This window comes from Thalassophryne amazonica, chromosome 3, assembly GCF_902500255.1.
Source record: "Thalassophryne amazonica chromosome 3, fThaAma1.1, whole genome shotgun sequence".
NCBI lineage: Eukaryota > Metazoa > Chordata > Actinopteri > Batrachoidiformes > Batrachoididae > Thalassophryne > Thalassophryne amazonica.
Window position 1 is genome coordinate 6,924,663 of NC_047105.1, and position 72,089 is coordinate 6,996,751.

At 41.9% G+C, this 72,089-nt stretch overlaps 2 protein-coding genes and 1 pseudogene across 2 annotated transcripts; all 3 read left to right on the top strand.

Moving 5' to 3' along the window:
- The window catches only part of LOC117505833, a 1,453-nt pseudogene extending 1,342 nt beyond the window's left edge, over nucleotides 1–111 (top strand).
- Nucleotides 112–24,051: 23,940 nt separating this feature from the next.
- On the top strand, nucleotides 24,052–27,078 carry LOC117505846 (nuclear factor 7, ovary-like). The gene is given in 4 exon segments (XM_034165378.1): nucleotides 24,052–24,142; nucleotides 24,235–24,437; nucleotides 24,439–25,516; nucleotides 26,937–27,078. Coding segments are annotated over 3 exon segments (1,404 nt in total). The 5' UTR covers nucleotides 24,052–24,142; nucleotides 24,235–24,237; the 3' UTR covers nucleotides 27,063–27,078.
- A 22,361-nt stretch (nucleotides 27,079–49,439) lies between these two features.
- Nucleotides 49,440–51,535, top strand: LOC117505856 (potassium voltage-gated channel subfamily A member 10-like). Its single transcript, XM_034165387.1, has one exon. It carries the CDS (start codon nucleotides 49,588–49,590, stop codon nucleotides 51,283–51,285), a length of 1,698 nt encoding a protein of 565 aa, XP_034021278.1. The 5' UTR covers nucleotides 49,440–49,587; the 3' UTR covers nucleotides 51,286–51,535.
- The last annotated feature ends 20,554 nt before the right edge of the window (nucleotides 51,536–72,089 follow it).

A 72,089-nucleotide genomic window follows, 5' to 3' on the forward strand; every position in this document is an offset into this window, starting at 1 on the left:
TCATCTCAGGTTCCTCCTCTGTCTCTCTCAGTGACAAAGCTCAGAGGATCAGAGTTGATCTGGATTGGAACAGAGGAAAACTGTGGTTCTCTGATCCAGATTCTAACACACACATTCACACACACTTTCACTGACACACTGTTTCCATCTCTTGGCACATCAAGTTCTGACCGGTGAAGATTTTACCCGTAAAAATCTCTGTGGTTTGTATTTAGTTCTGAAACTTAATAATATGTAATATTTCAGGAAAGAGTTTTCCTCTGTTAAAATGAGATGAGTGCTTAAAGAAAAAAAAATAGGAATATCAAGAAAAGTGTGAAATTAAATTCTGGCTTCATCTAATTCTGACATTAACAGACTGATTTTTATAATATTTTTTTTATTAATGTTTAATTTGTTAGTCCTGGTCGTTTCTCTCAGAAAAGTCTGATTTAATGTTTTGCCCCAACATGACAGTTTCTTTTGGGGATCAATAAAATAATCTATTTATTTATTGATGTCTTTACCTCACTGTTTCCGGTCTCAAGTCCATTTAATACCAGGGCTGTGAAATGAAAATTGTGAAATCCGAGGAAAATTTGCAGGGGGGGGGGCAGGGTCCAGGAGCTGGGGTCTGGGGCCCTTTTTCAAACCGTCTTTCTCTCCATCTTCTCTCTGTGCGACGTTTGCTCCGTGACACAGACATGCTGCACAATTCTTCTTTTAAAAAACTTGAAAGCTCTAAAAGTCGGGGATGCTACATTTAGCTTAAGCATTGCACAGGAGCTACACAGCGTTGCCGCAACAACCAACCAGTCCTGCTTTACGACAACTGTCGTAACAGCTACGCTTTGAGTGGCATTTTTCCTCCGCGAAACTCCGCGGATCCGAGGAAACTGATTTGTACGTATCTGTAACACAGATCAGTGTCCGCAGACTTATAAAACTTACACTTTGTTGTAAAAAAGAGAACACTTTGCGATAAGCATTTTAAAACTCAGTGATGTTCACGATTAAAGAGTACATCACTAACACCCCACCCCCCTCCCCATGATGAAATCCGCGGAATCCCGCGGAGTTTTCACAGCCCTGTAATACACTGTTTTATTGACCCCTAATTGTCCCTTAATTGTAGTCAGTGGGTGTAGAAGACGGATGGATAGATGGAGGTTTTATAGACCTTTTGGTGAGAAACCTTGTGTCACATAAATCACTATAAACTATCTGGATCTTGTTCCTCAGACTGGACACTTGTGTTGATCAGTTGACAATAATGATATTGTCCATCACTTGTTTGTTTGTTCATCTTGATTATCTTTTGCACTAAGTCCAGATGTTGAACACGGTGTCCTGTAAAAATCCACTGTTTACTTCTGAATCCACGTCTATTTGATGTTTCTGATGTTCAAAATGCTTCAAACATCCAGGATGTTGTCCATCATGTTTGTTTGTTTATCAAGAACTGTGAGTTTCTTTGTTTAAGAGGATCAGAGTTGATCTGGATTGGAATGGAGGAAAACTGTGGTTCACTGGTCCAGATTCTAACACACACATTCACACATTCACACACACTTTCACTCACACACTGTTTCCTTACATTTACACATTAAGTTCTGAACCTGTGAAGATTTTACCCGTAAAAATCTCTGTGAGAACAGAACAGGAAAGTTTGACATGAAGAAATGATGATTTTGAACGTTTACACCAGTTGTGTCCAAAGTATTCCAAAAAGGGCCGAGAAGGTGCAGGTTTTCTTTGCAGCTGCTGATTGCAGCAGGTGATTTCACTGATTAACATCACTTTGAACAGAAGGGATGAGTCCGTCACTGCTCCTAGTGGCTGGATGTTGTGTCTAACTGTAATTGGAAAGTGTCAATGCAGAGGACAAATTTAATTGTATGTATGTACAATGACAATAAAGGCTCTTCTTCTTCACTTGAAGATGTGTGTGTGTGTGTCTCGTGAACTAACTGCAGCAGGTGATTTCACTGATAGTGCAGCAGATAACTGAAACAATCATACAAATGGTGATACAAGCACCAAAGTTGGCACAAATACTCCTTAGACATTACTCTTTTGAAAAAACTAACTGGCCACTTGTATTTTCAATATGCGGCCACGTAGGGGTCACAGGGGTCAAAATTAAAAATGCTCAAATCATTTTGAAAACTACACCACATTATTTGTCTGATCGTAAAGATTCCGAAAAGGTATAGTTTGGACTATCTATGACTGAATGCAGGAGTTATGGGGTAAAAACAGCAAAAATGGTGACAAAGGTCAGTTTCAGTTTGTACAGGGGTCAAAAGTTAAAGTTCCTTCAATTTTGGTAAAAAGTGATGCAAATTATTGGTTGAGCTAATAGGATTAATAAATGGAATAGTTTTGATTGTGTTGCATGTTTGGTCTCCAAAGTAAAGGTCAAACAAGGTCAATGTCCATTGGATTCTATGACATGTGACATATGTTACCCCGTAGCATAACAAAGCATGACACATGGCCCAAACTATTCCTTTTAAAACCCTGTTGACTAATAATTTGCATCATTTTTTTTTACCAAAATTGGAGCAACTTTAACTTTTGACCCCCGTACAAACTGAAACTGACCTTTGTCACCATTTTTGCTGTTTTACCCCATAACCCCTGATCATTCATAGTCAAGTCAAGTCATAGATAGTCCAAACTATACCTTTTTGGAATCTTTACAATCAGACAAATAATGTGGTGTAGTTTTCAAAATGATATGAGCATTTATAATTTTGACCTCTGTGTAATTCTTCAATTGACCCCTACCTGACCGCCTATTGAAAATTCAAGTGGCCAGATTGATTGATTGATTGGTCTGCTGGAGGTTTCTTCCTGTTAAAAGGGAGTTTTTCCTTCCCACTGTCACCAAGTGCTTGCTCACAGGGGGTCGTTTTGACCGTTGGGGTTTTTCTGTAATTACTGTATAGCTTTTGCCTTACAATATAAAGCGCCTTGGGGCGACTGTTTGTTGTGATGGCGCTATATAAAAAAATTGATTTGATTTGTTATAAATCCAGATGTTTTGGAAGACCCACATTTCTCCTTGGACGCTCCAGATGTTGTGTACTAGAGGATTGTCCACAATGGTCCATTTCCACCAAAACCCGAGAAACCTCGTTCTGAGGACAATTTTTATCTGTTCACCTGCAGTGTCCTAAACTCATTTTCTAAATCATTCAGTTCATTGTCAAAATCAAAATCAAAATGATGATCATCATTCACAATGCCTGGATTTACATTCTTTTTCTTTTCTTCCAGTAATTGATTCACGTCTTTTGATAGAATTTCCATTTACCGACACCAAATACTTAACAGTACCCAAACCTGTGGAACGTCACCATTACCCATTTCTCTCTGTAGTTTCGTACAAGCACTGCTTGTTCTGAGTCTACCCTTCAACTTTAACTGTTCCGAACCTGTCAATCCTGGATAAATTGAGAGAAATTTGATTTTAGCCAAGATAACTGATGCGGACTTTTCTTTTCTGCCGGTGTTTTCCAGTTGTCACGTGTGGTACATTTCGATCACCAAACAAGAAACTTGCAACACAGTGCTGCAAAGACAAACCACCAAGTGCTCGACTTTGGCTAAGGACTGTTAAAAGTTTTGCACCAGCCTCTCTGCCAAACCATTTGAGGATGGATGGTAGGTCGGAGTTTTGATGTGTTTAACAGCATTCAACTTCAGAAATGTCTCAAATTCACTTATCAGTTACCACCTCTTTAGGTAACCCATAGATAGATAATCTGTCCTGCATACAATAATGTCCAGCCCCCATGGGCTTATAAGACACTCCCCCAAAAAAGTTACATGTGGGTACAGCTGTCTCTACCAGAGCTGCTTTCTCCAAAAATGTACCCAAAGCAAACACCTCTTATTCAAACAGCCAACTTATCATATTAAATAAGCGAAGTGCAAACTGCATATGCGCGAGCATGGGTAAAATGGGGCAAAATCCCAACTACCAAACTCACACCGCTCCCATTGAATTTCGTATACAGTAGCATTGGAATATAAAACTTAAGGCTACAGGGATTGTTTCAAAGGCTTTAAGCCTTAACCGACACATACAATGACAGGTGCGCATGGTGCTGTTTTCAAATGCTCGAACGGAATTTATAGGCTTGAAAGTTGGCTGAAAACACATGATTGCAAAGCTCCAGCGAGTCCACACAAAGACGGAAAGAAGAAGAAATGTGGTCGTAAACCTTCGTTCATTCGACAATTTCTCCACAGAAAAGAAAGATCCAGACGGATGCAAAAGACAGACTAAATTGTAAGATTCTTGCACACATTTATTTTGTCAATATCCGAAACTGTGCTGATTATAATGTGGCTGAAGACGCCGTTTTCGTGCATTGGCTTATGACTGTAATGTCACGCCATGAATGACGTGGCCATAATATTATAATATTGACATGAACTATAAACAAACTGCATGCATGCACATATCACTGTATGTCTGTCAACTTATCAAACAAACATGACACCAAAGAGGTTATAGTGAGACTCACCTTCCTTATTATGAAGCCGGTGGAGTAGCGATTTCTCATCCCTGCTTAGCAAATATTCTGCAATATCCACAGTTTCAGTCTCTGGACTTCGGCTAACCATCCATCAGTTGCCTTCAATCAATCAATTTAATCAATTTATTTATATAGCGCCAAATCACAACAAACAGTTGCCCCAAGGCGCTTTATATTGTAAGGCAAGGCCATACAATAATTACGTAAAAAACCCCAACGGTCAAAACGACCCCCTGTGAGCAAGCACTTGGCGACAGTGGGAAGGAAAAACTCCCTTTTAACAAAAAACCTCCAGCAGAACCAGGCTCAGGGAGGGCAGTCTTCTGCTGGGACTGGTTGGGGCTGAGGGAGAGAACCAGGAAAAAGACATGCTGTGGAGAGCAGAGATCGATCACTAATGATTAAATGCAGAGTGGTGCATACAGAGCAAAAGAGAAAGAAACACTCAGTGCATCATGGGAACCCCCCAGCAGTCTAAGTCTATAGCAGCATAACTAAGGGATGGTTCAGGGTCACCTGATCCAGCCCTAATATAAGCTTTAGCAAAAAGGAAGTTTTAAGCCTAATCTTAAAAGTAGAGAGGTGTCTGTCTCCCTGATCTGAATTGGGATGGTTCACAGGAGAGGAGCCTGAACTGAAGGCTCTGCCTCCCATTCTACTCTTACAAACCCTAGGAACTACAAGTAAGCCTGCAGTCTAGAGCGAAGCGCTCTATTGGGTGATATGGTACTATGAGGTCCCTAAGATAAGATGGGACCTGATTATTCAAAACCTTATAAGTAAGAAAAGAATTTTAAATTCTATTCTAGAATTAACAGAAGCCATGAAGAGAGGCCAATATGGGTGAGATATGCTCTCTCCTTCTAGTCCCCTTAGTACTCTAGGTGCAGCATTTTGAATCAACTGAAGGCTTTTCAGGGAACTTTTAGGACAACCTGATAATAATGAATTACAATAGTCCAGCCTAGAGGAAATAAATGCATGAATTAGTTTTTCAGCATCACTCTGAGACAAGACCTTTCTGATTTTAGAGATATTCGTAAATACAAAAAAGTCCTACATACACTCAACAAAAATATAAATGCAACACTTTTGGTTTTGTTCCCATTTTGTATGAGATAACTCAAGATCTAAAACTTTTTCCACATACACAATATCACCATTTCCCTCAATATTGTTCACAAACCAGTCTAAATCTGTGATAGTGAGCACTTCTCCTTTGCTGAGATAATCCATCCCACCTCACAGGTGTGCCATATCAAGATGCTGATTAGACACCATGATTAGTGCACAGGTGTGCCTTAGACTGCCCACAATAAAGGCCACTCTGAAAGGTGCAGTTTTATCACACGCACAATGCCACAGATGTCGCAAGATTGAGGGAGCGTGCAATTGGCATGCTGACAGCAGGAATGTCAACCAGAGCTGTTGCTCGTGTATTGAATGTTCATTTCTCTACCATAAGCGTCTCCAAAGGCGTTTCAGAGAATTTGGCAGTGCATCCAACCAGCCTCACAACCGCAGACCACATGTAACCACAACACCAGCCAGGACCTCCACATCCAGCATGTTCACCTCCAAGATCGTCTGAGACCAGCCACTTGGACAGCTGCTGGAACAATCGGTTTGCATAACCAAGAATTTCTGCACAAACTGTCAGAAACCGTCTCAGGGAAGCTCATCTGCATGCTCGTCCTCATCGGGGTCTCGACCTGACTCCAGTTTGTCGTCGTAACCGACTTGAGTGGGAAAATGCTCACATTCGCTGGCATTTGGCACGTTGGAGAGATGTTCTCTTCACGGATGATGCGAAGGAGATGTGTTGCACTGCATGAGGCAAATGGTGGTCACACCAGATACTGACTGGTATCCCCCCCAATAAACAAAACTGCACCTTTCAGAGTGGCCTTTAATTGTGGGCAGTCTAAGGCACACCTGTGCACTAATCATGGTGTCTAATCAGCATCTTGATATGGCACACCTGTGAGGTGGGATGGATTATCTCAGCAAGGAGAAGTGCTCACTATCACAGATTTAGACTGGTTTGTGAACAATATTTGAGGGAAATGGTGATATTGTGTATGTGGAAAAGGTTTTAGATCTTTGAGTTCATCTCATACAAAATGGGAGCAAAACCAAAAGTGTTGCGTTTATATTTTTGTTGAGTATATTTGTTTAATATGCGCATTGAATGACATTCCTGATCAAAAATGACTCCAAGATTTCTCACAGTATTACTAGAGGTCAGGGTAATGCCATCCAGAGTAAGGATCTGGTTAGACACCTGTTTCTAAGATTTGTGGGCCAAGTACAATAACTTCAGTTTTATCTGAGTTACAAGCAGGAAATAGAGTCATCCATGTCTTTATGTCTGTAATACAATCCTGCAGTTTAGCTAATTGTGTGTGTCTTCTGGCTTCATGGATAGAATAAAGCGGGGTATCATCGCGTAACAATGAAAATTTAAGCAATGCCGTCTATAATGCCTAAGGGAATGTATAAAGTGAATAAAATTGGTCCTAGCACAGAACCTTGTGGAACTCATAATTAACCTTAGTCTGTGAAGAAGATTCCCCATTTACATGAACAAATTGTAATCTATTAGATAAATGATTCAAACCACCGCAGCGCAGGCCTTTAATACCTATGGCATGCTCTAATCTCTGTAATAAAATTTATGGTCAACAGTATCAAAAGCAGCACTGAGGTCTAACAGAACAAGCACAGAGATGAGTCCACTGTCTGAGGCCATAAGATCATTTGTAACCTTCACTAATGCTATTTCTGTACTATGATGAATTCTAAACCTGACTGAAACTCTTCAATAGACCATTCCTCTGCAGATGATCAGTTAGCTGTTTTACAACTACGCTTTCAAGAATTTTTGAGAGAAAAGGAAGGTTGGAGATTGGCCTAATTAGCTAAGATAGCTGGGTTAAGTGATGGCTTTTTAAGTAATGGTTTAATTACTGCCACCTTAAAAGCCTGTGGTACATAGCCAACTAATAAGATAGATTAATCATATTTAAGATCGAAGCATTAATTAATGGTAGGGCTTCCTTGAGCAGCCTGGAAGGAATGGGGTCTAATAGACATGTTGATGGTTTGGAGGAAGTAACTGTCTGGCAGCAGAGGCAGAGACATATATTTACTGAGAAACTAGTCAACTAGACCCTTCAAGGGTCAGAATTTGTCTCCAACTATCAACAAGTACTGGTCATTTTCACTGGTCACATCACTGGCCTCTACTGGTGGTTGGCTCTCCACTGCGGTATTGTATCACTTCCTGTTCCGGACAGTGGTGTTTTGCTGTATCTGTTAGCTGTCTAATCTGCGTAGTTAGATTGATCTAGTTACTAGATAACGATTTGTTCACAGTGTATCTTCACGTGCCTTAACTAAAGCACTTCCCTCTGCTGGAATCACCTCTAAATATTTACACATTATCACTTTGCTGTGTTTTTAGGATCCGCTAGCTTAGCGCAGCTACTAGATCTTAGCCGATTTAGTCATGGCGGCTTCTCCTGTCTCTCCCTGCACTTTTCTGCTCTGGGTGTGAAATGTTTAGTTATTCCTCGGCCTCCTTTAAGCAGTAATGGTACTTGTAATAAGTGTAGCTTATTCGTAGCTTTGGAGGCCAGGCTGGGCGAATTGGAGACTCGGCTCCGCACCTTGGAAAATCCTACAGCTAGCCAGGCCCCTGTAGTCGGTGCGGACCAAGGTAGCTTAGCCTGCCGTTAGCTTGTCCCCCATGGCAGGATCCCGAGCAGCCGGGAAAGCAGGCCGACTGGGTGACTGTGAGGAGGAAGCGTAGTCCTAAACAGAAGCCCCCTGTATACCCCAACAACCCGTTCACATCTCTAAACAGTTTTTCCCCACTCGGCGACACCACCCTGCCGAGGATACAAACTCTGGTTATTGGCGACTCTGTTTTGAGAAATGTGAAGTTAGCGACACCAGCAACCATAGTCAATTGTCTTCTGGGGCCAGAGCAGGCGACATTGAAGGAAATTTGAAACTGCTGGCTAAGGCTAAGCGTAAATTTCGGTAAGATTGTAATTCTCAGTCGGCAGTAATGACACCCGGTTACGCCAATCGGAGGTCACTAAAATTAACATGAATCGGTGTGTAACTTTGCAAAAACAATGTCGGACTCTGTAGTTTCTCTGGGCCCCTCCCCAATCGGACCGGGAGTGACATGTTTAGCCGCATGTTCATCCTTGAATTGCTGGCTGTCTGAGTGGTGTCCAAAAAATGAGGTGGGCTTCATAGATAATTGGCAAAGCTTCTGGGGAAAACCTGGTCTTGTTAGGAGAGACGGCATCCATCCCACTTTGGATGGAGCAGCTCTCATTTCTAGAATCTGGCCAATTTTATTAAATCCCTCCAAACCGTGACTATCCAGGGTTGGGACCAGGAAGCAGAGTTGTAGTCTTACACACCTCCTGCAGCTTCTCTCCCCCTGCCATCCCCTCATTACCCCATCCCCGTAGAGACGGTGCCTGCTCCCAGACCACCAATAACCAGCAAAAATCTATTTAAGCATAAAAATTCAAAAAGAAAAAATATATAGCACCTTCAACTGCACCACAGACTAAAACAGTTAAATGTGGTCTATTAAACATTAGGTCTCTCTCTTCTAAGTCCCTGTTAGTAAATGATATAATAATTGATCAACATATTGATTTATTCTGCCTTACAGAAACCTGGTTACAGCAGGATGAATATGTTAGTTTAAATGAGTCAACACCCCGAGTCACACTAACTGTCAGAATGCTCGTAGCACGGGCCGAGGCGGAGGATTAGCAGCAATCTTCCACTCCAGCTTATTAATTAATCAAAAACCCAGACAGAGCTTTAATTCATTTGAAAGCTTGACTCTTAGTCTTGTCCATCCAAATTGGAAGTCTCAAAAACAGTTTTATTTGTTGTTATCTATCGTCCCACCTGGTCGTTACTGTGAGTTTCTCTGTGAATTTTCAGACCTTTTGTCTGACTTAGTGCTTATGCTCAGATAAGATAATTATAGTGGGCGATTTTAACATCCACATAGATGCTGAGAATGACAGCCTCAACACTGCATTTGTATTTAATCTATTATTAGACTCAAATGGCTTCGCTCAAAATGTAAATGAGTCCACCCACCACTTTAATCATACTTTAGATCTTGTTTTGACTTATGGTATGGAAATTGAAGACTTAACAGTATTCCCTGAAAACTCCCTTCTGTCTGATCATTTCTTAATAACATTTACATTTACTTTAATGGACTACACCCAGCAGTGGGGAATAAGTTTCATTACAGTAGAAGTCTTTCAGGAAAGTGCTGTAACTAGGTTTAAGGATATGATTCCTTCTTGTTATGTTCTCCAATGCAATATACAACACAGTGCAGAGTAGCTATCTAAACTCTGTGAGTGGAGATAGATTATCTCGTCAATAGTTTTTACATCCTCATTGAGCACAACTTTGGATGCTGTAGCTCCTCTGAAAAAGAGAGCCTTAAATCAGAAGTGCCTGACTCCGTGGTTAAACTCACAAACTCGCAGCTTAAAGCAGATAACCCGTAAGTTGGAGAGGAAATGGCATCTCACTAATTTAGAAGATCTTCACTTAGCCTGGAAAAAGAGTCTGTTGCTCTATAAAAAAAAGCCCTCTGTAAAGCTAGGACATCTTACTACTCATCACTAATTGAAGAAAATAAGAACAACCCCAGGTTTCTTTTCAGCACTGTAGCCAGGCTGACAAAGAGTCAGAGCTCTACTGAGCCGAGTATTCCTTTAACTTAACTAGTAATGACTTCATGACTTTGTTAATAAATTTAAACTATTAGAGAAAAAAATTACTCATAACCATCCCAAAGACATATCGTTATCTTTGGCTGCTTTCAGTATGCTGGTATTTGGTTAGACTCTTTCTCTCCGATTGTTCTGTCTGAGTTATTTTCATTAGTTACTTCCTACCAAACCATCAACATGTCTATTAGATATGTCAGTAGATTAGGAAGCCCTACTATTAATTAATGCTTCGATCTTAAATATGATCAATCTGTCTTTATTAGTTGGCTATGTACCACATGCTTTTAAGGTGCAGTAATTAAACCATTACTTAAAAAGCCATCACTTGAACCAGCTATCTTAGCTAATATAGGCCAGTCTCCAGCCTTCCTTTTCTCTCAAAAATTCTTGAAAGGGTAGTTGTAAAACAGCTAATTGATCATCTGCAGAGGAATGGTCTATTTGAACAGTTTCAGTCAGGTTTTAGAATTCATCATAGTACAGAAACAGCATTAGCGAAGGTTACAAATGATCTTCTTATTGCCTCAGACAGTGGACTCATCGCTGTGCTTGTTCTGTTAGACCTCAGTGCTGCTTTTGATACTGTTGACCACTAAAATTTTATTACAGCGATTAGAGCATGCCATAGTTATTAAAGGCACTGTGCTGCGGTGGTTGAATCATATTTATCTAATAGATTACAATTTGTTCATGTAAATGGGGAGTCTTCTTCACAGACTAAGGTTAATTATGGAGTTCCACAAGGTTCTGTGCTAGGACCAATTTTATTCACTTTATACATGCTTCCCTTAGGCAGTATTATTAGAAAGCATTGCTTAAATTTTCATTGTTACACAGATGATACCCAGCTTTATCTATCCATGAAGCCAGAGGACACACACCAATTAGTTAAACTGCAGGAATGTCTTACAGACATAAAGACATGGATGACCTCTAATTTCCTGCTTTTAAATTCAGATAAAACTGAAGTTATTGTACTTGGCCCAACAAATCTTAGAAACATGGTGTCTAACCAGATCCTTACTCTGGATGGCATTACCCTGACCTCTAGTAATACTGTGAGAAATCTTGGAGTCATTTTTGATCAGGATATGTCCTTCAATATGCATATTAAGCAAATATGTAGGACTGCTTTTTTACATTTGCACAATATCTCTAAAATTAGAAAGGTCTTGTCTCAGAGTGATGCTGAAAAACTAATTCATGCATTTATTTCTTCTAGGCTGGACTATTGTAATTCATTATTATCAGGTTGTCCTAAAAGTTCCCTGAAAAGCCTCCAGTTAATTCAAAATGCTGCAGCTAGAGTACTGACAGGGACTAGAAGGAGAGAGCATATCTCACCCATATTGGCCTCTCTTCATTGGCTTCCTGTTTATTCTAGAATAGAATTTAAAATTCTTCTTCTTACCTATAAGGTTTTGAATAATCAGGTCCCATCTTATCTTAGGGACCTCTTAGTACCATATCACCCCAATAGAGAGCTTCGCTCTCAGACTGCAGGCTTACTTGTAGTTCCTAGGGTTTGTAAGAGTAGAATGGGAGGCAGAGCCTTCCGCTTTCAGGCTCCTCTCCTGTGGAACCAGCTCCCAATTCAGATCAGGGAGACAGACACCCTCTCTACTTTTAAGATTAGGCTTAAAACTTTCCTTTTTGCTAAAGCTTATAGTTAGGGCGGGATCAGGTGACCCTGAACCATCCCTTAGTTATGCTGCTATAGACTTAGACTGCTGGGGGTTCCCATGATGCACTGAGTGTTTCTTTCTCTTTTTGCTCTGTATGCACCACTCTGCATTTAATCATTAGTGATTGATCTCTGCTGTCCTTCCACAGCATGTCTTTTTCCTGATTCTCTCCCCTCAGCCCCAACCAGTCCCAGCAGAAGACTGCCCCTCCCTGAGCCTGGTTCTGCTGGAGGTTTCTTCCTGTTAAAAGGGAGTTTTTCCTTCCCACTGTTGCCACGTGCTTGCTCATAGGGGGTTGTTTGACCGTTGGGGTTTTTCTGTGATTATTGTATGGCTTTTGCCTTGCAATACAAAGCACCCTTGGGGCAACTGTTGTTGTGATTTGGCGCTATATAAATAAATTGATTTGATTTGATTTGAACGCTATTGACACCATTTTTTCTACAAGAAGTTCAGGACCGGGGGGATCCTAACTGCCCAGATGGAACGTATCCTGCGGGCTATGTCCTCGACTCCTGGAGTTCCTGGCGTGTGGCATGCTTGCCACCTTTCTCTGTGGAGGATGTTGAGGACCTATTCATTTTTGGTCTTATGGTAGCAGGGCTGGTACTTTTTGGCTTATCTGCTGCCCTGATCTACCAGAAAATTGGCAAGATGGCGGCATCAAGCACCACAGGCCCTCGCTTGTCCGTCATGATTAACGAGGTCGGCAAGGCAGTGCATTCTCAGACTGCGTTGACTCTTGAACTCAGACGCAATTGGATGACACCTTGGATCTGATGTGTGCCTTGCAGTTGAAGCTCAAGGTTTTGGAGGCCGGTGAATATTCTTAATTCAATATTAGGAATATTCTTAATTCATAATTGGGATTTGGCTGAGTGAGTGCAATTGTAAAAAGTGTTTTTCACTGCTCGGCTGCAACACTACAGGCCCACTGTTTTTCCTCCAGAGGAATTTATCCAGGCTCTGGTGAGATTATTTGGCTCCATTCTTATCTCAACCCACAAGGACAATAAACTGACAGACTTACACATGGACCGAAGCATGCTCCAGTCTTATCACTCTTCCTGCCCCTCCCTCCCTACGGCAGGCCTCGTCCTCTCAAGCTGGCCTGGCGGCCGTGACTTGACAGTTGCAGTGGCTACCAACACACTCACATTGCCTCGATTGGGAAACGGACAGTTTCAAGTTTAGTGCACATAAACAATCGTCAAATGTATATATGTTGTCCTAATTCTGATGTGTGCCATTATTACGGTAAACAAGTAATAATTGTAGATCAATTGCTGTTGTATGTGGAATGTGAGTGCGGAAATCTCGTTGTTGTAATGACAATGATAATAAAAGCTATCATCTATCTATCTATCTCTCTATCTATCTATCCATCCATCCATCCATCCAGCGGTTGTAATGATACAAATCACAGCACTCCTTGCTGCTTTCATAGCTTGTGGATTGGTAGTCGAAAAATTTAGCCTACCCATAATATACCGTGTGGACCGAGATGTGCACTTCGCTTATTCAGACAACCAAAACAAATCAGGATTCCTGGCTTGTATTTTTTCAAACAAAACATTTCTTAAACTAGTATACAGTGGACAATGGAAAACAAAGTAACTCATCCTCCACATTTCCTAAATCACATAAAATACACAAGCGCTGATCCTCTGGTATCCCTTCATACCTACCCATCTCAACTGCCAGGGACAACATGCCAGCTCTCAATTGGGTACAAAGGGAACTTTGACCTTTCTTCAGATTAGATTAAATTAGATTAGATTTAAACTGAACATAATTTAAAATAATTATAAATAATAAATAAAATAATTAAAAAATAATTAAAAAAACACTTTATTTTCCTATTTCACATTTAACTGAACATACAGTAGTGTTCAGAATAATAGTAGTGCTATGTGACTAAAAAGATTAATCCAGGCTTTGAGTATATTTCTTATTGTTACATGGGAAACAAGGTACCAGTAGATTCAGTAGATTCTCACAAATCCAACAAGACGAAGCATTCATGATATGCACACTCTTAAGGCTATGAAATTGGGCTATTAGTAAAAAAAAAAGTAGAAAAGGGGGTGTTCACAATAATAGTAGCATCTGCTGTTGATGCTACAAACTCAAAACTATTATGTTCAAACTGCTTTTTTAACAATCCTGTGAATCACTAAACTAGTATTTAGTTGTATAACCGAAGTTTTTCATGATTTCTTCACATCTGCAAGGCATTAATTTTGTTGGTTTGGAACCAAGATTTTGCTTCTTTACTAGTGTGCTTGGGGTCATTGTCTTGTTGAAACACCCATTTCAAGGGCATGTCCTCTTCAGCATAAGGCAACATGACCTCTTCAAGTATTTTGACATATCCAAACTGATCCATGATACCTGGTATGCGATATATAGGCCCAACACCATAGTAGGAGAAACATGCCCATATCATGATGCTTGCACCACCGTGCTTCACTGTCTTCACTGTGAACTGTGGCTTGAATTCAGAGTTTGGGGGTCGTGTCACAAACTGTCTGCGGCCCTTGGACCCAAAAAGAACAATTTTACTCTCATCAGTCTACAAAATATTCCTCCATTTCTCTTTAGGCCAGCTGATGTGTTCTTTGGCAAATTGTAACCTCTTCTGCACGTCTTTTATTTAACAGAGGGACTTTGCGGGGGATTCTTGCAAATAAATTAGCTTCACACAGGCGTCTTCTAACTGTCACAGCACTTACAGGTAACTCCAGACTGTCTTTGATCATCCTGGAGCTGATCAATGGGTGAGCCTTTGCCATTCTGGTTATTCTTCTATCCATTTTGATGGTTGTTTTCAGTTTTCTTCCACGCGTCTCTGTTTTTTTTTTTTTGTCCATTTTAAAGCATTGGAGATCATTGTAGATGAACAGCCTATAATTTTTTGCACCTGCATATACACTCAACAAAAATATAAACACAACACTTTTGGTTTTGCTCCCATTTTGTATGAGATGAACTCAAAGATCTAAAACTTTTTCCTCATATACAATATCACCATTTCCCTCAAATATTGTTCACAAACCAGTCTAAATCTGTGATAGTGAGCACTTCTCCTTTGCTGAGATAATCCATCCCACCTCACAGGTGTGCCATATCAAGATGCTGATTAGACACCATGATTAGTGCACAGGTGTGCCTTAGACTGTCCACAATAAAAGGCCACTCTGAAAGGTGTAGTTTTGTTTTATTGGGGGGGATACCAGTCAGTATCTGGTGTGACCACCATTTGCCTCATGCAGTGCAACACATCTCCTTCGTATAGAGTTGATCAGGTTGTCAATTGTGGCCTGTGGAATGTTGGTCCACTCCTCTTCAATGGCTGTGCGAAGTTGCTGGATATTGGCAGGAACTGGTACACGCTGTCGTATACGCCGGTCCAGAGCATCCCAAACATGCTCAATGGGTGACATGTCCGGTGAGTATGCCGGCCATGCAAGAACTGGGACATTTTCAGCTTCCATGAATTGTGTACAGATCCTTGCAACATGGGGCCGTGCACTATCCTGCTGCAACATGAGGTGATGTTCTTGGATGTATGACACAACAATGGGCCTCAGAATCTCGTCACGGTATCTCTGTGCATTCAAAATGCCATCAATAAAATGCACCTGTGTTCTTCGTCCATAACAGATGCCTGCCCATACCATAACCCCACCGCCACCATGGGCCACTCGATCCACAACATTGACATCAGAAAACCGCTCACCCACACGACGCCACACACGCTCTCTGCCATCTGCCCTGGACAGTGCAACAGCTCTGGTTGACATTCCTGCTGTCAGCATGCCAACTGCACGCTCCCTCAAATCTTGCGACATCTGTGGCATTGTGCTGTGTGATAAAACTGCACCTTTCAGAGTGGCCTTTTATTGTGGGCAGTCTAAGGCACACCTGTGCACTAATCATGGTGTCTAATCAGCATCTTGATATGGCACACCTGTGAGGTGGGATGGATTATCTCAGCAAAGGAGAAGTGCTCACTATCACAGATTTAGACTGGTTTGTGAACAATATTTGAGGGAAATGGTGATATTGTGTATGTGGAAAAAGTTTTAGATCTTCGAGTTCATCTCATACAAAATGGGAGCAAAACCAAAAGTGTTGCGTTTATATTTTTGTTGAGTGTAAGTTTTCCCCTCTCCAATCAACTTTTTAATCAAACTACGCTGTTCTTCTGAACAATGTCTTGAACGTCCCATTTTCCTCAGGCTTTCAACGAGAAAAGCATGTTCAACAGGTGCTGGCTTCATCCTTAAATAGGGGACACCGGATTCACACCTGTTTGTTCCACAAAACTGACAAACTCACTGACTGAATGCCACACTACTATTACTGTGAACACCCACTTTTGTACTTTTTTTTTTTACTAATACAGTGGTTCCACGGTTGACCTTTCGTGGCCTTGCAGTTTCGTGGATTTTTTTAGTGCAATTTTGCATGTTTGTTTTTTTTTTTTTACAGCGCATTGTGTTCTGCGTCGTTATCAGGTGGGCCGGTCGTGGCACCAGTCGGCATCACCGCGATTGCACTCACTGCCTCCGATGCGCTTCCTGAGTCTGTGGGCTTGGTAAACGCAGCAGCGGGCCACTCACACCGCCCTCCTGTCTGCTGTGCGGAGCTGCGCCAAATCTGGCAACAGGTCCAGAGACTACGCTCGCTGTTTTGATGTGGATGTTGACCACAGCCGCAGAGCTCTGTGGCCACCGAGGGAGGACTTGGATTCTTTGCGGGTCCCGCATCCGTACCTCTGGAGGCAGTGAGCGAAGGGAGAGTTCTGTGTGTGTCTGTTTATAATCTTCTCACCCAGAAGAAAAAAGGGAGTGTTTACACAGGAGAAAAAAGTGAGAAAATGTTAATGCCTGTTTGAGAAAAGCGTGTGTAGTGAGGGATTTTACAGCCTTAAAACATCTATAATTGCAAAAAATAGCGCTGACTACTTCGCGGATTTCGCTTATCGCGGGTTACTTTTAGAATGTAACTCCCGCGATAAACGAGGGACCACTGTAGCCCAATTTCATAGCCTTAAGAGTGTGCATATCATGAATGCTTGGTCTTGTTGGATTTGTGAGAATCTACTGAATCTACTGGTACCTTGTTTCCCATGTAACAAAAATATACTCAAAACCTGGATTCATCTTTTTAGTCACATAGCACTACTATAATTCTGAACACTACTGTATATAACATACCAACAACAACAAAAAATACAAATATAAAAATATCTTAAGGGGAAAATTTCAATGTAGTTCATAAAAGAACTCCAGGTCACAGAAAAGTCCTTGCTTCTTTTACTTGTCTTGTATTTGAGCTTTTCCAGAGACAGAAAGGAAAGCACCTCCTTCAACCACTGTAGAAACGATGGGGGTTTCTTTGCCTTCCAGTTAAAAAGAATCAGCAAATGCCAAAGCATTCACCTGTACGTTTGTGACCTCACAATTCGGCGGGGGGGCTATGCGAAAAATGGCTGTGTGGAAATCAGGAGCTCTGGTGTTTTTACACACATGAAAGAATACATAAAAATACTGCCCCAGTAACTGTTTAGAGATGAGCTGTTACCGCACTGTTGAGGGCTGTTACCGCACCTTAGGCAGGCAGAGTTTGTGGTGAGAAAAAAAATCTGGCAAGTTTATCCTTTGAGTAGTGGAGACGATGGAGCACCTTAAATTGAATTAATCCGTGGCATACACACAATGATGAGGTGTGTACTCGAGACAGGCCGTCCCTCCACGCCTCCTCTGAGAGCACCACCCCCAAATCAATCTCCCATGCAGTTTTAGTTTTCTCCCAGGATATCTGATTTAAACCCTGTATGAAATCAAATCAAATCAATCAATTTTATTTATATAGCGCCAAATCACAACAAACAGTTGCCCCAAGGCGCTTTATATTGTAAGGCAAAGCCATACAATAATTACAGAAAAACCCCAACGGTCAAAACGACCCCCTGTGAGCAAGCACTTGGCGACAGTGGGAAGGAAAAACTCCCTTTTAACAGGAAGAAACCTCCAGCAGAACCAGGCTCAGGGAGGGGCAGATATCAATCACTAATGATTAAATGCAGAGTGGTGCATACAGAGCAAAAAGAGAAAGAAACACTCAGTGCATCATGGGAACCCCGCAGCAGTCTAAGTCTATACCAGCATAACTAAGGGATGGTTCAGGGTCACCTGATCCAGCCCTAACTATAAGCTTCAGCAAAAAGGAAAGTTTTAAGCCTAATCTTAAAAGTAGAGAGGGTGTCTGTCTCCCTGATCCGAATTGGGAGCTGGTTCCACAGGAGAGGAGCCTGAAAGCTGAAGGCTCTGCTTCCCATTCTACTCTTAAAAACCCTAGGAACTACAAGTAAGCCTGCAGTCTGAGAGCGAAGCGCTCTATTGGGGTGATATGGTACTATGAGGTCCCTAAGATAAGATGGGACCTGATTATTCAAAACCTTATAGGTAAGAAGAAGAATTTTAAATTATAGTCTAGAATTAACAGGAAGACAATGAAGAGAGGCCAAAATGGGTGAAATATGCTCTCTCCTTCTAGTCCCCGTCAGTACTCTAGCTGCAGCATTTTGAATTAACGGAAGGCTTTTCAGGGAACTTTTAGGACAACCTGATAATAATGAATTACAATAGTCCAGCCTAGAGGAAATAAATGCATGAATTAGTTTTTCAGCATCACTCTGAGACAAGACCTTTCTAATATTAGAGATATTGCGCAAATGCAAAAAAGCAGTCCTACATATTTGTTTAATACGTGCATTGAATGACATATCCTGATCAAAAATGACTCCAAGATTTCTCACAGTATTACTAGAGGTCAGGGTAATGCCATCCACAGTAAGGATCTGGTTAGACACCATGTTTCTAAGATTTGTGGGGCCAAGTACAATAACTTCAGTTTTATCTGAGTTTAAAAGCAGGAAATTAGAGGTCATCCATGTCTTTATGTCTGTAAGACAATCCTGCAGTTTAGCTAATTTGTGTGTGTCCTCTGGCTTCATGGATAGATAAAGCTGGGTATCATCTGTGTAACAATGAAAATTTAAGCAATGCTGTCTAATAATACTGCCTAAGGGAAGCATGTATAAAGTGAATAAAATTGGTCCTAGCACAGAACCTTGTGGAACTCCATAATTAACCTTAGTCTGTGAAGAAGATTCCCCATTTACATGAACAAATTGTAATCTATTAGATAAATATGATTCAAACCACCGCAGCGCAGCGCCTTTAATACCTATGGCATGCTCTAATCTCTGTAATAAAATTTTATGGTCAACAGTATCAAAAGCAGCACTGAGGTCTAACAGAACAAGCACAGAGATGAGTCCACTGTCTGAGGCCATAAGAAGATCATTTGTAACCTTCACTAATGCTGTTTCTGTACTATGATGAATTCTAAACCCTGACTGAAACTCTTCAAATAGACCATTCCTCTGCAGATGATCGGTTAGCTGTTTTACAACTACCCTTTCAAGAATTTTTGAGAGAAAAGGAAGGTTGGAGATTGGCCTATAATTAGCTAAGATAGCTGGGTCAAGTGATGGCTTTTTAAGTAATGGTTTAATTACTGCCACCTTAAAAGCCTGTGGTACATAGACAACTAATAAAGATAGATTGATCATATTTAAGATCGAAGCATTAATTAATGGTAGGGCTTCCTTGAGCAGCCTGGTAGGAATGGGGTCTAATAGACATGTTGATGGTTTGGAGGAAGTAACTAATGAAAATAACTCAGACAGAACTATCGGAGAGAAAGAGTCTAACCAAATACCGGCATCACTGAAAGCAGCCAAAGAGAACGATATGTCTTTGGGATGGTTATGAGTAATTTTTTCTCTAATAGTTAAAATTTTATTAGCAAAGAAAGTCATGAAGTCATTACTAGTTAAAGTTAAAGGAATACTCGGCTCAATAGAGCTCTGACTCTTTGTCAGCCTGGCTACAGTGCTGAAAAGAAACCTGGGGTTGTTCTTATTTTCTTCAATTAGTGATGAGTAGTAAGATGTCCTAGCTTTACGGAGGGCTTTTTATAGAGCAACAGACTTTTTCCAGGCTAAGTGAAGATCTTCTAAATTAGTGAGACGCCATTTCCTCTCCAACTTACGGGTTATCTGCTTTAAGCTGCGAGTTTGTGAGTTATACCATGGAGTCAGGCACTTCTGATTTAAGGCTCTCTTTTTCAGAGGAGCTACAGCATCCAAAGTTGTCCTCAATGAGGATATAAAACTACTGATGAGATAATCTATCTCACTCACAGAGTTTAGGTAGCTACTCTGCCCTGTGTTGGTATATGGCATTGGAGAACATAAAGAAGGAATCATATCCTTAAACCTAGTTACAGCGCTTTCTGAAAGACTTCTACTGTAATGAAACTTATTCCCCACTGCTGGGTAGTCCATCAGAGTAAATGTAAATGTTATTAAGAAATGATCAGACAGATGGAAGTTTTCAGGGAATAGTCTTCAATTTCCATACCATAAGTCAGAACAAGATCTAAGATATGATTAAAGTGGTGGGTGGACTCATTTACATTTTGAGCAAAGCCAATCGAGTCTAACAATAGATTAAATGCAGTGTTGAGGCTGTCATTCTCAGCATCTGTGTGGATGTTAAAATCGCCCACTATAATGATCTTATCTGAGCTAAGCACTAAGTCAGACAAAAGGTCCGAAAATTCACAGAGAAACTCACAGTAACGATCAGGTGGACGATAGATAACAACAAATAAAACTGTTTTTTGGGACTTCCAATTTGGATGGACAAGACTAAGAGTCAAGCTTTCAAATGAATTAAAGCTCTGTCTGGGTTTTTGATTAATTAATAAGCTGGAGTGGAAGATTGCTGCTAATCCTCCGCCTCGGCCCGTGCTACGAGCATTCTGGCAGTTAGTGTGACTCGGGGGTGTTGACTCATTTAAACTAACATATTCATCCTGCTGTAACCAGGTTTCTGTAAGGCAGAATAAATCAATATGTTGATCAATTATTATATCATTTACTAACAGGGACTTAGAAGAGAGAGATCTAATGTTTAATAGAACACATTTAACTGTTTTAGTCTGTGGTGCAGTTGAAGGTGCTATATTACTTTTTCTTTTTGAATTTTCATGCTTAAATATATTTTTCAAAGTATCAAAGTGTATATTGCTGAAATCCATTTCTTCTCAAAGGGCTCGAGCTCTAAGATGCTGTCTAATTGGCTTTTAGGTGGCAGGTATGAAACGAGGGGAACACTTTCTTCGTGAAACTACGTACTTGGAGATATCTAAAGAAATGATTGTTGCATAAATTGTGGTCTTTCCTGAGTGTCTCAAATGAGGAGAATGTGTCATTTGTAAACAAGTCACTGAAAAATGTCAATCCCTTTCCATGCCAATGTTGAAATGCATTATTCAACACAGACAGGGGAAGAAGGGATTAATTGATACTGTAAAAAACCAATTGGCCTGTTTTAATCCAAAATGTCTCCTGAACTGGAGCCAAATTTTTAGTGACTCTTTAACCACTGGATTTCTTATTTATACAGTATGTTATTACTATATGGCAGCGGGGTAAAGTCCTAATATTACCCTTCCTGTAGAGCTCTATCTATGTTTGCAGACAAGATGGCAGCGCCTTCCCCAGTACGGTGAAGGCTGTCTGGCATCAGTAAGCCACCAGTTGCCAACAGCCAATTGCACCAGCCACCTATTTAATGACGTCAGCCTGTTAAATGCCTCATCATTAGCCCGGGAGGGGAGGGGGCCAGAGACGATTAACTGATGCTGACACATCTTTCTAGCAAAGTCACAAGTCCTCTCTATGTTCATTTTTGTGACCTCGGAGTGCTTTCTTCTGACATCATTGGCGCCGACGTGAATAACAATGTGGCTATGCCTAGTGTCATGTTCCTTTGTCTGTCTACCCTTCTCTAACATCAGCACCCTGAGATGGGATGCAATGTTGGGAGCTTTGGCCCACACAAATACATTTAACGTCAGCCGGCATCTGTAACCTGACTTTGTGAGTGATAGAATCCCCTATCAGTAAAACCTGGCGTTTCGGCCTGGAGATAGGAGTGGAAGTCACCCGTGGGCTCAAACAACTAACAACAGGCATATCTAAGGGAGTAAACCAGTTCACAGTTCGAAGTGGTGACTGTGATCGGGGTATCGCAAGTGGGCACCAAGCCCTACATGACTTCCTCTGACTAACCATGGTCCAAAAGCCGTCATCCACAGGTGGCGATTCTAGGCTAATGCTGATGGGCATGCTAGCCTCATCTGAAGTGCCTGTAACATCTAACTCCACTGAGCTAACAAGCTTCACAGCAGTTACACAGAAAAACTAACAGAAGTAGTAGTAACAGTAATAAAAGAAATGATTAAAAAATGCGTAGCCAAGCTAGCGCAAGCTAACCGCTGGCGAAACACTAACCACTCCTAAGATTCACAACTGGAAAAATTTAGTTAAATAAGATTTACAATAGATGAACTTAAAAACTAAAAGCAATGCTAAAAAGAAATAGATGAAATGAATAGAACCTCGCTGTGATTACAAGGGCGTCAATTCAGCACACAGTCCATTGGAAGCAAGTTGCCAGATTTCTACCCTTTTAAATTCATTATATTAGTAAACAGAGTGGCTCGCTGCCTCAACTTTACCAAAAGTCTGGATCTTTTAGTGAAGCTTAGGGCTCGTGGCCAACAATCACATTAGTATTTCTTCTGTTTTTCACCGCAGGTAGCCCGTACAGCATTGTATGTACTTTCTGCATATTCCTGCTACATTCTGCCGGCATTGTGGGGTTTTGTGTTGTTTTTGTCACATTTGACCAGCACTCTGGGAAGTCGACCTGGTTTCTGGTGCTGCTGCACTCTGAATGTGCGCGAATCATTCAAGCCAGCTTCAAACACATTCTGGCTATTCGAAAGTCATTCATACACGGCTGTCCAAATGCTGTTCAAATTACCATAATAGTCTGTCTCGTACGAATGCAGCTCGAATTCTGTTTGTTTGCTAATTTGTGTGATTTGTACAGCATTCATGCTGTAGTGTGACAGGGCCCTAAAGCATGTCCACACAAAAGGAGGCTGGGCTTCATGTGGCCCACGGGGCACCAGTCAGTGACCCTGCTTCAGGTGCAGCTCAGTGATAGATTTAAAGCTGCTGCTGTCTGACCCAAATGACATAAATCATCACAATGTTTGTGCATTTGGATTTAGCAGCACAGATGTCTGATGTGAAGGTGATATGAGGATTTTTAACTTTAAATAACAGTGTGGCTGAAGTTTGAACAGAACCACCGGATCAGTGGAACAGAGAGAGTTTAATGAACGTCTGCAGATGACAGCAGTGTCGGGGTTTGATATTTTGTCTGGTTTTCTGTTTTGTTTTTTGGTCTGTTTTGTTATTTTCTTTTTTGCTGTTTCGTTGTTTTTCTGTGTGTTCATTTTCTTGCTGGGATTTTCTGCTTGAGTCTGTCTGTTGCTGTCTCGCTTGTCTGTCTCTTGGTTCTTGGCGATGGGTGTTTCCCACTGTCTGGCCACGTCCTGGTTCTGGTGCTTTCTATGCACACCTGTTTCTGATTTGCTGATTGTCACCTGGGGTTATATAAGCTCACTGGGTGTGTTTGACCCTCACCAGATTGATGTCTTCTTGTACCTTCTATCCAGCTCTTGATCTTGTGTTCCATAGTCCTGCCTGCCTCGTTCTGTTCTCAACCTCCTGCCCAGTTTTTCCGACCTCCCCACAGCCTGATGATTGTCGTAGTGCTGCTGTTTTTTTGGACTTCCTTCTCGTGTACTGACCACTGCTATCCTCATCACAAAAGTCTTTCTACAACTACAGCTGTTTGTGTGAGCCTCACATTTGTGTCCAAATGTCTTTGAGAAACCTGTCTGTCAAGCAGCAGGAGTTTGTGTGACATATCAGCTGACTTTAGTGAGAAACAGAAACAGGTTCTCTTTGGGTTCCTCTGATTGGCTGAAAACAGGAAGCACATGGAGTGTTCAGTGCAAGACTTCATTGGAGACAGACGGACACTAAGACTCACCTTCAAACTAAATTAAAACCTGGAACCTGGAGAGGAACGACATCAGAGACTCCAAACACTGAAAATAAGTTTGACCAAAGCTCAAAATAAAAGTCAATTAAAAGAACTTTCTGGATGAAGGAGATGAAATTGACTGACTGCTGTCTGTTGTTAAAGACAGAAGATGTCTTCAAGGTCAGAGGAGGATCTCTGCTGTCCCGTCTGCTGTCAGGTCTTCAAAGATCCTGTTCTTCTGTCGTGTGGTCACAGCTTCTGTAAAGACTGTGGGAGAAGATGGTGGAGGGACAAACAAAGAAATGAGTGTCCATTCTGTAAGAGAAGATCATCAAGAGAAGATCCTCCTTGTAACTTTACTTTAAAGAACCTGTGAGTCCTTCAAGGAGCAGGACAGAAGGTCTACATCAGGATCTGAGTCTGTCTGCAGTTTGCACTCTGAGAGACTCAAACTCTTCTGTTTGGACCATCAGCAGCCAGTTTGTCTCATCTGTCAAGACTCACAAATCCACAAAGGTCACAAATTCAGTCCCATCAATGAAGCTGCTCAGGATCTGAAAGAGGAGCTTCAGGAATCTCTGAAACCTTTACAGGAGAAACTGAAGCTCACTGAGGAAGTTAAAGGAAAGTTTGTCCAAACAGCAGAACACATTAAGGTCCAGGCCCGACTCACAGAGAGGCAGATTAAGGAGCAGTTTGAGAAGCTTCATCAGTTCCTGAAAGAGGAAGAGGAGGTCAGGATGGCTGCTCTGAAGGAGGAAGAGGAGCAGAAGAGTCAGAAGATGAAGGAGAAGATTGAGGCTCTGAGCAGAGAGACGGCAGCTCTTTCAGACACCATCAGAACCACAGAAGAAGAGCTGAGAGCTGAAGACGCCTCATTCCTGCTCAACTACAAGACTGCAGTGGAAAGAGTCCAGCAGCGCCCCCTGCTGGATCATCCAAAGCTGCACTCAGGAGCTCTGATAGATGTGGCCAAACATCTGGGCAACCTGACCTTCAACATCTGGAACAAGATGAAGGAGATGGTCTCCTACACTCCTGTGGTTCTGGATCCAAACTCTGCTCATCAAGAACTGATCCTGTCTGAAGATCTGACCAGTGTGAGATGTGAACCAAGACAGAAGCTTCCAGAAAACCCAGAGAGGTTTGACTGCTATGCATCTGTCCTCAGTTCTGAGGGCTTTAATGCTGGAACTCACAGCTGGACTGTGGAGCTCAGAGACCAGACAGACTGGACAGTGGGAGTGATGACTGAGTCTGACCAGAGGAAGGGAGAAGAACTGTCAGAATGTTGGGGAGTTTGGTTGTTTAAAGGTGAATATGCAGCATTCTCCTCATCATCAGGTTCCTCCTCTGTTCTCTCAGTGACAAAGCTCAAGAGGATCAGAGTTGATCTGGATTGGAACAGAGGAAAACTGTGGTTCTCTGATCCAGATTCTAACACACACATTCACACACACTTTCACTGACACACTGTTTCCTCTCTTTGGCACATCAAGTTCTGAACCGGTGAAGATTTTACCCGTAAAAATCTCTGTGGTTTGTATTTAGTTCTGAAACTTAATAATATGTAATATTTCATGAAGAGTTTTCTCTGTTAAAATGAGATGAGTGCTTAAAGAAAAAAAATAGGAATATCAAGAAAAGTGTGAAATTAAATTCTGGCTTCATCTAATTCTGACATTAACAGACTGATTTTTATAATATTTTTTTTATTAATGTTTAATTTGTTAGTCCTGGTCGTTTCTCTCAGAAAAGTCTGATTTAATGTTTTGCCCCAACATGACAGTTTCTTTTTGGGGATCAATAAAATAATCTATTTATTTATTGATGTCTTTACTCACTGTTTCCGGTCTCAAGTCCATTTTAATACCAGGGCTGTGAAATGAAAATTGTGAAATCCGAGGAAAATTTGCAGGGGGGGGGGGCAGGGTCCAGGAGCTGGGGTCTGGGGCCCTTTTTCAAACCGTCTTTCTCTCCATCTTCTCTCTGTGCGACGTTGCTCCGTGACACAGACATGCTGCACAATTCTTCTTTTAAAAACTTGAAAGCTCTAAAAGTCGGGGATGCTACATTTAGCTTAAGCATTGCACAGGAGCTACACAGCGTTGCCGCAACAACCAACCAGTCCTGCTTTACGACAACTGTCGTAACAGCTACGCTTTGAGTGGCATTTTTCCTCCGCGAAACTCCGCGGATCCGAGGAAACTGATTTGTACGTATCTGTAACACACAGATCAGTGTCCGCAGACTTATAAAACTTACACTTTGTTGTAAAAAAGAGAACACTTTGCGATAAGCATTTTAAAAACTCAGTGATGTTCACGATTAAAGAGTACATCACTAACACCCCACCCCCCTCCCCATGATGAAATCCGCGGAATCCCGCGGAGTTTTCACAGCCCTGTAATACACTGTTTTATTGACCCCTAATTGTCCCTTAATTGTAGTCAGTGGGTGTAGAAGACGGATGGATAGATGGAGGTTTTATAGACCTTTTGGTGAGAAACCTTGTGTCACATAAATCACTATAAACTATCTGGATCTTGTTCCTCAGACTGGACACTTGTGTTGATCAGTTGACAATAATGATATTGTCCATCACTTGTTTGTTTGTTCATCTTGATTATCTTTTGCACTAAGTCCAGATGTTGAACACGGTGTCCTGTAAAAATCCACTGTTTACTTCTGAATCCACGTCTATTTGATGTTTTCTGATGTTCAAAATGCTTCAAACATCCAGGATGTTGTCCATCATGTTTGTTTGTTTATCAAGAACTGTGAGTTTCTTTGTTTAAGAGGATCAGAGTTGATCTGGATTGGAATGGAGGAAAACTGTGGTTCACTGGTCCAGATTCTAACACACACATTCACACATTCACACACACTTTCACTCACACACTGTTTCCTTACATTTACACATTAAGTTCTGAACCTGTGAAGATTTTACCCGTAAAAATCTCTGTGAGAACAGAACAGGAAAGTTTGACATGAAGAAAATGATGATTTTGAACGTTTACACCAGTTGTGTCCAAAGTATTCCAAAAAGGGCCGAGAAGGTGCAGGTTTTCTTTGCAGCTGCTGATTGCAGCAGGTGATTTCACTGATTAACATCACTTTGAACAGAAGGGATGAGTCCGTCACTGCTCCTAGTGGCTGGATGTTGTGTCTAACTGTAATTGGAAAGTGTCAATGCAGAGGACAAATTTAATTGTATGTATGTACAATGACAATAAAGGCTCTTCTTCTTCACTTGAAGATGTGTGTGTGTGTGTCTCGTGAACTAACTGCAGCAGGTGATTTCACTGATAGTGCAGCAGATAACTGAAACAATCATACAAATGGTGATACAAGCACCAAAGTTGGCACAAATACTCCTTAGACATTACTCTTTTGAAAAAACTAACTGGCCACTTGTATTTTCAATATGCGGCCACGTAGGGGTCACAGGGGTCAAAATTAAAAATGCTCAAATCATTTTGAAAACTACACCACATTATTTGTCTGATCGTAAAGATTCCGAAAAGGTATAGTTTGGACTATCTATGACTGAATGATCAGGAGTTATGGGGTAAAAACAGCAAAAATGGTGACAAAGGTCAGTTTCAGTTTGTACAGGGGTCAAAAGTTAAAGTTCCTTCAATTTTGGTAAAAAGTGATGCAAATTATTGGTTGAGCTAATAGGATTAATAAATGGAATAGTTTTGATTGTGTTGCATGTTTGGTCTCCAAAGTAAAGGTCAAACAAGGTCAATGTCCATTGGATTCTATGACATGTGACATATGTTACCCCGTAGCATAACAAAGCATGACACATGGCCCAAACTATTCCTTTTTAAAACCCTGTTGACTAATAATTTGCATCATTTTTTTTTACCAAAATTGGAGCAACTTTAACTTTTGACCCCCGTACAAACTGAAACTGACCTTTGTCACCATTTTTGCTGTTTTTACCCCATAACCCCTGATCATTCATAGTCAAGTCAAGTCATAGATAGTCCAAACTATACCTTTTTGGAATCTTTACAATCAGACAAATAATGTGGTGTAGTTTTCAAAATGATATGAGCATTTATAATTTTGACCTCTGTGTAATTCTTCAATTGACCCCTACCTGACCGCCTATTGAAAATTCAAGTGGCCAGTTGGTTTTTTCAAAAGAGTAATGTCTAAGGAGTATTTGAGCCAACGTTGCTGCTTGTATCACCATTTGCATGATTTTGCTCTAAATGTTCTCTTAGCTGCTGCACTATGATGAACTCATTTGCTCAAAGTGATGTTTAATCAGTGACATGACCTGCTGGAGTCAGCGGCCTCAAAGAAAACCTGCACCCTCTTGGCCCTTTCTGCAATACTTTGGACCCCACTGGTCTACACTAAATATCTGCTAATGAACTCGTTAAATTTGTCAACATTTGTAAACAAATATATATTTTCCAGTTTTTTCCAATCATCTTCTCACTTGTCTTCATCCCATGTCCACTTTGTCCAAACACTGAAGACATTCCCCTTTCAACTGTGGGAACTAAACTGTGGATCCTTTTGCTTTGCTTTGATCCAAAATGCATTCAGGGAAATTCACCAACACGTCTGTCAGTCACTGTTCACCAGCAGCTCTTCAACTACCACAAACTTTGCACACATTTAGAGATTCTGCTCAAACTTTGGCAGAATGTGTCACTTTTGGCTGAAATATGAAGTGTTTTTGGTGGTTTTAGTTCAATTTGCATGAAGGTTTAACTGATGCGTTCAGGTGCCTGTTTTAAAGCACAGCATGTTCAGAGTGAAAGTTCGTGGTTTGTTAGCATGATGTCTGAAGAACTAGTGGAGCAGTTTCCTTCATATTTATCATCAGGGTGGACTTGGATGCTCCCCGACACTTTGTTGTTGTTTTGTCCTCACTGACACTGCCTGTAAATAAAGACTATTTTCAGAGTAATAACTGGTTTGGATGTCAGAACAAAACGTTTTCTTTTCTTTTTTAGTGTAAAGGACAAATAACTCTGTCAGCACATCAACAGTGCAGATTACGAGGTCTGTGAGAAAAGTAACGGTCCTTTTTATTATTTTTTTTAACTATATGGATTTCATTCATATATTTTTACGTCAGACATGCTTGAACCCTCGTGCGCATACGTGAGTTTTTCCACACCTGTCGGTGACGTCATTCGCCTGTGAGCACTCCTTGTGGGAGGAGTCGTTCAGCCCCCTCGTCGGATTTTCATTGTCTGGAAATGGCGGAATGATTTGGAGTTCTTTTCCATCAGAATTTTTTCAGAAGCTGTTAGAGACAGGCACCTGGAAACCATTCGAAAAATTTATCTGGCTTTCGGTGAAAATTTTACCTGCCTATCTTGGCTTTCAATGCTTACCAGTCCAGTAAGTATCAGAGAAATTGTGGAGAGCTGGACATGTCCAAACTTGTCTTCTGATACACCGAAACGGAGGTGTTCCGTTGTCTCGCTCGACCAGTGAATCAGTCGTGATGCGCGAAGCCTCCGCTCGGCTTTCCATGACAAAATCTCTTGTTAAAAGTGAAATCTGCCGGAAAATGGCTGATGTCCAGCTCTTGTGATAACCAGAGAAAGTGCACACGACGGTCCCGGCTCCACACAGCCATCCGTTTAGAAATGATCTGGTGTTTTCTGCCTCGTTGTCGCAGCTCGGAGCACGGCGCGCCAAGCGCCATTCTGGGCCATCCTTAAAGTGACAGTAACAGACCTTATTCTCTGTGAAGCCCGTAAAATTTTCACCGAAAGCAAGATAAATTTTTTGAATGGTTTCCAGCTGCCAGTCTCTAACAGCTTCTGAAAAAATTCTGATGGAAAAAAACTCCAAATCATTCCGCCATTTCCAGACAATGAAAATCCGACGAGGGGGCGGGAGCACTCCTTCCACAAGGCGTGCTCACAGGCGAATGATGTCACCGACAGGCGTGGAAAAACTCACGCATGCGCACGAGGGTTCAAGCTTGGCTGATGTAAAAACATATGAATGAAATCCATATAGTTTTAAAAAAAAATAAAAAGGACCTTTACTTTTCTCACAGACCTCGTATCTTTACGTTGTTCTCTGACGTGAGGAATAAAAGCGCCTCGTTAATGTTTCCTCCTGATCAGCGACATATGTAAATGAAATATCTGTGAAATACTTTTCATGACATAACTTGTTTTAATAAATGTCAGGTTTTGTGTGAAACGCTGATTAGACTTTAATGACGGTTAATTAACAGCCACACTGAGCTCTTACAAGTTAAAACAGTTTAAAATGTTTGATTCATGATGTTTTTCATCCAGATTTTCATGTTCAATGGGCTTATTTTACAGAACTTAAGTGGTCTTGTATCCAATACTATGATTATTAAAGGGGTCATATTGTATCAATCAATCAATCAATTTTATTTATATAGCGCCAAATCACAACAAACAGTTGCCCCAAGGCACTTTATATTGTAAAGCGCCTTGGGGCCTTGACTCTCAAAACAGAGTCGCCAATAACCAGAGTTTGATCCTCGGCGGGTGTGTCACCGAGTGGGGAAAAACAGTTAGAAATGTGAACGGGTTGGCGGTGTACACGGGGCTTCTGTTTAGGGCTACGCTTCCTCCTCACAGTCACCCAGTCGGCCTGCTTTCCCGGCTGCTCGGGATCTGCCAGAAGTAAACTAACGGCGGCTAAGCTACCTTGGTCTGCACCGACTACAGGGGCCTGGCTAGAATTTTCCACGGTGCGGAGCCGAGTCTCCAATTCACCCAGCCTGGCCTCCAAAGCTACGAATAAGCTACACTTATTACAAGTACCATTACTGCTAAAGGAGGCCGAGGAATAACTAAAGATTTCACACCCAGAGCAGAAAAGTGCGGGAGAGACAGGAGAAGCCGCCATGCTAAACCGGCTAAGAGCTAGTAGCTGTGCTAAGCTAGCGGATTCCTAAAAACACACAAAGTGAATAATGTGTAAATAATTTAGAGGTGATTCAGCAGAAGGAGTGCTTTAGTTAAGGCACGTGAAGATTACACTGTGAAACAAATCGTTATCTAGTTAACTAGATCAATCTACCTACTCAGATTAAACAGCTAACAGATACAGAAAAACACCACTGTGCTCCGGAACAGGAAGTGATACAATACCGCAGTGAGAGCCAACCACCAGTAGGTGGTTGGCTCTCCAAATGTATGAAGGGTGGAAAAAACAAAGTTAAACACAATATTCCTGAAAGTAGATATCAAACATCAGCAATTGTGTCTTCTAATTTGAGGACCACCAACACTGAACCACTTTCCATCACTCTCTAAAGCTTCGTGAAAATCTAGCAAAGATGAAAAGCAGCTTTGCAGCAATATATACAATTACTAGACTGGAATAACCGGCTGTCTTTACAGCAAGATAAGATTACTAGTCTAGAATATCTACTCCTTGCTACCTGACATGCACTTTGAAATCCTGTCACCCTTAATGGATGAGCATATGAGCTTTTCAGATAGAATTACTGAGATCATGTACATGGGATGAGAAGACCACAGCTTCAGTTACTGTCATTTCAATCCCAACTGACATCTTCAGTCAGACAAAAAGGTCTGCATTCATTTCCATGTGCATTTATATTCTGCTCAATTTTTTCCTCACAGTGTTAAATGTGATGTGTTTGAGTTCATGATTCCCTCAGACTACTGAAAAAAAAAAAAAAAAAAATCAATTTATAATCTTCACCTAATTTCAAATATTAAATATTTGCTCCACCACAACAACCATGGTCTCTAAACAGAAAATATTACTTACTTCTTGCTGTTTAATTCTAGACTGAGTACTCAGAGAGCACCAATACTTCACACGTATATCTGCAACTATTGGAGATCAATTTTAGCAGGATTGTGGAAAAACTACAAAACTGATATGCATGAAAGTTGGTTAAAAGGGTATGTGCCAAGGAAGAAACCAGGAACTTTTGGAACAGATAGAGTTCAGAGAGTGGATCCAAGAATTTTATATATCGTAATGTTCAACATTTTTCTGAATTTTCAACAGATACTATAGATGCTAGCACCCTACATATGCCTATTTGTTTTGTTTTGTATTATTTGTATTTATTATAGAGTGCTTTGTGAGACATCCTGAGACTTTGTGAAATTCCTACTAAGTTGTTGGCCAACACACAAGCACCATGAGGACTGTGCAGAAAGGAGTCCACTGCACATCAGTAAGGAAAGGTTCACTCACCGTGACTTTGCAGATGATGTTTAGATCTTTATGGTTAAAGCTGGTCAGTTAAAGCTGTGATTCCAGCATTCAAGAAATTGAGTAAGAATTTGAGTGTCTGGGTTTGCAATCATCCTGGATCAAGACTAAGTACTAGTTGAGTGATCGCATAAGAAGGAGACTATAAGGGAAGCCACCACGACACCCATGAAAGATCTGAAGCAGTTACAGACTTCTGTGGTTGTGACTGGAGAAACTATGCATAGTGCACAGTTTGTCTGTTGCATCACCACTTGTACAGTGATCAAGGAAGGATTTTCTTTCAAAGGACATGTGAAGTTTCCAAGAAGGCACATGGGAGACTTGAGCCTATAGATTTGATCTATTTTCTTGTATGAAATTCAGAGGAGAGTTGTAACTTTAATGCAGAACTTGTGAAAATGACATAAACTCAAGAATAGTGTTAGTTCAACCATGAAGACTTACGAGATGAAAAACTGGCACATTTATTTCATAGATTTAAATTTTACGAATAAAACATACTTTGTTTTGGGGTTTGTCTCCATTCTTCATGGCTTGGGGGTACACTGAACTCGAATCCTGCTGTCGGAAGAAGGCAAGCAGGAGTGGCAGTGGGATGGAGAAAAGTGTGACACAGGATGCAGACCAGGGTGCACACAGGAACTAAGTAATGGCAAGAAGAGGAAGAGGCAGAGGTGAGGCCAGAAAGTGACTGGGACCAATGGGAGGTGCAACAGGAAGCATTGGGGCAGAGGAAGCAAAGATTCAGACAGTGTCTGCAAACAGCCAAGAGGTGAGTCAGGATTGACATCTTTAAATGGCTTTAATGTTTGGTCAGCTGCTTCTGTTCAGATATGCAGGTGTAATTATTTAGCGAAAGTGAAACAAAGCTAAAGCCTGAGTCTTCCTGGTAGAACCTATGGTGTGCTATATTTCTTTCAACCATACTGTGATCACAAAGGACACACAAACACAAAGGATCACAAACACTAAAAACTCATTTAGAACAGAAGAAGCAAACATAAGAAACTCTACAATTGTTTTTATTTAGATCACTGCTGACTCTGCAGCTTTGGTTTTTGCTTTTTACTTCTGCAAACAAAGTTGGGTAAAGGTTGCCAATTTCAATTTAATTTCAATTTATTTTCATTTATATCACACCAAATCACAACAAAGTTGCCTCAAGGTGCTTCACACAAGTAAGGTCTAACCTTACTAACCCCCAGAGCAAGAACACAGGTGACAGTGGTGAAGAAAAACTCCTTCTGATGATTTGAGGAAGAAACCTCAAGCAGACCAGACTCAAAGGGGTGACCCTCTGCCTTGGCCATGCTACAGACACAGTTGACAAAACGATTCATAAAATGAGTATACAGGAAATTTTGCCGGTGCACAGGACGGGAGGGTTGCAGAAGTAGACACCACACCCATCTCTGCATGGAGCTGCACCTCAAACAGAGAGAAAAACAGAATCAGGCATCAGAAAGACAACAAATACACTATAATCTGTCAGCATTAAGCACTGTGTTTTTGCTTCTGTTTGTTTGTTTGTCTGTTTGTCTGTTAGCAGCCTGGAGCCAACACGTTTTCATATATTAGGAAATTTTTACTGAAGATTCATATCCCAATTGGCAAGAACTGATACAATTTTCAAGGTAAGTGGTCAAAGGTCAAAGCCAGGAAAAATTTACTGCACATTATACACTAGTAATTTTGCCAATGTTGTTCTGAAGTGTCATGAAAGTAAACTATGTTAAATGGTTTAGGTTTAGGATCAGGATAAGGGTTTAATTTTTCTGAAATACGAGGGTAGGCTGAAAAGTTCTAAGGCTCCCCATGAAGGAGTAATGCATTAACTGCATTATAGTGAGCCTTAGAACTTTTCAGCCTACCCTCGTACATATAAACTATTATCATATACCTATAAATGATACGCTAATATGATTGGACAAAACACTAAAGAATAAATAGCAATACACCCTTTTCATGGACGGGTAATATTTTTCATACCACCCGAGTAATCAACCAATCTAGACAGCGGAGCGGCACCACAACGAAGAGACGTGGTCAGAGGAACTGTGAAATACTGGTGAGTCATGATTAATAATTTCTTACGTGTCCAACCTCGTAGGTTGATCGTTAAAATTGAATTTGTTAGTTCTAAAAGCCATCATAATTATTTATAGGAAACCATTCTGTTTTTTTTGTTCTAAGGTTTGAGCTTGAGTGTTTACACAGGAGAGAAAAGTGAGAAAATGTTAAGGCCTGTTTGAGAAAAGTGTATAAAGTTTGTAGTGAGGGGTTTTACAGCCTTAAAACATCTATAATAATTGTAAAAAATAACGCTGACTACTTCGCAGATTTCGTAACTCCCACGATAAACGAGGGACCACTGTATATGATAAAATCGTTATCAAGTTGTTCAATGAATATGGCTTTTTACAGCCTTCGGGAAACCATACAAAATTTATCATTTATAGGTATATGATAAAATCGTTATCAAGTTGTTTTACCAATGACTATGGCTTTATACACCCTTCAGGAAACCATACAACATTTATCATTTATAGGTATATGATAAAATCGTTATCAAGTTGTTTTACCAATGACTATGGCTTTTTACACCCTTCAGGAAACCATACAAAATTTATCATTTATAGGTATATGATAAAATCGTTATCAAGGTGTTTTACCAATGACTATGGCTTTATACACCCTTCAGGAAACCATACAACATTTATCATTTATAGGTATATGATAAACAGTGTTGCCACAGTTACTTTGAAAAAGTAACTTAGTTACTTTACTGATTACTCAATTGTAAAAGTAACTAAGTTAGATTACTAGTTACTTTTTTAGTTACTTTTCCCAGCTGCCGACAACAACCCTCTGCCACCTCAACATGACAATGATACCTGTTTTGCCAAAACTCACTTTATAGTCACCCTTTCTTGACTTCAATGAAAATAAATACTTGTTTTATAAAAAGTAAAATAAAGACGTCTTTCTTGACCTCATATTTAACTGTTGACAGCACTGTAACAGTAAAACTTGCAATTTCGAGCCTACATTGTTTATAAAGGTAACTATTAAATTCTAACATTTTTCTAACATTTAAATTCTCTCTAAACATTTTACTTGTCGAAATTATTATTATTTTAAGCAATATTAGTTGTAGTAAAAAACGGCTTCAAAATTGCACCTTTAATCTAGGGGTGTTGTGGGGGGCACATCCTTGCCCCACGCCCCCATTCCATCTGGATTCGCCCCTGCTTTGGCGTTTGAGCACAAAGAATGGATAACATTTATTTATGCAGAAAACAGGACCAGATTTACAGGTAAGAAAGTTTTATTGCGTTTTCACATCATGTGGTCCTCAGAAAGAGAGTTTAGGTGCATTTGAGTGGAAAATAGTGTTACTTGTTGACGCGTCGCGGAGGATCAGCTGTTTTTAGCGAGCAGATACAGAGCGGCTCAGCTCAGAATTCTAAATAAAGGAGGAAAAAAAGTATAAAAATGTCTTTGTAAAGTTCAGTGCAGGTGTGCTGATCACCGCGCTTTAAGAGGTGAGGACGAGTCGAGCAGCTGCAAAAAACCGCGGATTAAAAGCTCACAGCTCGCTTAAAGTGGGCAGTTCAGTCGAACCCCGACCTCCTGCCCACGGACCAAGTTTAATGCTGCTATCGACCCACAATGAAAAATAATAGTAACGCACAGTGACATGGAGAAGTAACTTTAATCTGATTACTGATTTGGAAAGATTAACGCGTTAGATTACTCGTTACTAAAAAAAGTGGTCAGATTAGAGTAACGCGTTACTAAGTAACGCGTTACCAGCATCACTGATGATAAAATCGTTATCAAGAATAGTGTGACAGCGGTGAGATGCGCAGTCGGAATGACACTCATTCAAGGTGGAGGTGGGATTACACCAAGGATCAGCTCTGAGTCCTTTCTTGTTTGCAGTGGTGATGGACAGGTTGACAGATGAGATCAGACAGGAGTCCCCATGGACTATGATGTTTGCAGATGACATTGTGATCTGTAGTGAGAGTAGAGAGCAAGTTGAGTCTGGAGAAGTGGAGATATGCTTTGGAGAGAAGGGGAATGAAAGTCAGTAGAAGCAAGACTGAGTACATGTGTGTGAATGAGAGGGAGCCCAGTGGAATAGTGCAGTTACAAGGAGTAGAAGTGGTGAAAGTAGATGAGTTTAAATATTTGGGGTCAACTGTTCAAGGTAATGGAGAGTGTGGTAGAGAGGTGAAGAAGAGAGTGCAGGCAGGGTGGAGTGGGTGGAGAAAGGTGGCAGGAGTGATTTGTGACCGAAGAATATCAGCAAGAGTGAAGGGGAAAGTTTACAAAACAGTAGTGAGACCAGCTATGTTGTATGGTTTAGAGACATTGGCACTAACAAAAAGACAGGAGGCAGAGCTGGAGGTGGCAGAGCTGAAGATGTTGAGATTCTCTTTGAGAGTGACAAGAATGGACAAGATTAGGAATGAACATATCAGAGGGACAGCTCAGGTGGGACGGTTTGGAGACAAAGAGAGGCGAGATTGAGATGGTTTGGACATGTGCAGAGGAGGGACCCAGTGTATATAGGGAGAAGGATGCTGAGGATGGAGCCACCAGGCAGGAGGAGAAGAGGGAGACCAAAGAGGAGGTTCATGGATGTGCTGAGAGAGGACATGCAGGTGGTTGGTGTGACAGAGGAAGATACAGAGGACAGGGTGAGATGGAAACGATTGATCTGCTGTGGCGACCCCTAACGGGAACAGCCGAAAGACAAAGAAGAAGAAGAAGAAGATAAAATCGTTATCAAGTTGTTTTACCAATGAATATGGCTTTTTACACCCTTCAAAAAACCATACATTTATCTTTTACAGGTATATGATAAAATCGTTATCAAGTTGTTCACCAATGAATATGGCTTTTTACACAAGTATAAAGCCATATTCATTGGTGAACAACTTGATAACTGATATTTCCACTTCCACACCACAGCTTTGCAAATTTCCAGGAGTGTTGTACAGTAGCAGAAATGCAATATGGTCCAGGTCCATTTCTATAATATTTCTAACTCCCAACGATTTACGAGGGACCACTGTATATGACAAAATCGTTATCAAGTTGTTCACCAATGAATATGGCTTTTTACACCCTTCAGGAAACCATACAACATTTATCATTTATAGGTATATGATAAAATCGTTATCAAGTTGTTCACCAATGAATATGGCTTTTTACACAATCCCATCGTCACATCTTCCGAAGAGGAAGCAGAGACTGGGAACTCGGAGGTGGACTCATCCATTACCCCTGCCGAAGTCACCGAGGTGGTTAGAAAGCTCCTCGGTGGCAAGGCCCCTGGAGTGGATGAAATCCATCCTGAGTACCTTAAGTCTCTGGATATTGTGGGGCTGTCTTGGCTGACATGCCTCTGCAACATTGTGTGGCAATCGGGGACAGTGCCTCTGGATTGTCAGACCGGGGTGGTGGTCCCTCTGTTTAAGAAGGGGGACCGGAGGGTGTGTTCCAACTATAGGGGGATCACACTCCTCAGCCTCCCCGGTAAGGTCTATTCCAGAGTACTGGAGAGGAGAATTCGACAGATGGTCGAACCTCGGATTCAGGAGGAGCAGTGTGGTTTTCGTCCTGGTTGCGGCACACTGGACCAGCTCTACACGCTCCATCGGGTGCTCGAGGGTTCATGGGAGTTTGCCCAACCAGTCCACGTGTATTTTGTGGATCTGGAGAAGGCATTCGACCGTGTCCCCCTGCGCACCCTGTGGGGAGTGCTCCGGGAGTACGGGGTCCGGGGTCCTTTGCTAAGGGCTATCCGGTCCCTGTACAGCCGCAGCAGGAGCTTGGTTCGTATTGCCGGTAGTAAGTCAAACCTGTTTCCAGTGCACGTTGGCCTCCGCCAGGGCTGCCCTTTGTCACCAGTTCTGTTCATTATTTTTATGGACAGCATTTCTAGGCACAGCCAGGGTGTAGAGGGAGTCTGGTTTGGGAACCACAGAATCTCGTCTCTGCTGTTTGCGGACGATGTGGTTTTGTTGGCTTCGTCAAATCAGGACCTTCAGCGTGCACTGGGGCGGTTTGCAGCCGAGTGTGAAGCGTCCGGGATGAAAATCAGCACCTCCAAATCCGAGGCCATGGTTCTCGACCGGAAAAAGGTGCTTTGCCCTCTTCAGGTCGGTGGAGTGTCCTTGCCTCAAGTGGAGGAGTTTAAGTATCTCGGGGTCTTGTTCACGAGTGAGGAACGGATGGAGCGTGAGATCGATAGACGGATCGGTGCAGCATCTGCAGTGATGCGGTCGCTGTATCGGACCGTCGTGGTGAAGAGAGAGCTGAGTAGGGGGGCAAAGCTCTCGATTTACCGATGGATCTACGTTCCGATCCTCACCTATGGTCATGAGATTTGGCTCATGACCGAAAGAACGAGATCGCGAGTACAAGCGGCCGAGATGAGTTTCCTCCGCAGGGTGGCTGGGCGCTCCCTTAGAGATAGGGTGAGGAGCTCGGTCACTTGGGAGGAGCTCGGAGTCGAGCCTCTGCGAATCCACGTCGAAAGGAGTCAGTTGAGGTGGCTTTTCTGGATGCCTCGCTGGAGAGGTATTCCGGGCACGTCCCACTGGGAGGAGGCCCCGGGGAAGACCCAGGACACGCTGGAGGGATTACATCTTTCGGCTGGCTTGTGAACGCCTTGGGGTTCCCCCGGAGGAGCTGGAGGAGGTGTGTGTGGATCGGGAGGTCTGGGCGGCTTTGCTTGAGCTGCTGCCCCCGCGACCCGACTCCGGATAAAGCGGAAGAAAATGGATGGATGGATGGATAAAATCGTTATCAATTTGTTCACCAATGAATATGGCTTTATACTTGTGTAAAATATTCATTGGTGAACAACTTGATAACTGATATTCCCACTTCCACACCACAGCTTTGCAAAATTCCAGGAGTGTTGTACAGTAGCAGAAATGCAATATGGTCCAGGTCCATTTCTATAATTCTGATTTGCAAACCATGCAGAACATAAAAACATCTGTTAATCCAGAATGATTAATAAGATTTTTTTTTTAAACCCTTGTATTAAAGCTGAAAGTCAAGACGCCTGGATTGCTTCATTTCAACTCCACTGTGGTGGTGTTCAGAGACAAAATTACAAAAATTGTATCAATGTCCAAATATTTATGGAGCTGTCAATTAAAAAATAATAATTCACATTAGTTTTAACAAGATCATATATTTCATGAAAAATAAGAAAATGTGCAAATGTGAATTGCAATATCTAAAAAAAAACTTTCCTAAAAGCTAAAATCTTCCAGATGTGTTGTGTTTTTGTGTTAACTTTGTCCTTCCAGCACCGTTATGACTGCATGCAGGTTTATCACATTATGAAAAGAAAAAAGAAAATGTCTTTGCCGTCTCTTTGTCCTCTGCAGCACTGCAGCAACTTCAGACATATGGCTTCAAGGTCAGTGCAAACACTTTTCAGAGTTTACACTCCCTGATTTTGCTGTACATCTCACAGTCGCCAACCTCATCATCGTGCACTCGCGTGAATTTTATGCACCTCAAATATAAACTTCAGCGCTCACAAATATGCATGCCCAGCTGATTTTAATCGACCTTGCCTATCGGGATCTTTTGTCACTGTGAGTGTGAACAGCTGCTGTGAGCTGTCTTTTCGGGGGGGGGGGCTGTAGACTGAAAGGGTAAATAATCAGTCATCCTCTGCAGCACCACTAGTGTCAGGAAGAGTGTGAGAAGAGTGAGGAAAGGAAATAGGCCAAACTATGTGCTACATGATGAGGTGACAGCAGCTGCAGTGTCACCTCAGGATTTGGATCAGCAGGGACCATAGCCCTCTCTCCGTGCGTCCGTGCAGTCCTCCATCCATCATCTAATCCTGCATGCACCCACACCGCCCCGTGACACTGTCAGGCTGAGCTGTTAACAAACTGTGTTGACAAAGCAAATGGCATCACCACGCTTCTTCACGAGCACTGAGACTGCATTATTTTAAACGTACAAAGTGGAGCACCGTACACATAGCGCGCTAACCGTCCGCCAACACGAGTTTCCAATTCCACAAAGTTTTACCTTGGAAAAAAAAATTCTAGAGCAAAGTCCTGTTAGAAGTGGCTTTTCATGAGCTAAATTCAATGTGATCAAATGTCAGGAGTATGAATTTACTTTATGCACTTGAATCAAAGTTTTTTGTGGTGTTGTCGGGGGGGGGGGGGGGGGGGGGGGTAGCAGCAATGTTTTCAGTTTCTGAATTCTTTTTCAGATAATTTTCACAAAACATTGGTTATCTCTGTTATGCACAATCTGTCATTGCTTTCTGGCAATTGGTTTCCGACTGATAACTAGAAGACAAACAGGCATAAAATTGGAACCTCCATCCAGTTTTGGTGGTGTAGGTAAATCCAAAACAGAAAAATGAGAGTGACTGAGGCGCTTTTGATTGAGATATAATGCAAAATGTACACCAAATGGGCTTTTCAGTATTAAACTCAAATGTCGACAAAATCCATAATCTGGATCAGATGCACATCAAACTTAGTCAGGTGATAGTGAGTGCCAGTCTGCACCTCGCTTTCAAATATGACAGTGATTGAGGAACGTTTGATTAAGATATAATGCAAAATATACATTAAATGGGGTTTTCAATATTAAATTCAAATGTCCACAAAATCTACACTCTGGATCAGATCCACATCAAACTTTATCAGGTGATAGTGAGTGCCAGCCTGCACCGTACCTTCAAATATGACAGTGATTGACGAACGTTTGATTAAGATATAATGCAAAATATACATTAAATGGGGTTTTCCACTATTAAATTAAAATGTCCACAAAATCTACACTCTGGATCAGATCCACATCAAACTTTATCAGGTGATAGTGAGTGCCGGCCTGCACCTCACTTTCAAATATGACATTGATTGAGGAATGTTTGATTAAGATATAATGCAAAATATACATTAAATTGGGTTTTCCACTATTAAATTCAAATGTCCACAAAATCTACACTCTGGATCAGATCCAGATCAAACTTTATCAGGTGATAGTAAGTGCCACTCTGCACCTCACCTTCAAATATGACAGTGATTGAGGCACGTTTGATTAAGATATAATGCAAAATATACATTAAATGGGGTTTTCAATATTAAATTCAAATGTCCACAAAATCTACACTCTGGATCAGATCCACATCAAACTATGTCAGGTGACAGGGAGTGCCAGTCTGCACCACACCTTCAAATATGACAGTGATTGAGGAACGTTTGATTAAGATATAATGCAAAATAAACATTAAATGGGGTTTTCCACTGTTAAATTCAAATGTCCACTAAATCTACACTCTGGATCAGAGCCACATCAAACTTAGTCAGGTAATAGTGAGTGCCAGCCTGCACCTCGCTTTCAAATATGACAGTGATTGAGGCACGTTTGATTAAGATATAATGCAAAATATACATTAAATGGGGTTTTCCACTATTAAATTCAAATGTCCACAAAATCTACATTCTGGATCAGATCCACATCAAACTTAGTCAGGTGATAGTGAGTGCCAGCCTGCACCTCGCTTTCAAATATGACAGTGATTGAGGAACGTTTGATCAAGATATAATGCAAAATATACATTAAATGGGGTTTTCCACTATTAAATTAAAATGTCCACAAAATCTACACTCTGGATCAGATCCACATCAAACTTTGTCAGGTGATAGTGAGTGCCAGCCTGCACCTCGCTTTCAAATATGACAGTGATTGAGGAACATTTGATTAAGATATAATGCAAAATATACATTAAATGGGGTTTTCCAATATTAAATTAAAATGTCCACAAAATCTACACTCTGGATCAGATCCAGATCATGCTTAGTCAGGTGATAGGGAGTGCCAGTCTGTACCTCACCTTCAAATATGACAGTGATTGAGGAACATTTGATTAAGATATAATGCTAAATATACATTAAATGGGGTTTTCCAATATTAAATTCAAATGTCCACAAAATCTACACTCTGGATCAGATCCACATCAAACTTAGTCGGGTGATAAGGAGTGCCAGTCTGCACCTCACCTTCAAATATGACAGTGATTGAGGAACGTTTGATTAAGATATAATGCAAAATATACATTAAATGGGGTTTTCAATATTAAATTTAATTGGCCACAAAATCTGTAATATGATTTAAACTTTGGCAGTCAATAAAGGACACAATCTTACATAACACTCTCAAATATGAAAGATATTTGATCTTTTTTGACAGAGGTATGAATTTTTGAAAATTCCTTCATTGTTAAAGGATAGAGATTTTTCCAAGATTTTTCCTGACTTTAGCCTTTGAACTATGACCTTGAAAACTGAATCAGTTCTTTAGGATATGAATCCTCTGTAAAAATTTCATAACGCTATTTGGAAAATTGTGGGTTCCCAGCTGTTTACAAACTAACAAACAGACAAAATCAGAACTTCTTCCCAACTTCTTTTTCACGAGATGTTGGTAACAACCAAGTAATCCATAGATGCAAATAATCCAAAACAAATAAGTACAGAAATTAGGTTATGTGTAATAACATAGAATGACACAAGGAAAAACTACTGAAAACACTTACTGAAATGTATTTAATACTTCATACAAAAGCCTTTGTTGGTAATGAAGCTTCAACACACCTCCTGCATGGAGAAACTAGTCACATGCATCGCTCAGGTGTGATTTTTGCCCATTCTTCCACACAAACAGTCTTCAAATCTTGAAGGTTCTGTGGACCTCTTCTATAAACTCTGACCTTTAGTTCTTTCCATAGATTTTCTATAGGATTCAAGTCAGGTGATTGGCTGGGCCATTCCACCAGCTTTATTTTCATTTTCTGAAACCAACTGAGAATTTCCTTGACTGTGTGTTTGGGATCATTGCCTTTCTGAAATGTCCACTCTCGTTTCATTTTCATCATCCTGGTAGATTTTTATCAAGAATGTCTTGGTACATTTTTAATTTATCCTTCCTCCAGTTATATGAAGTTTGCCTGTGTTGTCTGCTGAAAAACAGCCCCACACCATGATGTTCCTCACTCCAAACGTAACTGTTGGTAATGTGTTTTTGAGGTGATGTGTAGTGCCATTTATGGTGTGTCCTATGACATCCAAAGAGTTCAGTTTTGGTCTCATCTGACCAGACTACATCCTCCCAGTATTTCACAAGCTTGTCTAAATGTTGTGCAGCAAACGTTAAACAAGCTTCAACATGCTTTTTCTTCAGCAATGGAATCTTACCTGGTGAACGCGCATACAGGCCATAGCTGTTGAGTGCATTACTTATTGATTTTGTTTTGAAAAACAATTGTATCTGTGAATTCCAGGTCTTTCTGAAGTGCACTACAAGTGGTCCTTGGCTCTTGGGAAACTCCTCTGTCAGAAATCTTGCGAGGAGCATCTGGTCATGGCTGGTGTATGATGATTTTCTTTTCAATTCCGGATTACTGCCCTGACAGTGCTCACTGGAACATTCAGAAGTTCAGAAATCCTTCTGCAACCAATGCTTTTACCCATCAGTTGGGACTGAACCAGCTGATATTAATTTGCACTGACAAGGGGCAGGATTGCTTTCTAATTACTGATGGATTTCAGCTGGTGTTGTGACTTTGTCTTTTTGCACCTCACTTTTTTCAGGTGTTCAATACTTTTTTCCTGTGTCATTTCATATTGTCACACAAAACTTAATTTATGGGCATCTATGGTTTGATTTCTTTGGTATGTGTGGATTATGTGGGTTATTATGGACATCTGGTGAAAACTTCATGTCAATACCACCTTCAGAAATATATTTACTGAGAAAAATAGCAACGTGTTCAATACTCATTTTACCCGCTGTATATCTTGCCAATCCCTCGGTGGCAAGGAAGATCATCTCATCATCAATTACCATACAGGATAGTGTCGTGTACAGCTCAGTTTAGGTTTGTAAACTTGAAGAAACGAAGAAGCTTCACTGGAACTATAAGACATTTATTAACAGGACTGTCAATAAAATACACCTGCTCCGCTCTGTATCACATCCCTTCTGCGCCACCTGCCTTGCAGTCACAGCTTTATGTGCTCTTGCGCTTAGTGCCCCCAACAGGCAACCTTTGTCACTGCAAGAACAGAATGTTCCAAACACTGAAGATAGGAAATCTACATTCAGGGTTGATGTAGAGATGTCTGTACATGTGTTTGTTTAAGCTGGGAATGTCAGTGCATACCAACAAACACATGGTCCTTGACAGAGACTTAGCTTGGGCTGATTTCTGGGAAATCCCAAATGATCAGGGTCTAAGGACCTGCTGCAGCCATCATCCACTTTCACAGCCGTTGGGTTACAAGCCAACACCTCCCCACCCTCATCTGCTGCTGAGGACTTCTTGTTTCACCAGAGTCCCGTTCGCCATCTCATGTTCAGGGTTCCTGTTGGCCCTTCATGGCTATTGTAGTGTCCATGGGGTACATAAGGTCTCCACTATATTTCACCCCAACAGGCAATCCCCTGCTTGATCCATTGCCCAGGTGTCTTGATGCAGAAAAGGGGTTGGATTCTGACACCTCGTTCTTGTGCGTAATGCAAATCTTAATATTTAGATTTTACCAAATGAGGGTAAAAATGTGTATTATACAGCAATAATTATTGTTACTGAAACATCTGTGTAGGAAGACAACAATCTACAGTTGCAGGCTGCAGCTGTTCCTGACGTGGTTAAAATAAACATGGGAAAACATCAAATTCAAATGGTCAATCTGATTTTTTTAATGAAAGACGTGCGGGCGGATTGCAGCGTCGGCTCGCAGCCGCCGCGACGCTCCGCCACAGGAAAAACACCTCTGTTGGAAGCCTTAAGGACAAGTTGGAACATCTCCAGCTGATAAACAATTTCTCATATACTCACTCCACTGAAAGCCATCAAAAGCCAACTGGATTTTATCAAATGGTTATCAACACGGAGGTGTTTTTCCTGTGCCGCCGCGCCGCGTCGGCTGCGTCCCGACGCGCGGACCCGTCCGCACGTCTTTCATTAAAAAAAATCTCCTTTAACAGTGGAATATCCGGATAAAATGCTGAAACCGACTTCTTCTGAAACTTCTCTGTTCTCTCACGACGTCCTGGATCAATAGAGCCTGAAATGTGGAGGTTTTCAGCTTGAAACAGGCTGATGACGCCGCCTGAGAGCGCTGAGCGACGTCTCGCACCGTGGGAAGTCCTTAAAGTGACAGAATCACCTCAAAATCTCTCATCAGCTGTTAAACTTTTCACTGAAAACCAGCTTAATTCTTCAAACCGTGTCCACTTCAATGTGTCTCACAGGTTTAGAAAAAATTTTGATCAAACAAAGCGCCAGTCTCTCAGCAACTTCTCAGACAAAGGAATTCCGACGAGGGGCTGGACGACTCCTCCCACAAGGAGTGCTCACAGGCGAATGACGTCACCGACAGGTTGGAAAAACTCATGCATGCGCACGAGGGTTCAAGCATGTCTGACGTAAAAACATATGAATGAAATCCATATAGTTTTTGAAAAAAATAAAAAGGACCTATACTTTACGGACAGATCTCGTATTCAGCCATGACTTTGTCAATACAAAGATGTCACTACTTCATTGGTAAACAACACAAGTGTTAGGAAGCATGGAGCAGATCCTTATGAAAATAAAATGTTTAAAATGAGCAATTAGAAAGGCAGCTCCTTACCATAGCACTCCTTGGCCACAGCGCTGCAACTCTTGACTAAGTCCATACAAGTTAAATGTCAATGAGCAACATAACATGTCTAAAAGTTCAATTTAAAAACATTTAAAAATAGGCACCTAGTTAAAAAATGTCATATTTCCCTTAAAGCAAATTCAAGTATTGTTTATGGCCGGTGCCAGCATAATACTAGTTTATGTTGGAGTAAATGAAATGCCTGGCTGTCCTTCAAGTACGTCCTATATGTTAGTACGGGGGCACATCTCAGGATTACATAGCCTTAAGCAGATGAGAGTCCACAACTCCCCCAGGACAGCAACACGAAATATACATTAATCTGTTGGTTTGTCATATTGTCATGAAAAGTGCAAAAATTTCATCATGGCAGCACAAATTCATTCTAATTCATTCCGTGGTTATGGTTAGGGTTGGGGGTAGGAGTAGAGTTAGTAATAGTAAGTTTAAAAAAAAAAAAAAAAACCTGTCATGAAAATTTTAATCATTTCGTGACTGAAGGTTAAAAAAAAAATAAATGTGAGACTGGGCTGGTTTATTTGTTCCAGATGTCATCAAGGATGGCTTCACACAGCTGCGATGAAATGACAAAACAAGACACCAGGAAGGACTCGGGGAAACACCTGGCACAGGCTGTCCCATCTGTGTTCCATGCAGAGCTCAGATGAGAAATAAATATGTAATGAGGCTGCATTTTGTTGAGCACTCAAACAGCTATTGTGTTCAAACAGATACAGTAACACCCCATGTTTGATTAGCTTGTGTAAACACGATAAGCGTATCTCCTGTGCCAAGTTGCATGGTGTGCACAGATAACTGAGATAGAAAATGATACCCTGTATGAGAGAATGCATTATTGGATGTCTACATGGACATTAACAAACACTGATAAACATTTAATGAACAAAAATAGTTTGTTTGGTAAAGCCCCTTTCACATCGGGTGTGCGTGGAGTTGCATTGTGCTGTGTATCGAGTACGCAGGAGTGGCTGCATAAGTTGCACGCAGGGGGAGAAGCTTGGCTCCATGACGCTGTTTTTACAGACTGCCTGGACATGCAGATGGATGTGATACATCGCAAAAGTCAGAATACATTATATCTGTGAGTTAATGGACTTTATTGAATGTGTCACAATCGTGAGAAAACTTGAGGAGGTGAAGGCTGAGCTGCAGTCGGCGATCATGTGCGCGATCCGTTATAGTGGACGTGGACATGTCCTCTCACTGGCAATCCGTCTGTGAGGAGTTATAGTGGATGTGAAAGCTCTGTACAATTGCGGAGGCATGGTGTGCAGTCGTGCACTGTTGTGTAGACATACAGTAGCGGAGTGTTGTATAGACGTGCGTAGAGCACTGCGTGTGGTGCTCTACACCACAAGTTTGTGAAAAAATTAAACGTTAAATTTTTTGCATCCACTTCGTGGACCCCTTTGCATCCCTCGGCGTAGGGCTCCATACGCTCATCGTAGTTGGTACGTCACATTTCACGCCGGGTAACTCTGCGTTGGCCCGTTGTGAACGGGGCTTAACAGAGAAGGTTGTCAGTCAGCACCTCAACCTTTCCACTGTCTTGGCCACATGTACTGCAAGAATGATACATTTTAATGAACCACATCATGCACATACAATAGCATTTTAAGTGCTATAGATTATTTTCTATTTTGTCCTCTCTCTGGGCACTCTGTGGCATGGGTGTGGACACGTTTGCACTTTGGAAGTAAAGTGCTTTATAGGCGCACAACTTTTCCCACCACACGTCTTATTTTTGATGTTTCAGTTACACAGTCACACAAATTCTTTATAGACGTCCAGTGAACTTTGGCCACAAGTTGTTGTGTCATTACATTTTTTTGTTTCTTACATGCTCAAAGTGCTGCAGGACAGTTTCATCCACCAACATGCATGTTGATAACGTATAGTTACTCCACACACTCTCCAACACTTCTCTACCATTCTGACACTCGTATGACATCACTGCATCGTGTCTGGCTGACATAAAATGTTAAGAGAATGTGAGAAAATAATTAGGATGCACATGATTGTGGCTATTATGTGCTGCAAATGAGAATGTGAACGAGAGAAAGACAATGATGCCTTTGTGCAGAGGTGTCCTGCTGCAGGTACCATAGGGAGAAGACAGGACGAATCCAAAGGTGAGGGTGGACTGGACAAACTTGCATGTTAGTGCTTACGCTGCAGGAAAGAGGGAAACAACGGGTGCCACTCCGTCTTTGCCTCGTCAAACAGCTACTGACTCCTCCCTCGCAAAACTCCTATCAGAGGTTTACCTTTACGCCCTCACTTGTCCAGTGACGGAGGAGGGAGTGGAAAGAACAAAGGCAGGTGACCCCAACGTTCAAAATGCAGGGCCTGCCTGCCTGTGTGTGTGTGCTTGTTTGTGTGATGTGCACCTTGTGTGTGTGTGCATACGTCTACCATCTCTGGTTTCTTACAGGCTATTAAATTACCCAATGGGAGCTCTTTAATAGAGCTACAGACACTCCTGATTGTGAGTTTTGGGAAGGAATCAAGTGAGGGCAGAAAGGGGGATCGGAGCGGAGGCGGCAGGCTGGGAATAAAGGGTACGGCAATATTTTCTGAGGATATGGGTGAGTATAGTGCATAAGCTGGATTTGGCTTTACACTTTTTCGCTGACAGTAATACTGACACTGGATCTTTTGGTTTTCATTGTCAAATCATTCTTTAACTGCTTTTGGGGGGAAACAAGCAGCCAGCAGTTCCTTTCACTTTCATCAAATGTGCTTTTAGAAACAGTTCAAAGTATAAGCCGTGGCTCTATATTTAGTTATTTATTTCTGCATTGCTAATCGTGCTGTCCGTGCGTAAGCAATCATTCTATATCCTGCTTTGTTATGCCGTCTGCTACAGTGCAAGTTGTAATAGAACCAGATGAGTGCGTAGAGTCGGCGGTGTCAATTGGACCCAGAGGTTAGAGCTTAAAGCGTGTGCCAGGATTTGGTTACCTGTCTGAAACAGACTAATGGAATGATAAAGAGCTACTTACTTAGAGATAAAGTAAATGTAATTCTGCAGGGCCAGACTTGATTAGTTGTGTCACTGGATAGAAACTGACAGTCAAACCTTAATTAATGAAAAGCACTGAACATGTGAACGGGAACAATTGGGACTTTCAATTATTTTTACATTCAGAAACCAGTCTTTTTTTTTTTGTTCATGATCATCAATAATCCAACTCGCACTCCATGTAAGCACTGTCAGAGTAAAACGTGCAGAGTTTGTGTTTTTTTATACGTCATGGGAGAAAACGAGGAGGGAAAAAAAATGACTACACAAGCACAAACTCTGGTGCTGATGCAATCACCAGCTGACAAAAGTGGTATACTGCTGTATTTGAGAAAATCTTTTTTATATATATTTTCAGGCTGCTGAAACCCAAAAGCAGAAAACAGCTGTCTGAATGAGAACCCGGAGGAAGGCGGCCCTGCCAGGATCTTCAGCGTGGCGCTGGTTGTCTGCTGTGTCGACTACACCTGAACCAACTTGACAGACAAAGCAGCGCCGCGAAACAAGGCCTACAATGGAGGTGCCCCTTGTCAATTTTGAGAACATGGATGATGTTGGCATCAACCTGGGTGACCCAAATGACTCCGGGTACCCAACTTCTCCTACCTCAGAGGCTCCTGATCAGAATCTGCTGATCCACCGTCTGCCATCTCCTAATCAGTCTCCGCACAGAGGGCGAAGGAGGCATCATAGCAGCCAAGAGGGGTTATCACCCGCCACGCCGGCCACACCGCCCACTCTGACCACGAAAGCAAACTCCAGCAGTGGTAGTCTGATGTCCAACCTGAAGCTTCTGATCAACAGTGAGTCACCTGCAGACAGTGTCTTCAGTAAGATGGCTAAGGATTACTATGAGAATGAAGATCTGTTTGAAAAGACATATGCGGAAGAAAAAGATGAAAAAGTTGTCATCAATATTTCGGGTCTGATGTTTGAGACCCAGCTCAGCACTCTGAATAAGTTCCCAGACACACTGCTTGGTGACCCCATGAAGAGAATAAGTTACTTTGACCCAATGAGAAATGAGTACTTTTTTGACAGAAACCGCCCATCTTTTGATGGTATTCTCTACTACTACCAATCAGGAGGAAGACTCCGCAGACCGGCCAATGTCCCCTTAGATGTTTTTGCGAATGAAATAGTTTTCTATGAGTTGGGTCATGAAGCAATGGAGCAGTTTCGTGAAGATGAAGGTTTTATCAAAGAGCCAGAGGTCCTTTTGCCCACCAGTGAACTCCAACGGCACTTCTGGCTCCTGTTTGAATACCCGGAGAGCTCCAGCGCAGCAAGAGCAGTAGCTTTGGTTTCAGTCTTTGTCATTGTCATTTCCATCTTCATTTTTTGCTTAGAAACCCTGCCAGAGTTCAGAGAAGACACCGACTCATTCCCAGGTGAAACAGCAACCATCAATGGGACCCAAGGTGGTTCTACCCCTGCCATGAAAGCTCTGCTGGCATATTTCACAGATCCTTTCTTCATTGTAGAGACAATTTGCATCATTTGGTTCTGCTTTGAATTTGGTGTCCGTTTTGTGGTCTGCCCGAGCAAAAGTGAATTCTTCAATAACATCATGAATATCATTGACATAGTCTCTATAATTCCCTATTTTGTAACCCTAGGAACAGAGCTGGCTACTAGCGCGGATGAAGATGTGAACTCAAGTCAGAACATGTCCCTGGCAATCTTACGAATCATTCGTCTTGTGAGAGTTTTTAGAATTTTCAAACTATCCCGACACTCTAAAGGGCTTCAAATCTTAGGACAGACCTTAAAGGCCAGTATGAGGGAACTCGGACTGCTCATCTTTTTCCTTTTTATAGGAGTCATCCTGTTCTCAAGTGCCATCTATTTTGCAGAAGTGGATGAGCCCCAGACGCAGTTTGTTAGTATCCCTGATGGCTTCTGGTGGGCCGTGGTGACAATGACAACAGTGGGATATGGCGACATGTGCCCCATCACCATGGGAGGCAAAATGGTCGGGACCCTTTGCGCCATCGCTGGTGTTTTGACCATTGCCTTGCCTGTCCCTGTCATTGTCTCAAACTTTAACTACTTTTACCACCGCGAGACTGAGCAAGAGGAGAAGCACATCATGGATGCTGCAGTGGAGGCCGCACAAAAAAATTCAGCCCCAAACAAGTATGGAAGCACACCTTCACTAAGCAAAAGCAATGGTACCTGGCAGAGTGTGAAAAATGGCATGCAGTGTTAAAGTTATTTTACATCCACGGAAGGCATAAAATAAAGGACTAGTGAAATCTTCCCAGGCAGCACAGTGACATAGTGGTGAGCAGTGTTGCCTCACTGAAGGCTCAGGGTTCCTTCTGGACTTGGTCCTTTCTGCGTGGAATACTTATGTTCTCCCTGTGTTTGCCTGGGTTCCCTCCGAGCTCTCTGGCCTCCTCCCACTTCCAAAGACGTACAGGTTAGGTGAACTGGTGACTCGAAATTGACTGTAGATGTGAGTGAGTGTGTGAATGTGGTTGTCTGTCTATATGTGTTGGCCCTGCAATGGACTGGTGGATTGCCCGGGGTGACCACCACTTCTTCCTCATTGACTGGTGGGATGGGCTCCTAGCAGCCTCCCGCTTCAACCCCCAAGACCCCTTGACTGGAACAAGCAGGTCATAAAACTGGTTGGATGGCTAGATGAAATATACCCAGTAATGATAAAAAATTTCATTCTCTCCACTGTTTTGTACTTCAGGCATGTTTAGAGTGTTTTTACTCCAAACGTCAACATTTACACACATTATTACAGTATTAATACTAGGCTCTGTATTGATGAGATAGCCTTTACACAAATTATCTGTTTGCTTGTGGATGTGTCAAAATGTAATAATAACACAGCGACAAGGGATTCACTAATACCGATATATTTATCAGAAGCTGAATGTCCAAAATAGCATAATTAAGTATTCCAAAGGCTAACACAACAACTACATAGAAAGTGAAGCACAGGAATCCAAGCTACAAATGCAGTTGTATGCAAAAGTTTGGGCACCCCTGATAATTTTCATGATTTTCCTTTATAAATCATTGGTTGTTTGGATCAGAAATTTCAGTTAAATATATCATATAGCAGACAAACACGCTGATACTTCAGAAGTGAAATGAAGTTTCTAGTATTTACAGAAAGTGTGCAATAATTATTTAAACAAAATTGGGCAGGTGCATAAATTTGGGCACCCTTGTCATTTTATTGATTTGAATACATGTAACACTAATTATTGGAACACAGAATTGGTTTCGTAAGCTCATTGACCCTTGACCTCCTTACACAGGTGAATCCAATAATGAGAAAGGGTATTTAAGGTGGCCATTTGCAAATGTTTCCCCTCTTTGCATCTCTTCTAATGAGTGGCAACATGGGTGCCTCTAAACAACTCTCAAATGACCTGAAAACAAAGATTGTTCAACATCATGTTTTAGGGGAAGGATACAAAAAAAGCTATCTCAGAGATTTCAGCTGTCAGTTTCCACTGTGAGGAACATAGAGGAAATGGAAGACCACAGGCACAGTACTAGTTAAGGCCCGAGGTGGCAGGCCAAGAAAAATCTCAGATAAGCTGAAGCGAAGGATGGTGAGAAGACCATCTACAACAAAGACCTACAACATGATCTTGCTGCAGATAGTGTCTCTGTGCATCGTTCAACTATACAGCACACTTTGCACAAAGAGATGTTGTATGATGATGTAATGCAGAGGAACCCTTTTCTGTGTACACGCCACAGAGAGAGTTGCTTGAGGTATGCTAAAGCACATTTGGACAAGCCAGCTTCATTTTGGAATAAGGTGCTGTGGACTGATGAAACTAAAATTGAGTTATTTGGACATAAGGGGCGGTATGCATGGCTGAAAAAGAACACAGCATTCCAAGAAAAACACTTGCTACTTGCAGTAAAATTTGGAGGTGGTTCCGTCATGCTGTGTGGCTGTGTGGCCAGTGCAGGTACTGGGAATCTTGTTGAGGGTTACATGGATTCCAGTCAATATCAGCAGATTCTTGAGAACAATTTTCAAGAATCAGTGACAAAGTTGAAGTTGCGCCGGGGCTGGATCTTTCAACAAGACAACAACCCTAAACACTGCTCAGAAGAATCGAAACACAAGATATTATTGCGCTTTCACTGACTGGCATCAGCTAGGAATCTCACCCGGTCGTTTCGGCCCCTTAACCTAGCATAGAAGAATCGAAACGCAAGATGTTATTGCGCTTTCACTGACCGGCATCAGCTAGGAATCTCACCCGGTCGTTTCGGCCCCTTAACCTAGAACGACCAAATGGGTGAGTGGGGCCAGCAGTGTCAGACACCACCCCGGTCAGCTTTGAAACGCTGCCAGATTGATAATGACACAAGTAATGCAGCCGTTGACACTTCATCAACAATCTTCACCTTCTTCCATACAAGACATACCGATCTTGTGCAGGAAATAACCCAGTGATTTCCCGGCAAACCCTCGGCACCCAACCTCGACAGTAAACATGTGGGCTTTCCAGCCTCCTCTCTTGCAATCTTCCACTAACTCAGCGTATTTCGTCGTCTTTAACTCACAGGCACTCTCTACATTTTCTTCCCACGGTACAGTGAGCTCCGCTATCAGTAGTATTTTACTCGATCTTGACCATATCAGGATATCGGGGCGCAGGTTCGTTGCTGAGATCTCTGCGGGAAATATCAGCTTCTCATCGAGGTCAACCTCGCATTTCCAGTCCAAGGCGCTTGACAAAAGACCACGCGGTGATGTTCGCTCCGAACTTGACGTCTTTTTTTGACCTTCCTTTATAAAACATATAACATTCTTCACACCAACAATACTATCCTCACGACTGTTCACACGCATAACCTCAGCTTTCAGCGCATTCGAAATAACTCGAAGTACTTGATTGTGTCGCCAAGTATACTTCCCTTCAACAAGGCTCTTCTTACAACCAGATAGTATATGCCTTAGTGATCCCACTTCGCCGCACAAACACTTATCGCTCTCAATCTTCTTCCACTTGCATAGATTGTGTGGTGATGGTAACACGTCGTACACGGACCCTACCAAGAATCATAGCATCAAGGCATCCATGGACCAAATATCTCTCCATCGTAGCTTTCTTGTTTCCACTTCTTCCCATCCAGTCCATTGACCTTGCTGTACCATTCCAGCGGCTCTTGATATCCTCATCCGATCTTCGTCTTTCCTGATCTCATCACTGACAAGAACTCGTCTCTCCTTAGCCGTCGAACTTTCAAAGAACTGCATCCTTTGCATACCCAGTCCCGCGCGTCCGGACTGAACAGCTCCAACAATATCTCTGTGCCTCAATCGTTGTTCCATCTCCTCAACGTGCGACACAGCGCACCACTTCCGTCCAGTCTTCACGTCAGGAACAATATTTCGCACCACTGGGTCTTCTGAATCGCGCAGAGTCATGAACAAGCGGCATTTCTCGACTTTGAATTCTTTGGTTAGGGCTGACAGGGGCAGTAGCAGCTTTGTGTTGTGACTGTAAAAACTCACATTCATCAAACAAGGTGGAACGCCAAGCCACTTCCAAATTCGAACAGACACTTTCCTTTCCATCTTCTCAACATTGGTCATAGCGATCTCGTAGACCATCAGGGGCCACATCAGCCGAGGAAACAGGCCAAACTTCAGACACCACAACTTCAGGTTTCCAGGTAGACCACTCCTCTCTATACTTTCCAATCCATCAAATAGCTGCTGGTTGACCTCCCCTACTCTATCTGTATCTCGAAGTGCTTTAGTGTACCAATGACCTAAACTCTTTACAGTTTCTTCTGAAACAGTTGGTATCACCTCATCCCCGATCTGGAAGTGTACGTCAGTGATCCGTCCTTTCTTCAGTGTCAAGCTACGGGACTTCTTGGCTTTGAACTTCATTCGAGACCATCCTGCCAAAACAGCTAATCTATCAAGCGTCCTTTCCGCATCTTCTGTAGATGAATGAAGCAACGTAAGGTCGTCCATGAACGCGCGTATTAGTGGTAGTTCTTGTCCAGGAGCAATCTCTACCCCTCGTCCTACACGAGAAGCTCTTACAAGGACTTCCATGGCCATAACGAATAGTATCGGCGATATAGTGCAACCCATGGGTATGCCAACTTCAAGTGACTGGTAGTTCGTCGTGTAGCTCACAGTTGTAAACCGCATCTTGAATCCTGCGTAGTACGCATCGACAAACCTCGTCAGCTTTGCAGGGACGTGAAAGAACTCCATGGCAAATCGTATAAATGCATGTGGAACTGAGCCGTACGCGTTGGCAAGGTCGAGCCACAGAACCGATAAGTCCGACTTGTTCTTCTTCGACTCCTGTATCGTATTCCAAATCATCGCCGAATGTTCAACGCATCCTGGAAACCCGGGGATGCCCGCTTTTTGGACTGATGTGTCGATATACCCGTTTGCCATCAGGAACTTCGTCACTCTAGCGGCAAGTACACCAAGCAGAACTTTACCATCGATGTCTAAAAGCGAAATCGGGCGGAAATCACCAATACCACTTGCATCTGTGCATTTTGGTATGTAGATGCCATCAGCCTTGTTCCATGACGGAGGAACAATCTCTCTATGCCATAACTGCCGCAACAATAGCCACAATCGCTTCCTCAGCTTCTTAAAGTACTTGAAGACTTTATACGAAACACCACTCGGGCCAGGAGATGACGCGGCACGGGACTTTCGTAGAAACGCTTCTACTTCGGCCAGCCTTGGTAGTGAGAGGTCGAAAGGCACAGACAGCTCAGTCGGTCGGACTAGTCCCTCAACATCCCCAATCTCCTCTTCTCGCCATGGATCCGAGTACGTAGCTTTCAAATGACTTTCTAGATCTTCTTGTGGTACATCAAGCGTCCCTGACTTCGCCTGGCTAAACAGGTCTTTCGTAAAGCGGAATGGGTCTTGGAAAAATTTCCGTCTTTGCTGTGCTCGAAATTTCCGCTTTAGGCGCAGCTTTTCCGCTTTCCTCAGTGCCTTGAGTCTTCGTCTGAGCTGATCTCGAAGCTCGTCCAATCCATTCTTTTGCACGATGTCAGCTTGTTTCCATCGTTTTAACTGGCGTAGCTCCTTCCGCAGAGAATGTATCTCTTCTTGGCGCCTGCTTCTCTTGGATGCTTTGTCAGTCTTGTCTTTCTTTTCCATGGTGCCGAAGTTTCCTTTGCCATACTCATATATTGCGTTTTTCAGAATCTTCAACTTTCCACTAGCGTTACCACTCATCGTGTCACCAAGTGCTGCTTCGAGCTCATCATCCATCTTTGTCTTTATCTACTAAGACATTCATTCAGAGGAACAAGTACAATGTTCTGGAATGGCCATCTCAGTGCCCAGACCTGAATATTATTGAAAATCTGTGGTGTGATTTTAAGCGGGTTATCCATGCTCAGAAACCAACAAACCTGAGATGTTTTGTAAAGAAGAATGGTCCAAAATACCTTCAACCAGAATCCAGACTCTTATTGGAAGCTATAGGAACCGTTTAGAGGCTGTTATTTCTGCAAAAGGAGGATCTACTAAATATTGATGTATTTTTTCTGTTGGGGTGCCCAAATTTATGCACCTGCCTATTGTTTTTTAAAGAGTTATTGCACACTTTGTGTAAATCCTAGAAACTTCATTTCACTTCTCAAATATCACTGTGTTCATCTGTAATATGATATAATGAACTGAAATTTCTGATCCAAACAACCAATTATTTATAAAGGAAAATCATGAAAATCACCAGGGATGCCCAAACTTTTGCATACAACTGTATCTTTCTGTTTTTGGAGTTCTTTACATTGTGCTTGGAAATTCTACCGATAATGAAATACCAGTACTGCTTTCTGTACGGGTTGAGGATGAAATTACCTGACAAATCTCTGACACTGCTCAACATATTGATGTTTACAACAGAATCAGATGCATTTCCAGGCTTGTGTTTCTTTGTTTCGCGAACACCAAATCGTGTAGAATCCTTTATTTGCAGTTTCCAGGTCTTTTTTTTCTGTATATAAAAATCCCCATGTGGGAAATGTATCCTCAGTTGTCTTAAACATTATGAAAAAGCTTTATTCTCAAGTTCTGAAACACAGTATGTTGGTATAATAAATCTAAATAATTTGCATCTCATTAACTGCTAATGTTCAGCAGAAGAAGCTATGCAGCAATGTTTGGAAGTAAACAAATAAAATGCAAAGCAACGCACAAGTGAAGTTTACGATGACAAGATGCAAATAGATGTTTTACTGTTTGTAGTAACAGCATGAAGCTGGGTGAAATATATGCAGGATATAGCACAGTAATGTCTGGCCTACAATGCCTAGAATCCTTATGCAGGTATGAGACATTTCCGCACAGTTGCGCTCCGACATTTAACCCAGTAGCACCATGTGGTGAGTAATGTATTGTAGGACTACTACTTGATGAGTGGTTTTGTAAAAAAAATAAAATAAAAAAATAAAATAACAATGCAAAAATGTTTATATTGTTATATACGAGGGCTGTCCGTAAAGTATAGGTCCTTTTTATTTTTTTCAAAAACTATATGGATTTCATTCATATGTTTTTACGTCAGACATGCTTGCACCCTCGTGCGCATGCGTGAGTTTTTCCACGCCTGTCGGTGATATCATTCGCCTGTGAGCACTCCTTGTGGGAGGAGTCGTCCAGCCCCTCGTCGGAATTCCTTTGCCTGAGAAGTTGCTGAGAGACTGGCGCTTTGTTTGATCAAAATTTTTTCTAAACCTGTGAGACACATCGAAGTGGACACAGTTCGAAAAATTAAGCTGGTTTTCAGTGAAAATTTTAACAGCTGATGAGAGATTTTGAGGTGATTCTGTCGCTTTAAGGACTTTTCACGGTGCGAGACGTCGCGCAGTGCTCTCAGGCGCCGTCGTCAGCTTAAAACCTCCACATTTCAGGCTCTATTGATCCAGGACGTCGTGAGAGAACAGAGAAGTTTCAGAAGAAGTCAGTTTCAGCATTTTATCTGGATATTCCACTGTTAAAGGAGATTTTTAATGAAAGACGTGCGCACGGGTCCGCGCGTCGGGACGCAGCCGGCGCGGTGTGGCGGCACAGGAAAAACACCTCCGTGTTGATAACCATTTGTTAAAATCCAGGCGGCTTTTGATGGCTTTCAGTGGAGTGAGTATATGAGAAATTGTTTAACAGCTGGACATGTTCCAACTTGTCCTTAAGGCTTCCAACAGAGGTGTTTTTCCTGTGGCGGAGCGTCGTGGCGGCTGCGAGCCGACGCTGCAATTCGCCCGAACGTCTTTCATTAAAAAAATCTCCTTTAACAGTGGAATATCTGGATAAAATGTTGAAACCGACTTCTTCTGAAACTTCTCTGTTCTCTCACGACGTCCTAGATCAATAGAGCCTGAAATGTGGAGGTTTTAAGCTTGAAACAGGCTGATGACGCCGCCTGACAGCGCTGCACGACGTCTCGCACCGTGAAAAGTCCTTAAAGCGACAGAATCACCTCAAAATCTCTCATCAGCTGTTAAAATTTTCACTGAAAACCAGCTTAATTTTTCAAACTGTGTCCACTTCGATGTGTCTCACAGGTTTAGTAAAAATTTTGATCAAACAACGCGCCAGTCTCTCAGCAACTTCTCAGACAAAGGAATTCCGACGAGGGGCTGGACGACTCCTCCCACAAGGAGTGCTCACAGGCGAATGACGTCACCGACAGGTGTGGAAAAACTCACGCATGCGCACGAGGGTTCAAGCATGTCTGACGTAAAAACATATGAATGAAATCCATATAGTTTTTGAAAAAAATAAAAAGGACCTATACTTTACGGACAGACCTCGTACTATAGAACTTATGTCGGCATTTTGAAATTTGGTGGAAAAGGAGAATGAAATATAGTGAGGAAAAGCGAGCTCTCATGTGCCCCAGAAAGTAAAAACCAAAGATAATAGAGCTCTGTAGGTATCAACACGGAAGCTACCACATGGCACTACTGAGGTAGCAGTAGTAGTAGCAGTAGTACTTGTAGTAGTCATCAAGTGAAGTCTGGGAGCATGTGCTGGTAACATGTTTCCCTGCATCCATGACACCACAGAACCGCCTTGGTTCCTGAATGGCAACCAACCAGGCAGACAACGGCTCCAATGCCATGTTTCTAACGTAACTACCTATTTGCCGTAGCCAGGTGAAACATGGACACCCCCTTGGCCTTCTAGCCTTCTAACCGGGTTCCTCAGCACTCAAGCACTGCTAAAGATCATGCAAAGAAAAAAGTGCCACATGGACAAAATGTCAAACCTGTCAAACTACCTCACCATTCAAGTAGTACTACAATACATTGTTAATACATAGTAAATACTACTTGGTTCTGCCATAGCTCCTTAGGGTGTCAGAGCGCCACACACTCAGTACCACTGGGCAGTGGTGAGCACAGCTAACTGAAAAGTTAGCTTTGCTAACCATTGAACCACTAACTGAAAAGTTAACTTTTAGAATGCTAAACCACCAAAAGATTTTGTGGAAGTTACCGCTAACTTTTAGTATTGACTCGGTACACAGCTGAGTACTGATAAGCCAGTTTTGGGTTTAAGCACCACAGGGGCTGCTGGTAGGGTTGCCAACCGTCCCTTGAAAAACGGAATCGTCCCTTATTTGGAAATAAAAGTGTGCGTTCTGTATTGACCTGAAATGGGACGCAGTTTGTCCCGTATTTCTGTGAGAATCAAAAAGTCTGTAAAATGTCAATGGAATTGACTGGCGCTTTATATGGAAACTTACGGTAAATTTGATCCCAGCCTCTCTCCTGCTTTTCACCAATGAGCTGACAGACACGAGTTGACAATACAGAATCACTCTTATCTCATTGGTCGAGGGACATCTGCTCGCAAGAAGATACCGACGTCATGAGCCGACGACGGTCGCTGGACGACAATAACAAAGCAGCATGGCTGATATCGATACAGACACCGACACTGGCACTGCAGATACGCCTACGGACAGCAATGTCTGTAACGTCGTTACTACTCCTCCAAAAAAAAAAAAAAAGAATGCAAAAATACAGGGGAGAATGAGAAAAGGAAAATGGCTGGGTGGAAAAGGTGCGCGACAACAGTATTGTTTACTTTTCAGACTTTATTTTTTGCACTTTTTATTACACTAAATGTGTAAATGTGCACTGTTACATTGTTTTGGATGATGCAAATTTTCTATTGTTTTTTTGTTGTTGTTAATTTATACAATTTTAAGTTAAGCAATAGCACTACAGAGATTTATTTTTAAAGAAGACAGAATGCTCATATTTAAATTGTGAGTGAAAATTTATTTTGCACTAAAAATAAATTGCTAAATAATTTGTTTTCCACGTGTTCAGATCAGAACAAATGCATGTATGCATCTACCTAAATTCAGGGTCAGTCAAATGGTTAAAAATCGTTTCACACAGACGCTGGGAAGGGTGAAGGCAATGGTCAGTAGGCCAGTCGGCCCTGGCGGTGAGGTGTCCCTTATTTATTTTTCAGAGAGTTGGCAACCCTAGCTGCTGGGTATATTCAAAGGCGAACACAAACACATGAAAAATAAATAAAAAATAAGCCCCAAAGTAAATCGCAGTATTAGAAGTAACCTGTTAATGGAGCTGCAGCTCACCCGTATTGCGTTCACAAACACAAAACAAATGCATGAAAAATAAATAAAATTACTGACTTTTGAGCTGCTTACGTACCGTTTTTGTCCACAGTATAACTTCTTGTTGTCTTACCAGCATGTTGAACCGGAAGTGTTAGCTAGCTCTCTGCATTCATAAACAGGAACTAATATGCATGATTTTAGGGTTTACAAATGTTTTTGACCGTTAAATTTACTCACTTTACCAGCAAAAAAAAAAAGTTAGCTGACTGAAAGTAAGCAGAACTAAAGCGGAAGATAATTGGTCTGCTGATGGTTTTCAAGGTTAGCTGAAAAGCTAATCTGCTAATGAAAATGTTCGCTAATTAGCAGTTAGTGGATTAGTGAAACTGTACCCACCACTGCCACTGGGTATGTGTGGAAATGTATCTGTATCCATCAAAACTACCTATTGGGATAAATGTCTTGTACCTGTAACCAGATATACTAATATACTCCCAAGTACTGCTACTTTATTATACTGTAGTTAAGGCCAATTTCTGCAGCACTTTGCACTGCATGTATGATCCCAATCAATTTCACTCAGACGTATACAGATCTTGTCTTAATTTTAAAATAGTGGTATCAAGTGTAATACTGCCAATATACCGAATTTTAGTACCATAATAAATGGTAAATGGACTGCATTTATATAGCGCTTTTCCATCTGCATCAGACGCTCAAAGCGCTTTACAATTATGCCTCACATTCACCCCAATGTCAGGGTGCTGCCATACAAGGTGCTCACTACACACCGGGAGCAATAGGAGATTAAAGGCCTTGCCCAAGGCCCCCTAGTGATTTTCCAGTCAGGCGGGGATTTGAACCCATGATCTTCTGGACTCAAGGACTTAAGGACCCAACACCTTAACCACTAGACCATAACCTCCCCGTAATGTTAGAGAAAACATCAGATGGGAGTATCCTTGTCAGAAAGTACCCCTGTACCTCAGAATTTGAAAAACAAACTACTGTAAAAAGATGATTTCTTTGTAATATAGACAAATAGTTCATTATGAAAATGTTATACAAATAATGAATGTTTATGAGTTCAATGGTAGGAATACTTCATGAGGTGAAAGATGGAATGTTTCATTCAACGAGGTGAAGCTGAGATGAATGGAACATTCCTGCTCTCACCGAATTAAATATTCGTTCCATTGAAACAATGTAAAAACTTTCATTATTTGTTTTATATAACGGCTAAAACAGATGCTTGTCATTTGACATTATATGAATTTATAAACAACAGAAAAGGGACTTGCATTTTGGCGTGGTGCTTTGACATCAACAGTTCAACACAAACTTTATGTCAGAAATTTGTCCAAAATTGCATCAGAAATTTGTCCAGCTTTTCATCCAACAGCTCTTAATGCCTCCAGACGGCATATGGCATAGTGGATATGATGTGTGTGTGTGTGTTAGAAGAATTAGTGTGGGCGGGGTTCACAGCGTGCAATGGTACAAAACATATGGAACCAAATTTGCATGCTAAGTGGAACCATATTTGCACACTAAATGCAACGCAACACAAATGGGATGAATAATCCATGTCACGTGACATACAAAGCACCAATCAAATGACAAGGATCCACTCAGCCGTTATATGGGTGATTCTTTAACTACGGGCACTATTGGCCTTGTAAATGTAATTTCCACCACACCATTGCCTTACAATATAAAGCGCCTTGGAGTAACTGTTTGTTGTGATTTGGCGCTATATACATGTGCTCTGATGTCACTGTTTATCTCCATAGAAACTACCCAAACAATCTTTCATACAAACTGTTTAGGGACATTACAGTGTTGTGGTGGAAATTACGGCAATAGTGTGGGACAACTACATTTTGTTTTTAAAAAAAATTGTTGTATGACATTGAATACCCCAATTATGTTTTGATTATTTTACTGATATTTTATTGAGATATTTTAAAACATTAGAAAAAAAACGTTTCTTTACCATTCATTTTTATCATTGAAGGTCAAAAGTCTGGGTGTGGGACAAGCACAAAACGGCAATATTTGCATATAATGATGCTGAAAAAAGGTGAAAAAGTCATCATAGACTAGTAGAACAAATTTCTTAAAACACTTTCATTGTAAAGATAACTATAAAAGTGTGAAATTTCCCCTTTTTTCTGTTTTTCATACAATATGATCAAAGGACATAATAAGTGCCCGTAGTCTAAGAATCACCCATATATAAATTATAATTGAACTTGCACAGTTGTAAATCTGACAGTTCTGTTCTTGGGGGTCTATGTGAAGGATTTTATCCTGATTGGGCGGGGGGGCATTGATCACCGCATTAAGTTTGGTCAGATTTCACTGTTAGTCTCCACTTTTGTCATATTCAGCAAAATCCCAATAGAACCTGGCAGGATTTTCAAGGGAAAGGCAAATGTGTAGGGCAAGAACACATCAGCACACTTTGTCTCCTCAGCAAATCTGTGACCGTCCAGCTGGCGTTCAGCAGCACTCCTCCATATGACACTGTGTAACAAGATCTATGCGATAATCATTTGGCACCATTTGCAAGTCTGTGATTGAACAAAAAACTGTTTACCATAGGACAGGTACAGAAGTTGCATGTTTGGTTTAACTGTTATTATTAGGCATGTTGTTATTGCATATTTTCAAGTTAATGGACATGATTATGCAAGAATCAGCTGCAATTGTTAAAATGTGAATCTAACCTTTGAAAAGTATATGAGGTTGCTGCACAGAAAATACTTTTTCTACATCACTTAAGCACTTTGTCAGCATTGCATCATCAGCGATTGGCAGGGGAATCGTATTTGTTTGTGTGTAAAGAATAGTCAGATTTGCTATATATTTGTTATGTGGTAAAGACAACTACAGGGAGTAAAATCGAATCTAGAAATACACCATTATTTGCCTTTTATTGCTCGTTCATACTGCATGACATACTATGCAGTAATAAGGAGAAATGACTTATACATACATCTATATATACTACTGTGTAATGACCGTTTGAATCCATGTAACAGGTTAAGTCATTACCTCTGCTGGATCAATAATGGTGAAAGGAGTGGAAAATAAGAATTGATAATATTTATGCATGTCACCTTTCAATCTTGAAAATATGTGTTTATTACACATGTAAAAAGTAGCCTGTACTGATGCAGTCATTAAAAAGACAATGAATGTCTTTTTAATGACTCTGCAAGAATTTCTTCATTATGCAATAATAAATTATAAAGATATGGCTGGAAAAACATACATGTTAAAAAATACCTTTTTCCACTGATTGAAATACAAATAGAGGAGAAAGGGGAACAATCTAACACATTTTGTCTTACAAAACATGTATTTCAAAATCTGTTATCAAATGCCGTTCGTGATTACAATAAGGGGTGTTTGTGTCATCTTTGATCACTGATGATTGCCCATCTTTTGATCCTGATCGCTTGCCTTTGATCTTTTATCCTGACCATAGATCCTAAATGCTCAACTTTGATCGTGCTGACAACTGATCTTTGAGTGTCAACTTTGATCCTAATTGCTGACCTTTAATCCCAGTTGCTGACCTTAGCTCTTTAGATCCTGACTGCTCCACTTTAATTCTGATTGTTGATTTTGATCAGTCATCTTTGATACTGGGCTTTGATCCTGAATGCTGATCTTTGACTCAGATCTTAGATTCTAAATGCTCAACTTTGGTCCAGATCTTTCAGATCATCTTTGATACCGATTATGATTTTGCCCTTGTTTGTGTGTTTGTCTGCTCGTTTGTGAACAGCCTGTAGCCCACAATTTTTCATATATCGTTATGAAATTTTTTGCTGAAGATTCATATTCTGATAGGCAAGAACTGATTAAATTTTCAAGTAACACTGAATGAATTTTCATAACTGTCAAAAAGATCATGTTTCTTTCATATTTGAGATCATTATGCAGGATGGCATCCTTTATCAACTGACAAAGTTTGATCCAGATCTGATCAATCAATCAATCAATTTTTTTATATAGCGCCAAATCACAACAAACAGTTGCCCCAAGGCGCTTTATATTGTAAGGCAAGGCCATACAATAATTATGTAAAACCCCAACGGTCAAAACGACCCCCTGTGAGCAAGCACTTGGCTACAGTGGGAAGGAAAAACTCCCTTTTAACAGGAAGAAACCTCCAGCAGAACCAGGCTCAGGGAGGGGCAGTCTTCTGCTGGGACTGGTTGGGGCTGAGGGAGAGAACCAGGAAAAAGACATGCTGTGGAGGGGAGCAGAGATCGATCTCTAATGATTAAATGCAGAGTGGTGCATACAGAGCAAAAAGAGAAAGAAACAGTGCATCATGGGAACCCCCCAGCAGTCTAAGTCTATAGCAGCATAACTAAGGGATGGTTCAGGGTCACCTGATCCAGCCCTAACTATAAGCTTTAGCAAAAAGGAAAGTTTTAAGCCTAATCTTAAAAGTAGAGAGGGTGTCTGTCTCCCTGATCTGAATTGGGAGCTGGTTCCACAGGAGAGGAGCCTGAAAGCTGAAGGCTCTGCCTCCCATTCTACTCTTACAAACCCTAGGAACTACAAGTAAGCCTGCAGTCTGAGAGTGAAGCGCTCTATTGGGGTGATATGGTACTATGAGGTCCCTAAGATAAGATGGGACCTGATTATTCAAAACCTTATAAGTAAGAAGAAGAATTTTAAATTCTATTCTAGAATTAACAGGAAGCCAATGAAGAGAGGCCAATATGGGTGAGATATGCTCTCTCCTTCTAGTCCCCGTCAGTACTCTAGCTGCAGCATTTTGAATTAACTGAAGGCTTTTTAGGGAACTTTTAGGACAACCTGATAATAATGAATTACAATAGTCCAGCCTAGAGGAAATAAATGCATGAATTAGTTTTTCAGCATCACTCTGAGACAAGACCTTTCTGATTTTAGAGATATTGCGTAAATGCAAAAAAGCAGTCCTACATATTTGTTTAATATGCGCTTTGAATGACATATCCTGATCAAAAATGACTCCAAGATTTCTCACAGTATTACTAGAGGTCAGGGTAATGCCATCCACAGTAAGGATCTGGTTAGACACCATGTTTCTAAGATTTGTGGGGCCAAGTACAATAACTTCAGTTTTATCTGAGTTTAAAAGCAGGAAATTAGAGGTCATCCATGTCTTTATGTCTGTAAGACAATCCTGCAGTTTAGCTAATTGGTGTGTGTCCTCTGGCTTCATGGATAGATAAAGCTGGGTATCATCTGCGTAACAATGAAAATTTAAGCAATACCGTCTAATAATACTGCCTAAGGGAAGCATGTATAAAGTGAATAAAATTGGTCCTAGCACAGAACCTTGTGGAACTCCATAATTAACTTTAGTCTGTGAAGAAGATTCCCCATTTACATGAACAAATTGTAATCTATTAGATAAATATGATTCAAACCACCGCAGCGCAGTGCCTTTAATACCTATGGCATGCTCTAATCTCTGTAATAAAATTTTATGGTCAACAGTATCAAAAGCAGCACTGAGGTCTAACAGAACAAGCACAGAGATGAGTCCACTGTCTGAGGCCATAAGAAGATCATTTGTAACCTTCACTAATGCTGTTTCTGTACTATGATGAATTCTAAAACCTGACTGAAACTCTTCAAATAGACCATTCCTCTGCAGATGATCAGTTAGCTGTTTTACAACTACCTTTTCAAGAATTTTTGAGAGAAAAGGAAGGTTGGAGATTGGCCTATAATTAGCTAAGATAGCTGGGTCAAGTGATGGCTTTTTAAGTAATGGTTTAATTACTGCCACCTTAAAAGCCTGTGGTACATAGCCAACTAACAAAGATAGATTGATCATATTTAAGATCGAAGCATTAAATAATGGTAGGGCTTCCTTGAGCAGCCTGGTAGGAATGGGGTCTAATAAACATGTTGATGGTTTGGATGAAGTAACTAATGAAAATAACTCAGACAGAACAATCGGAGAGAAAGAGTCTAACCAAATACCAGCATCACTGAAAGCAGCCAAAGATAATGATACGTCTTTGGGATGGTTATGAGTAATTTTTTCTCTAATAGTTAAAATTTTGTTAGCAAAGAAAGTCATGAAGTCATTACTAGTTAAAGTTAATGGAATACTCAGCTCAATAGAGCTCTGACTCTTTGTCAGCCTGGCTACAGTGCTGAAAAGAAACCTGGGGTTGTTCTTATTTTCTTCAATTAGTGATGAGTAGAAAGATGTCCTAGCTTTACGGAGGGCTTTTTTATAGAGCAACAGACTCTTTTTCCAGGCTAAGTGAAGATCTTCTAAATTAGTGAGACGCCATTTCCTCTCCAACGTACGGGTTATCTGCTTTAAGCTACGAGTTTGTGAGTTATACCACAGAGTCAGGCACTTCTGATTTAAAGCTCTCTTTTTTAGAGGAGCTACAGCATCCAAAGTTGTCTTCAATGAGGATGTAAAACTATTGACAAGATACTCTATCTCACTTACAGAGTTTAGGTAGCTACTCTGCACTGTGTTGGTATATGGCATTAGAGAACATAAAGAAGGAATCATATCCTTAAACCTAGTTACAGCGCTTTCTGAAAGACTTCTAGTGTAATGAAACTTATTCCCCACTGCTGGGTAGTCCATCAGAGTAAATGTAAATGTTATTAAGAAATGATCAGACAGAAGGGAGTTTTCAGGGAATACTGTTAAGTCTTCTATTTCCATACCATAAGTCAGAACAAGATCTAAGATATGATTAAAGTGGTGGGTGGACTCATTTACTTTTTGAGCAAAGCCAATAGAGTCTAATAATAGATTAAATGCAGTGTTGAGGCTGTCATTCTCAGCATCTGTGTGGATGTTAAAATCGCCCACTATAATTATCTTATCTGAGCTAAGCACTAAGTCAGACAAAAGGTCTGAAAATTCACAGAGAAACTCACAGTAACGACCAGGTGGACGACAGATAATAACAAATAAAACTGGTTTTTGGGACTTCCAATTTGGATGGACAAGACTAAGAGTCAAGCTTTCAAATGAATTAAAGCTCTGTCTGGGTTTTTGATTAATTAATAAGCTGGAATGGAAGATTGCTGCTAATCCTCCGCCCCGGCCCGTGCTACGAGCATTCTGACAGTTAGTGTGACTCGGGGGTGTTGACTCATTTAAACTAACATATTCATCCTGCTGTAACCAGGTTTCTGTAAGGCAGAATAAATCAATATGTTGATCAATTATTATATCATTTACTAACAGGGACTTAGAAGAGAGAGACCTAATGTTTAATAGACCACATTTAACTGTTTTAGTCTGTGGTGCAGTTGAAGGTGCTATATTATTTTTTCTTTTTGAATTTTTATGCTTAAATAGATTTTTGCTGGTTATTGGTGGTCTGGGAGCAGGCACCGTCTCTACGGGGATGGGGTAATGAGGGGATGGCAGGGGGAGAGAAGCTGCAGAGAGGTGTGTAAGACTACAACTCTGCTTCCTGGTCCCAACCCTGGATAGTCACGGTTTGGAGGATTTAAGAAAATTGGCCAGATTTCTAGAAATGAGAGCTGCTCCATCCAAAGTGGGATGGATGCCGTCTCTCCTAACAAGACCAGGTTTTCCCCAGAAGCTTTGCCAATTATCTATGAAGCCCACCTCATTTTTTGGACACCACTCAGACAGCCAGCAATTCAAGGAGAACATGCGGCTAAACATGTCACTCCCGGTCTGATTGGGGAGGGGCCCAGAGAAAACTACAGAGTCCGACATTGTTTTTGCAAAGTTACACACCGATTTAATGTTAATTTTAGTGACCTCCGATTGGCGTAACCGGGTGTCATTACTGCCGACGTGAATTGCAATCTTACCAAATTTACGCTTAGCCTTAGCCAGCAGTTTCAAATTTCCTTCAATGTCGCCTGCTCTGGCCCCCGGAAGACAATTGACTATGGTTGCTGGTGTCGCTAACTTCACACTTCGCAAAACAGAGTCGCCAATAACCAGAGTTTGATCCTCGGCGGGTGTGTCGTCGAGTGGGGAAAAACGGTTAGAGATGTGAACGGGTTGGCGGTGTACACGGGGCTTCTGTTTAGGGCTACGCTTCCTCCTCACAGTCACCCAGTCAGCCTGCTTTCCCGGCTGCTCGGGATCTGCCAGGGGGTAACTAACGGCGGCTAAGCTACCTTGGTCCGCACCGACTACAGGGGCCTGGCTAGAATTTTCCACGGTGTGGAGCCGAGTCTCCAATTCGCCCAGCCTGGCCTCCAAAGCTACGAATAAGCTACACTTATTACAAGTACCGTTACTGCTAAAGGAGGCCGAGGAATAACTAAACATTTCACACCCAGAGCAGAAAAGTGCAGGAGAGACAGGAGAAGCCGCCATGCTAAATCGGCTAAGAGCTAGTAGCTACGCTAAGCTAGCGGATTCCTAAAAACACGCAAAGTGAATAATGTGTAAATAATTTAGAGGTGATTCAGCAGAAGGAGTGCTTTAGTTAAGGCACGTAAAGATTACACTGGGAAACAAATCGTAATCTAGATAACTAGATCAATCTAACTGCGCAGATTAAACAGCTAACAGATACAGAAAAACACCGCTGTGCTCCGGAACAGGAAGTGATACAATACCGCAGTGAGAGCCAACCACCAGTAGAGGCAAGCAAGGATCCGGATTATAGATTTTGTGACCATTTACATTTAACATTTAAAACCCCATTTAATGTATATTTTACTTTGTCTTAATCAAACATGCCACAATCACTTTCATATTTTAAAGTGAGGTTCAGACTGACACTCACTATCACCTGACAAAGTTTGATCTGGATCTGATCAGGATTATGGATTTTGTCGACATTTTTATTTAATATTGAAAACCCCATTTGGTGTAAATTTTGCATTATATCTCAATCAAAAGTGCCTCAATCACTCATTTGTGGCGATAAGGTGCAAACCTACGCTCTCAATGAATAGACTAAGTTTGATCCGCATCTGATCCGTATTGTGGATTTAGCAGATATTGATATTAACACTGAAAAGCACTTTTGATCTATATTTTTGTATTATATTTTAGCTTATGCAAAGCCACTTCTAACAAGACTTTGACCTTGAAAATTTTTTCCAATGTAAAAATTTGTGTAATTGTAAAGTAGTTTTGGTGGAGGTTTGCACCCTACAAGTGCAGGGCTCTAGATTGTTTTTAAAATTAGCCAGTGAGGTTATGCTTTCATTGTTATTCAGTTTGTCTCTGTTTGATCCTTAGGATCAAGGGCCAAAGGTCAAATATCAAAGCCAGGTTGCACCACTTCAAGGAAATCCACAACAATATTCAATTTAATTCTTTCTTAACCCAAATCCGACCTTATCCTCCAAAATTTATGGAAATCCTTTGAAGATATCCTGCTGACAAACTAACAGACAGCAGACGTAACATAACCTCCTAGACAGATGAAAATCATAATAATAATTGTTGTGTGGGCCGCTGAAGAGGAGGTACTGCTGGCCCGCCACCACCAGAGGGCGCCGCCGCCTCACAGGAGCAGCCAAGGTGACAGCTGTCACCCATCACCTGAGACAGCTGACAGCAATCGTCAGTCGGGTATATCAGCAGGACGGCATCTCCACCTCATTGCCGAGATATCGTTTCTACCAGAGAGGTGACGTATCAAAGCCTACTGAGTACACAGCCTTTGACTGAGCTAGTTATTGGTTACTGTTCCAACGAGAGGTGGAGGTACCTTTCCTGCCGTTCGGAGTTCTGGGTGCAAACGCGCCCCCATCTAACTGTTCTTTTTCCCTCGCCAGCAGTACCAGGTCCGACACGCGGAGGCAGTGGCCACCTGGGAGTTCGGGACTTGGCGGCTCCAGTATACCCGGGGACCTGTGGCGGAGGAAGCCGTGTGGTTCCGGTCTTACCTTGGAGAGGCGTCTCCTATCTTCGAGCCTGCCCACACGACACCTTTGTGTATTGACTTTTGTCCAATTCTGTAATTGGTTGTATTCGTTGTGCACATTCACAACAGTAAAGCGTTGTTATTTTGACTTACTCCATTGTCCGTTCATTTGCGCCCCCTGTTGTGGGTCCGTGTTCCTACACTTTCCCAACAGGATATCTCGGCCAGCGTCATGGATCCCGAGGGGCGTCAACCGGCTGTTGAACGGCCAATGGAAGAACAAGGCGCACAGGCGTCCGCAGGAGGGGTAATCGGTGAGTTGCAGCGGATCCTCACCGCTTTCACGGCTCGGTTAGATTTAATGACCGAGCAGAACGCCCTCCTGAACCGCAGGGTGGAGGCTCTCGCCGCGCAGGTGGAAGCGCGCCCTCCGGGCGCCGCTGCGGCTCTCCCTCCCGTAGACCCTGTGCGTGACAGCGACGTTCCACTGGTTGTCCAACGACCCCCCCCCACCATCCCCTGAAGCATACATAAGCCCCCCGGAGCCGTACGGAGGCTGTGTGGAGACGTGCGCGGATTTCCTTATGCAGTGTTCGCTCGTCTTCGCACAGCGTCCCGTCATGTACGCGACCGACGCTAGCAAAGTAGCTTATGTGATAAATCTGCTTCGTGGTGAGGCACGCGCTTGGGCTACAGCGCTCTGGGAGCAAAGTTCACGGCTCCTTCTGACATATGCTGGGTTTGTAAGGGAGCTCAGAACAGTGTTCGATCACCCTAATAGAGGAGAGACCGCTTCAGCCGTGCTGTTGTCAATGAGACAGGGGCGCCGGAGCGCAGCTGCCTATGCAGTCGACTTCCGCATCGCGGCTGCGAGGTCCGGCTGGAATAACACTGCCCTCCGCGCCGCCTTCGTAAACGGACTGTCATTAGTCCTCAAGGAGCACCTGGTGGCTAAGGACGAACCGCGGGATTTGGATGGGCTTATCGATCTTGTCATACGATTAGACAATCGGTTAAATGAGCGCCGTCGGGAACGAGACGAAGGGCGTGGCCAGGCACACGTCGTCCCTCTCCCTTCCGGTTCCAACCGCGTTCCGCCCTCCCCACGCTCCACGGCCCCTGCGCTCCGTGCGATCACAGCTCCCCCTGCTGACGAAGCTATGGACACGAGTAGGGCAACATTTAGGGCACCGGCCACACAGAGGAGGCTGGCCCGCGGAGCGTGTTTTGTTTGTGGCTCGATTGAGCATCAGGTACGGGACTGCCCCGAGCGGTTAAACACCAACGCCCGCCCCTAGACACTGGGCTAGGGGGGGGCAGAGACGTGCACGTGGGACACACCCACATCGCCACACGACTCCCAGTTACAATCCTTTATGAGGATTTAACCCTGAAGGCCCCAGCACTGGTGGACACGGGCTCAGAAGGGAATTTGCTTGATAGCAAATGGGCCAGGGAGATAGGGTTCCCTCTGGTGGCACTTACCTCGCCTGTGCAGGTTCGGGCACTAGATGGCTCCCTACTCCCTCCAATCACTCACA

Excerpts from the sequence above, each read along its gene's own strand:
- LOC117505856 (XM_034165387.1), top strand. The coding sequence starts at position 49,588 with ATGGAGGTGCCCCTTGTCAATTTTGAGAACATGGATGATGTTGGCATC.